The sequence below is a fragment of the Micromys minutus genome (assembly GCF_963924665.1).
Source record: "Micromys minutus genome assembly, chromosome: 7".
Classification (NCBI taxonomy): Eukaryota; Metazoa; Chordata; class Mammalia; order Rodentia; family Muridae; genus Micromys; species Micromys minutus.
The window spans coordinates 38,865,058-38,937,146 of record NC_137976.1 but is presented as its reverse complement, the minus strand read 5'-3'; the positions used below and the strand labels follow the sequence as shown (position 1 = coordinate 38,937,146).

Here is a 72,089-nt window from a genome sequence, read left to right as displayed (position 1 = left end):
AAGAATGGTTACATCTGCTGTGCATGTTGTAGCTTGGCATTGATATTTTATTCATTTTATAGCTAGCAGCGGTTTTTCGGGCAGCATCTGTCTGAAACAGTAGATGTGGTGCAAATTCCAATGTGGCTAGGATATGCATGCTCTGCTGCATCGAGTGGCAAACTTGAAAAGGCAAAACCTGAATAATCTGAATATCCTTGTAAACAAAATTCAATGCACCTGTAAGCAAAATCAAATGAATGAAATAACAGCAACTAAAGCCCCCCTGCATGCTTCTACTTGATCACATGCAAGATCAGACCTGTAATGATCTTTTTGAATGGCCACTTGAGGAAAACCAGGGACTCATTTTAGAGGCAGCGGGTATTAAAATGTTCTACTGGATATTTGCCTTGCTGCGATTCTGCCGTGATTTAGTATGTCTGTCAGGCAATCAGCCAAGAGCACATGCATTGATTTGCTCAACATAATTACTAACTTTAGGATGAATACATTCTATTCTTCCTATCTACTTTTATGATTAAAGCAGATTCAAATAAAGTGTGCTTGAGACTATACTTTTCTCCCAGTAAAGATGACTCGTTTCCATTGCTTGATGGAGTGAGACTCATTGCCATTAGTTATTAGCAAATTCCATTCATTTGTTTTAAAAACCAGATGATATTGGCTGAGTTTTTACATTTTTCAAATAGGAAACACTATCCCATCAATTATCTTATGAAAGAGTTGACATTCTGTCTAATAGTATTGGGTCTACAGACATCAATGGTATGATCCCTAAATGGGCCTCTGGATTACATATTTCACAGTAAACTGTTGTGTACAGAAAGCACAGATACAGAGTCCAGACACCTAAAGTAAACCACACCACACTGCCCAGTTGACAGATGTGGGAAACACTAGTGATCATGATCCCAGTGATGGTGAATGCCAGGCATTTTCTATCTCTATTCTCCAGTGTTCAGCATCTCCCCCATCAAAGCAATTTACAACTAAATAGAGCCATGGAATATTGAGGTAGAAACAGGATGTAAACATGAAGAAAACAGGCATGAAAAATTCCATCTTCATATTTCTCTGAATACCAAATTTTCCAAATCAAGTTAATACAGTGTCCTATCAATGGGAAGGAAAAAAAAATCAAAGCAACATGGGTATCTTTGTTACTGTGACTGAGGGACAACAAAGTTTGGTAAAGGTCTTATAAAACACTTCAGAAGAAAGATTTGAGTCTACCTTGACACAGAGAAACTTTGTTTCTTCCTCTGTTTTCACTTAAGATTTTTATATTAGTGAATTCTGGATAAATATCAAAGGAATATACCAGATAAGAGAAGTATATTTAAAAGACAGGGACAAGCAAACCTCTGCCCTCTTTAGATTTGGGAATTCTTTTTGAAAATCCACCTGCCCTTTATCTTTTGTTCTTTTATTTCCTTCAGACAACTCAGTTTTTGCAAATTCATTACAGAGAAAATGAGTATCTTTTTCCTGCATTATTACCTTCTTTGTGAATGATGCATCATATAGTGCTGTAGAGGACAGAGAAAAACTTTACAACACAGCCATCATGCTCTAAGCCTCTCAGAATATCTTGACAAAATATAAAGAGAAAACACATATTTTCTTCTTTTTTTTCTTTCATTTTTTGACCTACTCACTTTACATCTTGCTTACTGCCCCTTCCACTCAACCACTCCCACATTCTTTTCTCCTCTGAGTGAATAAAGGCCACTCTTGGTAGCCCCCAACCTTCATACCTCAAGTCTCTTCAGGGCTATGAGGTTCTGATACAGAGGAAGATTCTTTCAGCTAACCATCAGACTAAACACAAGGACCCCAATGAAGGAGTTAGAGAAAGGACTGAAGGAGCTGAAGGGGTTTGAAACCCCATGGGAAGAACAAAATTATCAACTAACCAAACCCACCACAGCTCCCAGGGACTAAAACCCCAACCAATGAGTTCACATGGAGAGACCCATGGCTCCAGTTGCATATGCAGCAGAGGATAGCATTTTCTGGCATCAATGGGAAGAGAGGCCTTTTGTCCAGGAAACCTTGTTTTCCCAGTGTAGGGAATGCCAAGGTGCTGAGGAAGGAAAGGGTGGTTGGGAGAAAAAGCACCTTCAAGGGGGCAATGGGAGGTGACAAAAGGGATACAGATAATATCCAATAGAAAAAAAAACAGAAAACAAGTGAAAAGGAATCTGAGTTTAGGATGTTGAGAAAAGGTGACTAGAGTGTCCTAACAAAACAAAATTTGAAGTTGAATTATCAAGGATAGAAATGGTGGAGATAATGAAGATAAAACGAATTCTCAGGTGACATTTACTTACCAAAGAAGTTAACTACTGTCACAAGGCAAGAAAAGTTAGAAAGCATTTAAGTGATAAACAGGAAAGCGAGAAGGTGGTGAGACAGGAAGATAATATTAGACAAAAGAGTTCTAAAAAAGACAGCATTGTTCATACTCTGGGTGTATATGAAGGTTGTTTTGTTTTGTTTGGTTTGATTTGGTTTGGTTTGGTTTTTCTAGAAGAGTACTATGAAGCAATAGCTCTAACAGGTAAGTCTATCAGTGCTATTTAAGATGAATAGGGATTTGCATTGCCTAAAGCTAGAGAAGTTGATTAATTACTCAAGTTCTCATACTTTTAAATCCAAGCTATTAATAACTAAAATGTTATCAAATATGAATCTGAAAAGGCATCTCAAACATTTTCTCATTTAACTAAGGCCTGACTTAAGAAATAGATGTGAGTCTTTAGAGCAGCATGTCTCAGTCTGCATATCATGATTCCTTTGGGTGTTAAATAATCTTTTCTCGGGGATTACATATCAGATATGTTGCATATCAGGTATTGCATCAGCAAATATTAGAAAATGTAAAAGGGCACCATGCCACACTACCGCCAGCTATTTTCGGGAGACTGTGATGATCTCTCCACCCATAGCTAGCCCCGGCAGTGACACCCCTTCTAGTTCTGATGGCCAATCTCTGCTATGACACCCCCATATAACAACCACATATCTCCCTCTTAGCTGTCACAAATCTCTGTAACCTGGCACAATTAAAACTCTATAAGCTTGGAATTTATCAATTAGATTTGTATCAGTAAATTTTCACACCGCAAAACTTCTACACACTAATATTACAGGATATTCATAGCTACCTGTGGCTATTTAAAGACACATGGATGTGGGTCGTCCTTCTCTTCCTCCATCTTCTTCCCTTCTCTTTTTCTCTTAACTCCCCTACCTCTCAAAACATCTGTGCGCACCTCACCTTTTTACTGTGCCATTCCAGGCCTTGTCTTATCCTGTACCTGCTCTCACCTACATTTAGACATCAACACACAATATATTTACATTACAATTGATCAAAACTTCAAAATGACAGATATAAAGTAGGAATAAAATAATTTGATACTTGGCAGGTCACCACAACATGAGGAACTATAGTAAAGGGTGACAGCATTAGGAAGATTGAGAACCACTGCACTAGAGAAACTTACTTAAATGATTGTTTATTATTAGGTACAAATAATGTGGAATTGGCTCAGGGGGATCACCAATGACATACCCAGGATACATTGATAGACTGGTGCTAAGAGTTCATGCCAAATGACCTCAGCAAATCTGCTCCACAACTTCCATGGCACGCCTTCTGCTGTAGATAAGGAAGTTGAATCTTGAAAGATATAAAGAACTTTATCCATAATCACATACCTGGTAACTGGCAAAATCAAGACCAGCCTGAATCTGGAGCTGACAAACAACTTCACTTGCCGTGTATAACCCTAGTAGGTGATTAACACTAAAGCAATCTTCATTAATGTCTTCACCCATTTATGTAAAGATAGGCGCATTTTTGTTTATATCTTTATGTTCTAGTAGGAGCTATGCACATCTTCCAAAATTTTAAATTTGAACATCTCTACATAATTCATTAATTAGTTCAAGAGAAGTGGTGTTCTGCTCTTAGCTATGATCAAGAAACTGTCAGAATTAATGATAAGGGCTCTCCACTGTATCCCAGAGAGACTGCCCGGAACCCTCAGGGCTGTGCTGCCCAGAAACGGACACTTCCTGCCCAAAGCCAGACCCATCCCAGTTTAATCAAGACCATTGCCCTGCCCACAGGTTGCTGGGTGCCTGAAAGAGCCACAGGAGTGCTCTCACTCCTGAGCTCAGGGGCAAATCCACTCTTCCACTCCACTCACTATCCTGGAGAGGCCGCCAAGAACTCCGCCAAGAACTCTTAGGGCCCAGGTAGTGGTGCTGCCTAGGAACAGACACTACAGGCCCTAGGACAGAGCAGGCCCGGTAACATCAGGAACCAGCACTGACATAAGAACTTACAGCTTACCCAGAGAGATGAAGACACGTGAGAAATCTTCCTCCAGAGACCACAGGCTCATAGATCCATAGGAGAGACAAGCTACAGTTAAAGACAACAAGATAACCTAGCATCACCAATAATAAGATGGCAAGAGGCAAGCATAAGAACTTAAGAAACAAAAAACAAGATGACCTGGCAACATCAGAACCCAGTTCTCCCACCACAGCAAATAGTGGGTATCTCAACTCACTAGAAAAGCAAGATTTAGACTTAAAATCATACTTCATGATGATGACAAAGATTCTCAAGAGGCACATAAATAACACATTTAAAGAAGTACAAGGAAGCCAGGAGAACACAAGCAAACAAGTTGAAGCCCTTAAAGAGGAAACAAATACAAAACACAAAAATTACCTAAAGAGCTATAAGAAACCACAACCAAACAGGTGAAAGAATTAAACACAGAAATAGAAACAATGAAGAAATCACTAAAGGAGACAACCTTGAATTTGGAAAACCTAGGAAAGACATCAGAAGTCGTAGGCACAAGCATCACAAACAGAAGAGATGGAAAAGAGAATTTCATGGGCAGAAGACATCATAGAAAACAATGACACAACAGTCAGAGAAAATGCAAAACTCAAAAAGGTTCTAATCTAAAACATTCAAGATATTCAGAACACAATCAGAAGATCAAAAACCAAACCACATGAAGACCCAAGAAAGAAAGAGATCTTCATACCAATTTCCCTCATGAACATTAATGCAAAAATACTCAATAAAATTCTTGCAAGCAGAATCAAAAAACACATAAAAACAATCATTCACAATGATCAAGTAGGCTTCATCCCAGAGATGCAGAGATGGCTCAACATACACAAATCTATCAATGTAATCCACCATATAAATAAACTCAAAGGAAAAAAAAATGCTCATCTCACTAGATGCTGAGAAAGCTTTGACAAAATTTAATACCCCTTCATGTTAAAAGTCTTGGAAAGACCAGGAATCTAAGGCTCATACCTAAACATAGTAAAAATCAATATATAATAATAGCCAACATCAAACTAAATGGTAAGAGATTTGAAGCAATCCCAGTAAAATCAGGGACTTAACAAGGGATACAAATTAGAAAGAAAGAAGTCAAAATATCACTATTTGCAGATGATATTATAGTATACTTAAATAACCTCCAAAATCTATAAGAGAAATATTATAGCTGATAAAAAGCTTCAGCAAAGTGGCTGAATAGAAAATTAATTCAAGTAAAGCAGTACCATTCTTTTATTCAAATGATAAACAGGCTGAGAAAGAAATTAGAGAATAGACATCCTTCACAATAGTCACAAAGACTATAAAGTATCTTGGGGTGAACCTAACCAAGCAAGTTAAAGATCTGTATGACAAAAATTTCAAGTCTGTGAAGAAAAAATTCAAGAAGACCTCAGAAGGTTGAAAGATCTTCCATCCTTATGGATTGGAACAATCAACATAGTACAAATGACCATCTTGCCTTAGGCAATTTATAGATACAATGGAATCCCCATCAAAATTCCAAATCAATTCTTCCATAGAGTTAGAAATAGCAAACTGAAAATTCATTTGGAATAATAAAAAAACCAGAATAGCAAAAACTATTTTTAACAATAAAAACACTTCCAGGAAAATCATCCTGACCTCAATCTGTATTACAGATCAATTGTGAAGAAAACTGCATGGCACTGATGCAGAGAACAGAAGGTAGATCAATGGAAAAAATATTGAAGACCCAAAAATGAACCCACACACCTATGTTCACTTGATCTTTGATAAAGGAGCTAAAACCATTCAATGGAAATTGTACAGGATCTTCAACAAATGGTGCTGGTACAACTGGCAGTCACAATGTAGAAGAATACAAATTGATCCTTTCTTATCTCCTTGTACAAAGCTCAAGTCCAAGTGGATCAAAGACATCCACATAAAGCCAGGTACACTGAAGCTAATAGAACAGAAAGTGAGGAAGAGCTTAGAACACATAGGCACAGCAGAAAATTTCCCGAACAGGACATCAATGGCTTATGCTCTAAGATCAAGAATCGACAAATGGAATCTCATGGAATTGTAAAGCTTCTGTAAGGCAAAGGACACTATCAAAAGGACCAAATGGCAAGCAACAGATTGTGAAAAGATCTTTACCAATCCTACATCTAATATAAAGTTAGTATCGAATATATACAAAGAACCCAAAAAATTGAACTCCAGAGAATCAAATAATCCTATTAACAATGGGGCACAGTGCTAAACAAAGAATTTTCTATTGAGAAATATCAAATGGCTGAGAAGCACCTAAGGAAATGCTCAACATCCCTAGTCATCAGGGAAATGCAAATTAAAACAACCCTGAGATTCCACCTCACACCAGTCAGAATGGCTAAGATCAAAAACTCAGATGAGGAGCAGGGATTGGAGAAAAGATCATCCAGAGAGTGCCTAACCGGGCTATCTACCCCATATGCAGCCATTAAACCCAACCACTATTGTTGATGCCAAGTAGTGATTACTAGCAGAAACATGATATGGATGCCTCCCCAGAGGCTATGCCAGAACTGATACAGAGGAGGAGGCTTGAAGATAACCATCAGACTGAACACGAGGACCCCAATGAAGGAGCTAGTGAAAGGACTGAAATAGCTGAAACGGTCTGCAACTCCATGGAAAGAAAAAAAATCAACTAACCAAACCCACCACAGCTCCCTGGGACTAAACCACCAAACAATGATTTTGCAATGAGAGACCCATGGCCCCAGGTGCGTATGTAACAGAAGATCACATTCTCTGGCATCAATGGAAAGAGAGGCCTTTGTTCCAATGACTCATTTTCCCAGTGTAGGGGAATGCCAATGTGCTGAGGTGGGAAAGAATGGTTGTGAACAGAAACACCTTTATGTAGTCAATGGGAGAGGGAGGGGGGATTGGATTGGGGGAAGGAGATAACATCTGAAATGGAAATGCAGAGAATATTCAATAAAAAGAGAAAAAGAAAGAAAGGAAGAATGGAAGGAAGAATGAATGAAAGAGAAAAGAAAGAAAACAAGAAAGAAAGAATTAATGATAAAGGCAGCAGACACCACCTACAGAAACATGAAAGTCTCTGGCCACCTTCTATTTTAGTTACTATGATGTACACATACTGAAAGTTCTTTTATCAATATGCTACTGCATTGAGATAGTTACTTTGACTTTCAGATACTGTTATATCAAACTTCCCAAGACCTAAGAGACAAAAGTCATTGTTCTTTTATGAATCATTCACATATGGCACCAAAATTATTTGATACAGGCCAATAAAAGTTTTCCAATGCACCTGACTTTTAACTTTGGTGCATAAACTGCTATGAGCTAATGCTCAGGCCACTGGGACCAATTAGAAGGTCACTGTGCACCAAGTGGGCCAGTAGCGGCATGAAGTAATTAATGAGATGTCCAAACGGCCTGGAAGCTGCCTGAGAATGTGGGCCTCCTTTGTCCCCATTTCCACACTGTGCTTTTGTGTGGATATAAATGTATATCTTAGCCACAGGATCTGTATAATGCGCATCTGTAATACAGCCAAGACCACAGCAAACCTCTTTTCATTATCTCATCATCATCATCACTGCATTTGGTTTTAGAATAACAGTTCAAGACAGGATGCACATAGAATGACTCCAAGAATATAAATTCTGAACAGTCTTTAGTCAAATATTTGAGAATGAAGGCTCCTAATTAAAATGGAAAGGTCACATAAACACAAACCTTAAATAAACTAAATTTTTGTCTAACCAAATGAGCACCACCATGTCTCTTTTCTCTTGTCTAACCTTTGTATGATGTCACTTTATTTGTCATTTATCTGTCTAAGACTTAACAAAGGGACTAAAGGACAGGCTGACATAACTTCCCTCGAAGGGAAGCACTAACAGAAGAAATATCTGTTGAAAGCATATTGTCTTTGGTTAAGCAAAAATGAACTTGCTACAAAGGGACATGGAAACCCAACTGATGGAGCTGAGAATGATTAAAATCTGATGGTAGAATTCAACCATTTCAATTACAATGTAAATTGGTCAACTATGATTGAAACCAGAGCACTTGACAACCTCAAAATGGGGTTATAAGAGTTTCACTGTGTGCCTGTGAAATGTTTTACTTCCTCTCAACTAAAATTAGCATTGCAGGATGAAATGAAACGATTTCTAAATTTACATGACTTTTCATTAGTAATAAAATGATACTTGTGAAGATGTACAACTCACAATGTATAATGATGAAGAAAAATGGCAGAAAATTAAAAGCTTTAAATAACAAGCAACAATGATTAGATCTTTTCTCCTTATGAGATTTTGTTATTTCAGATTTTGTTATTATATAGAGCCTGAAAAAAAAGTGTAGCTTGGTAATTTAAGATCTAGTAAGCGACTAGTAAATTACCAAGTTATGTTTTCGTTTTTTTAAGTTAAACTTAAGTTCATGTAGGTCAAAATGTAACTCTCAACCTAAGCATTGAATATTTAGTTACAATATACATACCCTAGGTGTAATTATACTATTTTATTAAAATTAATATTTTAATTATTCTAAAATTATTTAGCAAAATAAGTAGAATAATAATTCATAGTTGTACAAAAATTAATAAAGTTATTAACAAGGTCTCTAGTCAAATTTTTGAGAGATTAGTATTTATTTGCCAAAGTAAAAGCAGTTATTTTAACTTTCACTCAACAACCTTTCTAGTAAATTACTCATTCGAACTATTGAGTTCATTAGCAAAACTGCCCAGTGAACTGTTTTTCGTACAGACCACAAGGTGTCTGATGTCACTGAGGATATGACCCACTATACATTTCTGTCAGGTTCTATCATTTCCCAGTAGGCCACCAAGATAGTTTATAGCTCTCACTGTTCAAATAATGTCGAGATATCTGAACCTAGCAATGAATAAATGGCACTGATTGGTGAGCAGACAAAACAGCATTCTTAAAAAACAAATCCATGGGACTCAGTGGTTGAAAGTGGTGGCTTTGTTCAGAGAATTCAAGTTTAGTTCCTGGAACCACAACCCCATATAACTCCAGCTCCAGTAGAACAGACACCTCCATTTGGTCTTTGAAGGCACCTGTACATTTATGCATGTGAATACAGGCATGCACACGCGTGTACACACACTATGATAAATCTTTGTGCTTCTGTTTTTTAAAAATATATAAAGATAAATCAAATTTGTATTGTATGTCAACAACTTTCCTTCCAACAAATGATTTTTCTGCAATGTTTTAAGGGGTTATAATACATTTATATATTGAACACACATACACGTAAACATTTTGAACAACTGTAGTTTCCTGAGGAGTTTGATTCTCAGAGAAATATGTATTTCCCTCATATTAAGAGATTCTTAACAAGCCACACATCTTCAATCCCAGAACTCGAGAGGCAGAGGCATGTGGATATCTGAGTGTGAGCCCACCCGGGTTGACAGAATAAATTCCAGGACAGGCAGGGATACACAGAGAAACTCTGTTTTTGCAAAAACAAGATGGACAGGGATACATAATTACAAGAAAAAAATCATTATTCTGAAAAATAAGCACAAGGAGAAAAAGATTGTAGGAAGAGAACCAGTTCTTCCCTCCTTCAGCTTCCCTAAAACAATGCAGTTAAGCAGATGTTCATGAAAAGACAATGGATTTATGTATTTCTCCATAGAAGCCATGTAAAAATTGAGAGTCCTGTTCTTGACACAAGACTTGGCATAAAAGTAAGTCTAACTCAGGCCAATGGTGCTATAAAAACAACTATAAAATCCTTCCATATATTTAATAGTAAAATTATGCCTAGAGCCCAATAAAAGGAGCATAAATATCTTATACACATGGATTATACAAGAACGTACTCTGTACTATAAACTATACATGCTGCACATAAATAAAGCTGTACTATCCTATAAATTAAAGTACTTAAAATTAATATGCTAGCTATAATAAAGATTAAACATTTAATTAACAATATTTTTGCTTGCCCTCTTCTATGTTTTATGATTGGATGGCCATGGTATCTTAACTTGATATCTAGAGGATCTTGAAAAAAAAAGCTATTTTCAAAATATTCCCTGTCCCAGTTATTTAGGTCAAGTAGACAGAACTAGTTGTGAGCATGCTCGCTCATCAGACTGTGTCATAAAGGAAGTGAAGATTCAGGCTGTAGAGGAGCCCCACACAGGAATAATGACACATTTAAAATTTGAAGCCTAACCCTACACAAACCGAGGTTGGGTCTAGACTAGTATACATTCCACAGCGACTAAACGAAATGGATGACTCCAAAGAGTGTTATTCTAACATCAGTGACATGTTTCATCTGCAGTCCGTGGTTCTAGCTGGATACCATCTGATAGATACAGAGACTGATGAACAAGCTAGGCAGGTTGTCATAAAAGGGAATAAGTCAGGGATCAGGAATGACATTACGACAGGTGACAGTGAGAATGATTTCAGCTTGATGGACCTGCAGAGGCCCAGGTAATTTCAAGAGACCCAATGTCGATGGGTCCAAAGAGAGAGCAAGGTAAACAAACATAAGCCCCTCACATTCTCTTTGATGGAGAGAACCATGAAACATAATTAAATCTGTTTTCTCACAACTGGCTTTGCAATAACCTTCAGCTAGACAGTTCAGAGCAGAGGTGGATTGACATTTCCTCCAGAAAATTGGAGCTCAAATGTCTAAACTTGATGATCCAAACAAAATTCTTATTTTCAAAATTTAATCTTTATATTAGCTTATTCTCTCTACCAGAACAAAATAAGGCAGTAAGTTGTATGTTGTATAAACAAAAGAAATATATTTCTCTCATTTCTGGACACTGATCTCAAAGATCTAAGTCCTTGTAGATTAGTTGTCTTCAGAGAGCCAAGCTGCTTGTCTTTAGCTCTGTCTACCTTAGTTTTCTTTGTTCAGAGAGACAAACATACTCCCCATTCTGGCAACATGCTTGTAAAGATCAAGGAGGGGCTTCCAAAACCACCTGGTAAAGTCTCACTACTCATACTTAAATTGATTTTTTTTTTTTTTTGTTGCTCTGATAGAATATGCTGACAAAGCCAAACAAACCCTGTCTCCAGTATTGTACTGCTTCCAACAAGCCTCTACCTTTTAACCTTTCCAACGTTTTCCCAAACAGCATCAGCATCTGGAGACCAAATATTGGAACATAATGAGTCTGTAGGGGTCAGATGAGAGAGGCATTGCTCACTCAAACCATATTAATATTAATTTCAAAATTAAACTTCCACACATAAATTGTAAAGGGACACGAACCTTTAGGCCACAGCAGTCATAGAGATTCATAAATGTTCCTTCTAACAAATAACTTCGGTGATGATTGTCAGCACTTTGAGGTGATATCATAAATGTCAGTTTAGACACTTGAAAATGTTCACACCTTTGTGAGCCTGCTCTTTCTAATTCATTTCCTTGTTTGGGACGTTATTATTCTTTCATCTTACCTCTTTCCATTAAGAGTGCAAAGGCCGCCAGACAAATGCAAAAAGCAGAGTGAGGTGCGCATAGGAAGGAGGGTACATTAGGCTCCTCTACTTTGGGACTATATGATCTGCAGAGGTACCAACAGAGCAATTTTGGGTCTGGTTTGAAGCTTGTTACTTCAGCATTTGAAATCACATTCATTTCCTTATCATATTTACTAAACCCTAACATGTTTCCTGAAGGAACTATCATTCTATTTAACAGATTAAGAAACTGATTTTGAGCGTTTGTAAGCTATAATTGCAAATCTATACTTTTGATTAACGAAGCAAATGTTTTTTTCTGTGCCCAAGTCCTCTCATGCAGTATGTCTGCAAAAATACTTGTTGAATGAATAAATTATGGGGTGTTTTCTTGTCGGTGGTGGTGGTGGTGGGGTTTTTAGTTTGTTTGTTTTCTTTTTTAACTAATGGACAGTGTTGTGTTAGAATTGTGGCACGCGTCTGGACAGACCAATCCAGCTAGTACAGTTCCACGAGACAGGTTTATTGTGTGGGAGAAAAGGTAAAGAGGGCAAAGGAGACGAAGTGGGAGAGAGGAAGGTCAGGAAGGATCTTTAATTTGGGCTGTGACATAACCACTCCCAGGTAAGGGTAGCAGGTGGGCCAGGTGGATGGTGGAAATGAATGGCAATTGCCATAGCAACAGATGCTCGATCCATGTCGCCCATGGGTGACATCACCATTGTCATCGCTGGATTCAGAGGCGACCAGCCACCATATAGCTGGTTCCTGATGCCAACAGACAATATGCAAGAGCACAGATAAAAATAGAGGAGAGAATTGAAGTGACAGCAGAGTTGAGAAATGCAGCACTAATAGGAACTTCAGTATACCTTTGTAGTGTTCTGGTATCATGATAGTAAACATTGCTAATGTTCTAGAAGACCTTGCAAAGTTCAGTAGCAAAAATACTAGTGTATTTTTTTCACTTGGTATGTACAAGTAAACCATTTGATATGCCTCAGCCAGAATTAAACTATACTAAGCTGACATTCCACATATGGTCTTTAGACTCTTCACAACACCATGTGTGATTAATTAAAAAGTACAAAATGACACAGAGTGAGTGCCATAGTGAGAGGAGATCAGTAAGTGTAAGGTTGTTATCGACTGTGTGCTAGGTCTTAAACTGGCACACATCTGGATCATCTTTGGTTTTCATTCTAACCCTAAATGATGCTCTGAAACTTTTATTTCATGATAAGAGTATTGATGTTCAAAAAGGCTTTCTGTCTTTCTCAAGGTTTCACAGCTAACAAAAAATAAAAATGTGAATCTAAAGAGTTTCAGTTCTAAATCAATGCCACTTATCTTTCATATGTGATATTGTCAGCAGCCAAACTACAAATTATCATTGTCAGCAGAAAATTCTCTCTAAGCCATGTGGCAGATAACAGAAAGATCCAAGTTTTGTTTTGATTAGTAGACTTTCCAATCCAGAAAGTTGATTCCTTTAACCAAAGTGTGTATTGTAACCTCCAACAATAAACAAGAAGCTCTAAAAGAACTCTAATCCTTCCTAGTCAACTGAAACAGCCTTAGTGACCAAGAGGTCACAGGTTAGTGTTATCAGTTAAATAAAGTAGATGGATTTCATAATGAAGACATAGTTCCAGTTCTGAACAGTGGGTCCCATATAACTTTCTGGCTTGTTGGGTACACGCAGGTGGTCTCCTTTAAATCTCTGGAGTTCATGTCATCTTAGTTTAGAAAGTGCTCTACAAGTTCAGGTAGACAATAGAATTGTGAATGAAGGAAATTGGATCACATTTTGGTGAGAGCAAAAGCAAAATAAACACGGCCAAAAAAGAAGAGAACGATCCATTCCTTGTATCAGATAGGGAGTTATTTCCAAAGCAATATCCTTCCCTTACAAAGGAAGTAAAGCTAGGAAATTCCCAGTAGGAAGACTATATGCACTCAGGTAGGAAAGTACTCTAGAGACAGGCTCCTTTCTTAGGATGTCTGGGGAAGTGCATTCCCTGAGCATGCTGAGTTGAAGGTTATAATTGAAGAATGTAAGATAGAGAGGCATGTGTCTCTCAATGACAAGAATCAGACATGTGAAAGGCTAACATGGCAGGCAGGAACACTTGACGCATGTTCAGTTTACATGATAAAATGATAGCCAGGAACATACTAGGCATGTTCCAAACAGCTTGAGTTGAAAATAATAAAAAAGATACTTTGAAGGTACCTTAGTAGATGAATTTGGCAGAAAAAAAATGACTGCCTTTCCTAGAGGCTAAGAGGAATGATTGGAAAGTCTATTAATCAGAAACTATGAGATTTCTGAATTATATTTCTCACCAGTACCCTGGTAGTTGTAAAGGGTGCCAGTGATTAGCACAGACTTAAAAATTATTAAGGACTGTTGTTCAAGAGAGAATAAGTTTTACTTGAAACAGAGACTATCCATGTATACTTGGGAAGCCTGTCCCTTGCTCTTCCCAAGCTTGCAGCTGTCCTCATGTAAACCAAGTGCTGGGGTGATAACTGTGAGTCACCAGGCTCAGCCAGGCCCTGAAGTTACTCAGATTCTATTGACTTTTATTTTCTTCAGACAAATAGTTTTCTTCATATGGTACCATCTTTCAGGAGCCAACAACATGCTCCTTAAACAATTGTTCAATTTCTTGACTTCAAGTGTGTCAAGGAACTAGGAAGTTCCAAGCACAGTTTGCAGAGAATACACATTCCATAGTAAATTCCACATTTTCTCTGAGCTTAGGAAACACACACAGCAATATCAACTGAGATGGAAGTAAGAACAATATTGTCCATAGCTCTGTAATGTATGCACGCATCCTAATTTTAAATTCCTGGGGCACATCCTACATAACCAATATAATCTAAGAGGCTTCCCTTCTTCAGGTTTATAAATGTTGTTCATTTACCTGTCAATAATCAGGCAGAAATAAAATTTTGCTCATGTTTTGCAAATGGCTTGTTTAAAAAAATAATCTTCATAGCTTCACTGTGAGCTCGAGTCTTTTAAAGCTGTCAGAACGGAGATACGCAAAGCGATGACTGACTGTTTCCCCCTGACAGTTCCCTGGGAACAATTATTTAATGCGAACATTATTTAAATGTAAGAGTGGAATGAGTCTGTCCTAGTATGGTTTTTAAATTTTAGTCTCAACATCTTATCCCCCATCTACATTTAAAGCAGCACATCATTCTTGACTCCCTGACTTCCATTTAGAGTTAGCACAGAGCTTAGTTATTGGAAAAAGTAATTTTTACTAAAGAGCTATAGATAAACACATTGCTGTGCTATCCTTGGCTCTGTTATTCTCTTAGCCCATCACAAGGGGGAAAATGCTGATTTCAAACTGAGGCAAAATGTGATCAATTTTTGGTCCTGTACAGCTGACAGGTTAGAAAACTTTGCTCTCTTTCCAGTTTCACATCACCCCTGCAGGATATGAATAAAGCTACTTTCACTGAATGGCATTTTGAGGAAAGATCCCTATCTGAAGAGAACTTAATGAAGAAGTGAATATAATTACCACCTTTTCTTCAGCTTGGCAAGAATGATTTTTACGTCAGTCTGGAGTGATGCTGTAGCTGTGTTTTAGTGGAGTCCTGGACTGGGTGTTTTAGATAAGTGCCTTAGAGGTGGTGGAAGGACTATGGAATATGGCAATGCAATTATTATTACTGGTGTGAAGATTGAGTGAGGTGGAAGTGCCTAGGAAATAGTTATGTGCTTACTTCCAGAAATGGATCCTGCTTACGGGGGGTTACACTGAAGAATTCTGTAACCTTGTTCCTGTGCCATTCTCAAAACAAAGTAGAATGCTTTATTTATTCTGGAAATGCCCTCTCATGTAAGCAATATTCATTACATGCAGCTACTCTCAGCTCTAAAAAACAAGGGGAATAGATTACTTGAAAACAAACAAAAATTACAATCATCAGAAAGGAGGATGTTATTTCTGTTGTTTTTGTTTACAGCAATGACATTGTTGGGAGGGAAAATGCATGTGTGGTGATTCCAAACACTCCAGCCAATGACCCCTGAGAGTATGGGCAAACATCATATTCATTGCTCACATGACGGTGCTTTGCAACCATTTCCCAGAGTTTAACTCGTTTTTCTAAGTGTACATGGTTGTGTGACCATGATGCTGGTGATACTGGGATAACATGCACATCAATGAAGTACAGTGAGTTGGATAACTGCTTGCTGTCCAAAGGAGTCAAGAGTTCCCACATCTGTTTAGTATGCTGCCATGCTGTGTTCTGAAGCATACTGAAGACCATTTATGTGTTAAACATATTGTTAAATTGTACAGGAATGAAAACCAGCCATTGAATTTTAACTACCTCTCAAAGGAAACAAATGTTCAGAAATTCGATTTCTTTGTTGATATACTTTTAGGTACAAATATTTCCTTTTCTAGTGGATAAGCCTATATGAAGTTGAGAACAGGTAAGACAATGATAATAATACAGATAAAATACATCCCCCAAGCTTCTCAATCACATGGAAACTAAAAATGGCTTCCAATTTAAATGACCTAGATACATTGTCAAAGAAGCAAAAGATGGAGTATTAAAACAATTAATTTTTATTTCATTATAATTATTTATATCTGCTTCATTCTTGTCTTTTTCTATTTGAGCTCAGATTCTGTTTGTGTCTGTATCCTGTATTTTATTTTATTTTATTTTGATTTTATAACAGGCAAAAAAATTTTCTAGTTTGGTTTCACAAATCTTCCATAACTAATTTTGTATTTTTGTATTATTATTATATCAAGTAAATCTACATATCTAAGCTACAGCTAAAGATTCTATACTTGAGAACATGTATCAATTCATATTTTTGTTAATGATGCAATACATGCATCATTGTACATAAAGCAGCTTATCGAACATTTCCAAGACACAAGTAAAAGATATCACACCTAAGTGTCCTCTGGTAGACTGGTCCTCTATACATGTTCAGTAAGACGACATTTCCCAGATCCCCTTGCTGGTAGAATTGAATGCATGACTAAGTTTGTTCTGTGTGTGATGAAAGTGTCCTTCAAGAGCTGCCAAAACTCAAAACTTTTCCTTAAATTTTTTAGGTTATACAACTCTTTTTCTTTTAACTTATCCATTTTGCATCATAGAACAAGGGCTGCAGGCTCAGAGCAACAAAAAAAAAAAAAAAAGGCTCAACCTGAGAGCTATGAGGAATATATTGCTGTGCCAGTCCTGGCAGTAACATCAAAATTCTTTTCTCATTTAATCTACTGTGTTTTGTAACTAGTATGTGCAACAGAATGCAATTCTAGGCAGTCTAAGTATACTTGCTGTATAATAAAATAAAACCAGCATAGTAATCCAACACACAGTAGAAGTAGTAGTATCTATAACTAATTATAAGCATAGTGCATATTACATCCAATTTTGGGTAGTTCGATTTGTCATCTATTAATGGTACAATATCTACAAAACCACATTAATCAATAAAGGTCCATAAATCCCCATCTTTTACAAGTAATGGCATATATAAGAAAGAACATTTGTTCCAAGTAATGAATGAGAATTTGAAAGGGAAATACTTAATGCTTAACACAAAGGTGAATGAATCAAATAACTAATTAATCAAATTGGGAAGGCAGGGGATTCTTCAAATATATGTGAATAAAAAGAGTACTTTAAATTACTTATAAATAATATTTATAACGTGAACTCATCAATATGAGATATGCTATATAGAGGCTTCTGTGAATGATAGATATTATTCTGGTTCCTATTCTTCTTTATTACAGGTAAATTTAAAGATATCACCCATGAAATAGAGAAAGCTAAGTGATTGTTTTGTGGCTCACAATTTTTCTAAAATCAAGTGTATAAAATATGAGATCACACTCGCATTTTATGAGACCATTTCACTGTCATCACTATAGAGTACCAAATATATTATTTGGGTACTTAGATTTATTTTTAATTTTAGAAACTTTATTATTAAAAAAATGCAAATAAATAAAAACCTCATAAAATAAACTAACCTTACCTAAACTCTTCCAACTCAATAAATTCTATTCTCAATAAATTCAATTAGAAAGGCATTTGGATCAAAAGCCTATAATTTAATTTAAATATAAAGATTTTATTTTTAAAAAGCATTTTTAAATTGAAAGAGATTATCTTCTAGTTAGTTCTTGAATGTCAACAAAATTGAGGAGTGAGGGGGATCTTTTCATTGTTATTGTCACTATTGTCTTTGTTGTTTGATGTTTTGTTTTGTTTTATTCCAGGGTTTCTAAAGACAGGATTATTTCTAACCACCAAGATGATGCTCTCAAGAACTTAGTGGAACACATAGTTTTTTTGTCTCTTAAGGTCAGAAAGTCAGGAGATTTGAGGATTTCAAACAGATGTTTTTGGTAATCTATAAGAAAAACAAGCTACTTTAAACATCTTAAAATTTTATTTTTCAAGCTGAAAAACGTGGCTAATGTGTAAATCACTCCTTTAAGTGTTTCCCCCTGTGTTTAAAACCTTGAAGCCATTCTGAGTCACAAACTCACAGACTCACCCAAAAACTATACAACTCAGATCCTCTTCTGAGAAGGAAGACCATCTAGATCAAAATGAAGACATTTCAATCACTTGACATTGATATTAGAACTCAAGGCACCAAAGGAACAAAGAACACACTTTATGCAGATGTAGTAACCAGTTATTGATTGGGACCCATGCCAAATTTAAAGAAAGACTTCTTGTGAATCCCAGATGGAAGAATTAGACCAGAAAGGGAAACAAAGTGGAGTTGAATTTACATGAAAACACCATTTTCTACATATTTTATGTAGTGAAACCAAAACATGAATCTGTACTGTTCTGGGATGATAGAAATCCTGAAGTATGCATTTTTCTCTAATTTTACAACTCTTTAAGGAATGTACAAAAAAGTAGCATTCTGGGAATCTCTATGCTGTGCAGTTAATCTTTTTCCCGCTCTAACAACAGCTCCATTTTTCTAATTTAATTACATGCATATCAAAAACTACAGTGACTCTTTTAACTCATTGAATCTAATACAAAGAAAATGGAAACAAGGCTGGGGGGGCATCATCTAGATCGGCAACATTACCAACCTAGAGAGATGAGTGCACAGACTTAATAGCCGATGGCTGGAGGCAGGTTTCCTCACAGGTAAGATCGTGAGTGTAACATTAACTGTGTGCACACTGTTTTAACAAAAGAAAGAATCTCTGCAATGGCGTTTTAATTAAATAGCCATATCATACTATACTTAACCATTCTGTTTGTTATAATTTTAAGTGAGACTTTGTTAGAACTGTAGAGAAATGAATCATTTATCACAAAATGCAAGCAAGATTAATTTAGAAAATGGGAGGAAGTATCATTATATGTACATATAACACATATCAACAAATTGCAAATAATTAAAATTTTAAAAGCTGTTTATGAGAGAGAGTGAATCAGTTTGTTCCACATTGTGTTTAGAGGCTGAGGTGAGATATAGAAAAATACCGGCTTAATTACTATAAATTTTAAATGGGCTCAATTTCTTTGTATTTATTCTCTGTCTGTTACACCTCCACGGTAGCAAATGGCAGCTTTGAAATCTGTTGATTTTAATCCCAAAGAAGTTAATAATTGCCAAGTCATTATTTTTTCCTAAGGTAACTATTCATGTGAGTCAGTTGTTCATGCCTTTAAAAACACAGGTGCAAACTAGGAAGGGAGAAATGGCGCCATGACTTACACACTCTTGATTCAGAGCTGAAGCAGTTGTCAAGACATCACTGCCCAAGAATTTAAGTGTTAAGTTGAATAGCCTAGCAAGCAAGCTGACTAAGTAATGAATTCTGTTTTGTGCAATGCTAACACAGCTTTGCCCCTAATGGAATTGAACCCCACTGTTTTTTTACTATAGCTAAACACCACAGCAACACTGCTTTCTTCTTTATAGAAAATAAAAAGGGCAATTGAGGTAGTTATGCTGCTAATGTAGGTGAAGAAAGGAATATCCAGATTCTTGAAGCAAAGGGGAATTAGAGATAACAATCATAATTCTCAGTTTCACTTCACAGGGGTTTAAAAATGAAGACTGCTTAGCAGAGGTCTCTGTTATGTTGAATACAAATGAACAAAGCCCAACCCCCTAACTCAAAGCAAGTCTCTCTTCGCTGTTTCAGAAAAGTGAAGCTTTTAGTCAAGGCTGTTTTATTTCTCTTGTGTTGCTTGGAATTGCACACCAATATGGTTCACATAAAAGCTGTCAGGCAATGCATTCTCACAAACACAAAACATGTTTTACCTGGTTTCCATTTACCCTCAGCCTGTGCAGGCAGTGAGCTGGATCAGGTAGCATAAGAGTAGGTACCGGCTATCAACCACGCTAGTTCTGTCTCTTCCAGGAACTGGCTGTCTAACACATTGCCTCTCCCCATTGTGCCCAGCTCTATTTGTCCCCCATTATGCCTGCTACCATGCCTGATGTTCTTTATTGCCCTGACCTATGGCCACTTGTAATGTCATTTCTCTGTTCATACTAGGACCCTCAAAGCCATATACAACATAGGCCCTGAGTTAATGATAGGCCATACCCCCACTATTCTATTTATTTTCATACCATAGGGATAACGGCATTTTTTACAATTCACCAAAGTCCTCCTACTCCTGGGCCAGTCGTCCTTACATTTGATCCATATTATTCAGTAATTGTAAAATAAGATCCTTTGTTCATGATCCCTTATATGTCAATAATAAATATTTCAAACTACTTTAACAGCACTGTCAAATTTTCTGACATTTTTATGCATTCATTTCCTAATACCCCAGACTTAGTAGAAACTTCTGTTGCTAACCAATGTGAAACATCCAATCAGTTCAGAGCCTGATTAGAATAAAAAGCAAGAAGAAAACCTGCTTACTTGCTGCCTTTCAAGCTTTGACATTGTTTTTATTTTGCCTTTGACTCAAAGTGACATTAGTTCTACCTGGGCGTGGATTATGCTTTTTGATTGCAGCTATATATACCATCATTTTCCCGGGAACTCACCTTCCCTGTATCAGACCTTAGGCTTACTCAGACTCCACAGGATGGATGGATGGATGGATGGATGGATGGATGAATGGATGGATAGATGAATGGATAGGATATTACTTCATATTTTGTATATAAACACTCTTGGTGTGCATCATTAACTATTGCCTATATATGCTAGTGATATTATATAGAATTCTGATAAATATTTCATCTTATTCATGCATTTTTGTTTACTAACCAAGTTTTAAAGTTCTTTTCTGATTATAAAGTGGCACTGTTTGTGTTAAAGGCCTCCCAAGTTGCAGATAATTAAATGATTTTGTTGTCAAAAGCAAAAGATCTACAGCCAGCTTCTTCTTTTACTTATAAATATAGCATAAACGTATGGATTCAGGTTCTCCATTCTCCCATAATTCTCTTCTGCCACGTACTCTGAAATGCAACAAATTATGCCATACTTCATATATGTTGACAAGAGTTATTACCTATGAACTTCTGCTGTACTGTTGTTGCTTTTGAAGTTTCACTGCCTGGGGTCACACAAAGTTATATCACAGGATGCACGTCCTCCCCTCCAAAAACCTTGCAGCAATGATGCTTTATAAGCTAACTTCCTGTATGTAAACATTCCATGCCATGTCCAGTAACACTGCATTCTCACTTAGCCTTGAAAAGAAGTTCTCGTCAATGCTTGTTTCCTCCCACCCCACTTTCCCTAAACGGGGGAAAATGACATCAGATCCTGTCAGATCTGTAACTACACAGAAGCCAAGGTTCTTTTCGTTTACTACACACAACAAAGGAGGAAAGTCCATCTTAGTGAGAGCTCAAGTTCCAGTTGTTGAGGTAATTACATACCTAATTACTGTAACATAAACACTTGCTCCTGAAATAAAGGACCATAATTGAAGACCCCAGATCAACCCCACACTTAGGAACTTCACTGTTGCTAAGATAGGCTTCCTCTGTCTACAGACACCACCCACCTTTCTTACTAATATTTACTTTAGAGTCATTCATTCTCAGCATCCCAGAAAAAAAATAGGACACACAGAGCAGAAAAAAAATACAGTCTTAAACAAACTAATGTTCTCAAATTATTCATTTCAAATTATTTTTATTAATTTTGTACATGTCATCAGACCTTACCCCTGAAGCACAAAAAAAAAAAACAGTTTGAGGTATTAAAACTGAACAGACATTTGCACATATTTGTAAGGTCTTCCTACTACAATAACCAAAAACCTCATAGCAGCTAAAACAGAACCTATAGTTTGAGTAGTATGGTACAAAGCTGAATGAAGCAAACCTGCATTTAGCTTTGCTTCTCTTGCTCATAATAAAAGGGCAGCAAAAAAATATGAGATGAAGTGTTTTCAAAATGGTGTGTGTTGATGATTCAGTTCTGTAAAATAGAGTGTAAGGTTCAAAGGATAAATCAATAGTCACCTAAAGGCAAAGAATTCCCACAGACAAGCCAGTCTCAGTGACCTACTGTGCTAATCACAGATCTTAAGCTTGAACTCACCCAAGGCATTGGGGATATAGTCTCCACACTGTTACAGCACTGTCTATGTACACAGACTCATACAGCGTGATGAGCAGCTAATCATGTTACCACACAAGGAGGCAGAATGAAAGGGCACATTGACTTTTTAAGTGGCTTAATTTTTGTTTAATATTAAAGAAATTATCCAGGATTTCTTCCTTCATGTCCTATATCATTTCATGCCACCCACCTTGAAATAGAAGAGTTGAGGTAATTACATATCTAATTATTGTAATATAAACACTTGCTCCTAAAATATTCTAGCAAATTGGAGAAAGGGTGGTCTTTTAACTTGGCGATTGATTTAATTATTATATTAATTTGCAATGTACATACTCCACTTGAAGTAAAATTTAAAATTGCATATTGATTTACATATGGTATATTAAAATCTGTTCTGAATAATGGAACACAGCATCGTTACATCAAATTTCTACAGTTACTACAGCACTATCAGGGGCTGCACATACCACACATTGGCATGTGTCATTGAGTTCGTTTAGTTGTTTGGTTGTGAAAATAATTTTAGCATAAACATCATTTCAATGTTTATTTAACTCATTTAAAAATTGGATTAAACATTTTTACAGAGCTGTTAAAAGAATAAATGTTCTCACCGTTTAATACCAGGTGAAGCTATTGTTCCTGTGTAGTGAGTATAGCAGCTAGAAATGTGACGTCTTATAAAGAAAACCCCTTTGAACCATTCATCTCCCCACTTCTCATAAAGAGTTTTGGGAGAGGAACATCTTTTTCATGTTGGCTCCTAAAATGTTCTACAAACAAGACTTACTCGGCATTTCCTCTTTGTTTTAGGATAAAAAGAACACAGGCCTACTGGGAAACTCTAATGGGAGAAGCATGCTTACTAGGTTCTGACAATGTCTGCTTCTTATGCAATGAGTGGTGAGTGAAAAATAACCTTCCCACACAGTGGCCTTGATACTAGACACATGGAAGCTGAGTGTTTAATTGTCAGGTGAGTTAACCTATGCTGATGGTCCTACATGAACCAAGGTAAAGCCTCACAGCCATTCCTATTCAAAGGGGTAATTTGCTAACACACAATACATCCTTTGGAGATTAAATAAAAAAATTTTACTATTTGTTATGTGAATGGAATTTCCAAACGTATTTGTAGTTTTATTTGGTATTTTCGTTTTAAACAAATATCATCAGGATTAAAAATCAAACCATGACACAATAGGTCAGAAGAAATAGTAGTTAACTCACAAATGTTCCCTTACATTTAACCTGAAATTATCTAGAATTAAAACACACAAAAATGTAACTTTCATTTTTGGACCAGAGACATTAATTTAAAATCATTGCATTGGGCTTTACTGCTTAGAGGAAAATGGAAAATCTTTTTATTTTCCCCTTAGTAGTTCGATTGGCCTCTTATCCCAACAAACAACAGAAATTACAAATAAAATGACAAATGACTAACTGCTTAAGGTCTAAGTCCTGAATATTTTTATTTATTGTCAGTGTGCCCTTTGATAATAAGAAAATGGGGCTGGCCAAATACATAGGTGGCAGTAGCAGAACCATCAAAAGTTTTTCACTACCTTAATACTCATGAGCTACAACAACAAATCTACCTAACCTAAAAAAACATCATGTGTGGCTGTCATTGAACTCAGACAGACTGCTGACCACAGTCACACAGAGAGGTTGGTGACACCTTCCTCCGGGATCAGGACCAGTCACTGTCACTCAAAGACAGGATTTCTTACACCATTCAATACCAAGCTGGTGGATCCCTTTCTGTGTAGAAGGGCCAGTGAGCACAAGAGGAGAGAGAAACACATGACTCCCAGAATGACCATTCCTGATATCAGAGAGCTGGTAACTGCATTCAGCTGAAAGGGAGGCAGAGTCAGGGAACCTGTAAGAAACACATACACTGTTATACATTCTTCAAGAGGTGCCCTACTCACTGCCTTCCCACTTTGCTCCTAATGACTATCCCTCACCAGTATTCCACAACATTGGGGTATGTTAGAATGTATGAACTATAATTCAAACAAAGAACCAAAATATTGTATGGATCAGAAGTTTGATGATCCCAAAATGAAATAAACAAAAATAAAAGGTAAAGGTTTTATAACAATTAACCAACACATCACATATGGGATTCAAATTCTGTGAACTGTTATTTAAAACTTAGTGAATTGGAGAAACAAGAGCCCATTATACTGGTCAGCTACAGTTTCATAACAGATCACATTTTGAAACATAGCACTTTTATTTGCTAATTATCTTACCAAGCTGTGAATTGTTGGTTGGAGTCTCATCTGAGGAGAAATAACAGAAAAAACAGAAGTGAAAATGTCTATGCATACATTTGTTTTTGTGTATTCCAACTCTGTAAGTTTTAAATGCCATCCCTATTAATTTTCTTTACCAACCCTTTGCCCAAGCTCCATGGAGTATTTATAAGGGAAAGCTCATAAACCTTTCTGGTTTTCATTTTTCTACTTCTCCTGTATAGGATTTCATCCCCAAGTCCACAAATACAATTGCAACATGTATTAAATAATATTATTTTCTGCCACTATTGTTTCATCATTTTCTTTCTGCCAGGTTAGAGATGGCAGTAACTGTTAGCAGCCATTACAGTTTTATGGGCCTATAACCTGCCATTTGTTATTCTGCTACAGAGAAATATTCATTATTTAGTGTCACTCTATTTTAAGTGTTGCCCATTGTCTAACATAATCTCCAAAACATCATTCTGACATCCAAGAAGATAAATTCACACTTCATAACTTCACAAAAGGCCAAGTGGACCCCTGAGCCTGAACTGGAGTTCTCTTGGTATTTGCTAAGTGGAAGGTTGGGGCTATTGACTTTCGCTTTTTCTTGGTGAACTTCACAGCAACAATGATCACATATACAGAGTTTCCTCAATCTCACTGCCCAGTTTGCAAATATGTCAAAATTAACCTTTGAGCCTGCAATTAGAGTATTTCATATTTATGTTAACATGTACATGTATGCTTGTGATTGTTACTTAAATCATAAGATAGGAAGAGTTGAATATTTATGAGTCAAACATTTTTCACTTGTCATTGCCTCTATGGTAAAATGAACATACGTTGACATCATGATTCCAGCCCAGTCTTCTAAAGTAACATAAACTGACCAAGTATAGAAAATATTTCATAGTTGAAATATTCATCTTCATAAACAAAATTATTTATACACTTGCCCCAGGAAAATATTTTTAAAATATCTGATTCTGTTTTCTTTCAGACACTTGATTCATGGCAAACAAAATAGTTCTGTTATCATGTCTTAAAACACAGATTTTGAAGCTAATGTGTCATTCACTAAGAGACTCTACAATGTGCATGAGCAATCATTTGGGGATGCTTTATAATGTGCATTGGTACTCATTCAGAGGATGTTTTACAATGTGCACTGAATTGTATTAGGACAAAAAAGAAAGATGACACTCACAGGAACATCCTAACCTCCACCTAACATCTCTATATAAAGTTATTTCCTGTCTCATGGACATAAATGTGATGAATGGGCTGCAGCAATTCACCCAAAAGACTTCCTTGTCCTGTTTGTAAGATAAGCCGAAATTCCTTTTATATTTTCTTTCTGGAGTACATTTAATTCCTTAGATTGCATTGAGTAAATAACTCCTTCCTATGAGGTATCCAGAATGAAACAACAACTAAACATAGATTCCTTCAAAACACACACACACACACACACACACACACACATACACACACACATACACACCACTTACTGTTTTCTTTTTGTTGAAGCTAAAAGCATATCAAATCTTCTGCATTCCCATTACCACCCACTACTAAAAAAAAAAAAAAAATATTCGGGATATCCCCATAGACACTTTTCTATGGATAAAATGTTTCTATGTGTTAGAACCAAACCCATCATGTCAAATGGAAGCACTACTTCCAACTTCTAGAGCAGAGAAGATAAAAGCATCGTACCACTGACAGAGAGCTGCACTTAAACCATGTACTGTCAGGATGTAGTTTGAAACTTTCTTTGAGTAATAGCTTTTGATAGAGGATTGATTTTCTGTTTTGTGTTGTATATATCCTCTAATTTATTGTGTTGTTGTAATAAAAATCATGGTGTAGTCCCAAAGAGGAGGCAGATATTTTCTGGGAGTGTTAAGTCACCTCCTACTTCTGTGTTCCATCTAGTCCTATTGGTCTTGATATGAACATATAGATAGATAGATAGATAGATAGATAGATAGATAGATAGATAGATAGATATAGGTATAGGTATAGATATAGATGATATAGATATAGATATAGATATAGATATAGATATAGATAATATATATATATATATGTATATATATACCAGGAGAAAGGCATGAGGGTGATATGCACATATATACCAAAATAAAGGCATAAGGGATGAAGAAATTAGATGAGTGTGAATATCAAACTGTATAAGATGCACAAAGAGTATTCAGCTGTCGGAGGATTCACAGGGTAGAGGCAAAAGCTGCAATACCACAGCTGTGCAAGCCAGAAAAGGCACACGCTGCAAAGATATGTTCTTCCTCACACCCAGCTAAAAATCTGTACTAAGTGAAAATGTGTAAACAGGACTCACTTGAAAGATATATGCAGAGTAAATATTTCCCTTATTTCTGGCAAACTTAAAAAGTGTTTAATTACTTATGTTGACTAATGAACCCTATATTTTACATTTGAAAAAGCACTAATCTTTTACATTTTTCCATGGTATAGCATGTATTAATAGTCTAGCTCTGAACTCTACATCCCTTAAGAGGCATCTTCGAGGGTTAGTTGCTAGCACAGTGCCTGTCTTATGTAGAGACTGAATAAGTATGCTCTTATGAATTATTAACTACCCCCAAAACTTAATGATACTACTTGAACAAGAGTTCAAGCTTTGGGTTATTCAAAGCAATTTATGTTAGCAAAACAATTAAGGGTTATTGTTTTTCAGAATTTGTGCCAAAATTAATCACCACAGCCAATTGTCTATATTAGAAATGTTAACATAAAGAAAAAAATGTTAACACTTGGAAGCTTTTAGTAAGAACACTGCAGAAACTTTAAAAATTTTACATTTCAAAAATATGGACTTTTTAGTAAGTGAGCTAACAAGCGGGGTTATTCTCGTGGGCAAAAATAACCAAAACAGATTTTATTTGGTTAAAAGCAAACCAAAAGATGATTCTTAAGATTTTTCAACTAAGTAGAAGTGACTTCAGCTAGAAATGTCCCTGACAAGGGTTGGCTGACTCACTTAGTAAATTGAGCAAAACTTCCAAGGATCAGGACTTTGAAGCAGGCAAACCAAGCCTGAAATGGACTTCACTGTAGAAAACCCACCATTACACCTGGGGGGATAACGTTTAGAAGACTCAAGCAAAACTTTAGTGAGCTGAAGGAAAAAGGATAGGTCTGGTCATAAAGGCAATTTACTAAGTTTACATAGGATTTGTCTGATGATAGACATTGCTTGACTTATGTGTTCTTTTGAAATTATTTTTCCTTTCTTCTTCTTTTTTTATAGTGGATATTCTCTGCATTCACCTCTCAGATGCCATTTTCTTCCTCCTCTTTTGGAATTTTTAAGAGTGTATAGAGCTTGTAGTATTCCAATGTAGATATACTGAACTGTAAACAATGAGACCAATGTAAAGACTGACCTCATGCTATTAATCGAAAAATGGTCACAAAATGAAATGAGGTAGTATGAGAATGAAAGACTCCCAAAACTGTCTCAAGGATCTTAAGATGGTCCTTTCAGGCTTTGCCAGTGGAGAAAGCTAAGTTCTCAAGTCAGATTCTGTACATGCTTGATGTGGAAACAGTTCTCAAACAAGAAAGGAGGAGCTCTGAGCATGAAAACTGAAGCAGTGATGTTCTTCTCTTCTAGCCTCACACATATATGCTACACACAGAAAGATTCTCATGCACAACATAAAAGGATTTTTTAAAAGATGAGATATTTTAGGGAGCTAGACACGGGACAGGTGAAATTAAAAAACATGGATAACTGGCTTTAAAGATCTTTATTGTTTTTCTTTTGAAAATTATCTTACAGTAACAAAATACTTAAAATTCATAAAGTTTAAATTGGGGGTGTCTAGGTACGAAGGAAATAAGGTTACTAATTTGTTAAAGGATACATCCAGGACAGACACAGAAAACTCTTTCAAAGTTCTTATCTAATAGAAACCTTACTGTACACATATTTCATAATTATAAAAAATAGTTTTGTTTTGTCTACTCTAAGTCATTCCTAATTATTGGAAATAAGAGCTGAATTTTTCTCCAATAGAATTCCATCAGCAATGTTCTATAGATAGATAGAGATAAGACTTGGACCTTTAACAAACTCCAAAATAGTCATCTTCAAACCATTCAGACAAATCCTCAGAGAGTGGAGACTGAGTCTGAATTCTCACATTTAATGATCTTCGGCACTATTTAAAGGTCCTGGTTGTTTCTTTTTCAATAATAGTGAGCTTATACAAACACCAGGAAATTAATAATTAACTCAATTTTAAGCATTTTTAAGCTAAAAGTACTTTATTTAATAATTTATGTATTTCAGGAAACAGGGATTTTTTTTTCTTCTATTAAAGGGGTGACATTGGCAAAAAGGTAAAAATGATTTAATTGAAAGATAACAACATCCTTGAAGCTAATATAATAACTTAGAAAACATTATTACCATTTCAACCAAACCAAAAATTTTTTTGAGAACATTTGTAACCACATTGTAATGAATCTTTAAATCTACCTTTAAAAACGCTACATACTGAACACAAAGAATCACATATATATATATATATATATATATATATATATATATATATATATATATATATATATATAATGCAGTAATTAATATTCATGTAGCTCTTTAGAATAAAAGCTAGACCTAGAGTCAAATGTGTCCAGCCTCAGATTCAGTGACATTTACCTTATGTCTGTTTTATCCATTCTGTTCTGGAAGCTTCTAGATTCATACAGAATTAAATATATATCCTTTGTTGCACCTGTGTGTTTTTGTGTATAAATGTGTGAAAAAATGTTTGTGTCCATAAGAAGTCTGTGTATTTGCAATGTGTTCAGATGCTTGTATAAATGTGTGCTTTCGAATGTATATCACTAGGTAGAGAATGAAGCAATGGAGCAAGTGTTTTAAGCCTGGGCAGCTCAACAATGTTTAATAGGATGGTTTACAAAGAGGCAGAGAGTTCATAAAAGAAAGTTATGTTTCTTGGACAGTAGATAAAGGAAGCATTTCAAGAACACAGAAGAGTGTAACTTGAAAAACATGATGCATTTTTAAAAGATACTTTTTATTTAGGTGTGTGTGTGTGTGTGTGTGTGTGTGTATGCGCACGTGCACGCTCATGTGCAAATGTGAACCCTTGTGCCAGTGAAAGTTGGCGATTTCAGATCTCCTAGATCAGTTACAGGAGTTTGTGAACAACCACCTATATGGGAATTGGGAACCAAACTTGGATCCTCTGTGAGAGGAGCAAGTGCTCCCAACTGCTGAGCCAGGAAGGAAAACTTCAGCAGCAAGGAAACCATCTTACAGGAGCAATTTTTACTTCCGTGAGGCTGTCAGGTCAGATTCAATGCAAAACTAGGTAACAAGGGAACCAGTACACACAGTCCTTAAAGGTGAGCTACAGTTGGGCAAGAATAAGCAGCAAGTATAGACTGGAGCCACAGAGGCAGAGGTTATTGAACATTTGCTCCATGTGTGTGTGTGTGTGTGTGTGTGTGTGTGTATGTGTGTGTGTGTAAAATACGAGGAAATATACAAAAGAAAACACTCTCTTATATAAACACTGGGTAAATGGGAAACTGCTGTGATATTAAAATTGTTCATTGTTCTCAGCGCTAAGTAGTTTAGAGACATTGAGTTCTCTTTAGATTCCAAGTAGCCCACTGTTTTTGCCTCCCTCTCCAACTACATAAAAGGAAAAAAAAAAAAGAAATAAAGAAAAAAAGAGAAAAAAAGTAAAACAAACAAACAAACAAAAAAAACAGGGCCCTTCTTACCGCTTCGGGTGATGATCGGTCCTGCAGACAGGACGGCGTTTCCAGAAGTGCTCTGCGGGGCCCAAGTTGTCCAGCTCTGAGCATCTCTCTTTTTTCTGTTGCTACAAATCTGAGGTGTTAATGAAAACAAATGAAATTCCACCCCAGCACAAAATTGTTTCTTTATGGCTATTTGGAAAGCAGATTCTTTTGGAAGACATACCACATGTTTAATTTTATTCATTTCCTTCTGTGCATTTATTTAATTACTTTGCATATAAATTCGACAGTGTTTCTTCTCCTAGCTTGGACCACATTTCTCACTCCCGTCCCTCTGTAATTGTGCACTGCCTCATTAGTTTACATAGCTCTACAGCTCTCCTGAAAACGAGAGTGTTTATCAAACTCTGCCACTTTTATTTCTCTCAAGCCTTTTATAAATTCTTCCCTAAAATGTTGGTCAGCACAGACCCAAAATAATGTGGACTCTGTTTTTGCCTCCATCTGAGCCTGTGAGTTAAGACCAAAGAAATCAATGAGTTGAAGAAATAACTTCATATTTATACATATATTAGGAATAAATATAAACATTAAAGCTAAGTTAAATTTGAAAAACTACTAATATTTGTTCCCTGGTTAATATTAATTTAATTTTAGGAAGCCTGTCTAAATAAAAAAGTTCTGAATTTCTTAAAATACCTGCTCACTATATCTACAGTTTGATGGTGGATGCATCCCATTTGATCCAGATCTTTCGAAGACTTAACTTTTAATGGAAATTACTCCTGAAGCCATCTGGCACTAATCCATCTTGTAGAACCAGCCCAACCTTCTTCATGTTTCCCTCCACCTTCTGCCCCTCCTACCCTGTTACCTGTGTCTGTGACTTCTAAGCATCCTTGGTATGGACTGTCTCTCACACTTTGTCTTTGACCTGCTGAGGTTCATCTATCCTCAAAATCGCCAGTCAGGTCGTATCCTCTATTCCACCAATTTTCATTGAACAATCAACTCACAGTTCACCCTTACCTATGTCTTTCCTGGGCTCTAGTAGTCTTTCAATTTAAATTAATTCAGTGACTAACAGTAAAATTGCTTATAGACATACTGGCATGAGGAGTGGACAGTCGTCGGCTCTGCAGAGTTTCGTGAGGCAGTGCAGGAAGACCGTGGACATTTTTTGATTCTTGTGTTTCACAAAACGGAAGACTTCAAATGAAAACCGGCCCCGCTGGCTTCTGCCATTTTCGATGACAGTGGTCTGAGGATCTTTGTCACAGCTACATTTTATGGGATCAGGAAATAGGGCATCGTTGGAAAGTGGGTTAGTTTGCGCAGCAAGAAGGGCAGCCGCATTACATTATAAACTAGAAACAGGCGTTGTCACCAGTAAAGGGAAGGACACAAGCAAATCAAGTAGTTATGATGAGTGTACACAGATCGTAAAATGTGAACAGAGCAGGTCTGAACACATGGTAATGTCGAGTTTAGGAGCACCATACTGTTCCAGGATTCAATGACCAAATAATATAAAATAAACATCATGAAGCCACCCTCCCATCACCACACCACACTCACATGTAAACCTTAAAAGAAAAAAATTATTGTACATATTCTGTATTCTCCTGGGATATTTGAAAATAAGTATATATTGATATAAGAAAATGTTATCTTAGTGCATTTATATGTCATGTTTTTATTAAGTTAGTACTTCATTCCACAGACCTTGTCATATAAATTTTAAAAAGCCCCATTATTATTGTTAAATAACAATAAAATGTTCCAATGTACACAAAAGAATTTATTTACTCAATTTCTTATTTAAATGCAATTGATTTCTTTGATCATTCATTGTAATAAAAAACTAATGAATATTAAACCTGTACAAAATATTACACATATCTCTAAGATAATGTAATATATTTATCACATTACCTATTGCTTATATATATATATATATATATATATATATATATATATATATATGTTATATGTTGCTGCTCGATTGATAGTAATAAGAAAATAGTCTCATATAATTTTAAGGGATACTGTTCATAATATAAATAAATATAAATATAATATAGTGCCTTGCAACATTACAAAGAAATGATCTGTTTAACTTAATTTCTGTCTTAAGAATTGCCACTTAGCTCGAATTGTTATTTTCAGGAGCTCCTAAAGCAAAGTAGAATGGTAAACACCTCTGTGCTTTTCCAAGATCAGGGGTACCATGCTTGTTTTAAAGTGACAGAAGCATTCTCATGCATTGCAATACTATAGCTGTGTTTCCTCTACCCTGTTGAGTTTAAAGAAATTCAGAGAACTCATTGACTCTCCAAGACTCTAAGAGTAAGGAAGGACATTCCTAGGTGAGTCTTTTACCTTTCCTTCTGTTTAACAGGATCTACCACTGTGGAGTGTCCGGGAACTCTCTCCAACATCACTCCCAATTGCTCCCCAACCCTGTCAACTGTTGGACCTCAGCCCTGCTGCCAGCATATCCGAAACAGAAGAAAATCCTTCTAGCCACATTTCTTAGATTCACTTCTATAATTTGCCAGCAGCAGTAGCCTTCTTTTACCCTCTAAAACCTGAATAATAATAAGAAACCTGAAATAATTTGGAAGTTGTCACCATATTGAGCCCATAAGAATCATGATCACATTCCATATGATTAATTTGTGATGATTATAGAAATGTTGGGAAAAATGTCAATTCAAAATTACACATAATCTTTCCACTTATAAATACCCCAGTGAACCATTTGGCTTATAGTGACTTTTTATGTAAGTGAGCCTTACTCTATGCAAGATTATATATGCCAATTCTTAAGCTTTACTTCTTAATATACTTCCATTTTTAATTTTCAAGAATGAAAGTATCAAGAGGATGAAAGGGCAAAGTTATAAAATAATTTCCATTTAGTAACTCACCATATGATAGCTACACCAATGTGAAGTCTTGACTGACTGGTCCTCTGTCACTCACTGGGTCACTGTTCTTTATTGCTGTGCATTCAGCTTACTCCTGTGCTTTACAATTTTACTAAAACTGAGACACTAGGATATCATAAATACACTTCTAAATTTGGAGGAGTCAAATCAAACAACATGAACTCCTTTAAGCCTTTTCACATACACCAACATTTTTTTTCTCCAGAACCTTGCTGAGATGAGCACTTCCTGCAATCTAATATATTAAAAGTGGTAGCTTGACCATATCCTCTGAGCACCATCTCAACTTTGATTAGCCAATAAAGCACATTCTTTGGTTTCCCATTATGTTTCAGTCATCATGTGTCAATAGCTGCAGTGATCTGAACCAAGTGCACTGTACAAGTGTGATTAGAAGACATTGCTTATCTCTCAAGTCTGTTCTGCTAAAAGATAAAAATGCTGAGAGGGAGCTGAGATGATTGAACGGCTTTATGATCAATGTCTCCTTTCCTTAGACATAGATTGCATTCACTCTATCACTGTCTGTTGGGGAACTAAGTTGAAATTATTAGCTCTGGTTAAAAAAGGGGGGTGGGTAGCAGGCTATATTATACTTTAATATTAAATACTGATAAATGAACACAATTAATTTTGGATCTAAATTTTCCCATCATTACTTTAGTAGTTAGATTACTTTTGCTGTCCTTTTGACATATGATGTAACCCTCAATAAACAATACTTTCCTGTTGCTCTCTTTTATTAAAAATGGTAACCTTACTGTTTTCAGTACATAAGACTGTGAAATCTCCTGTATCACCCAAACATGAACAAAACATTGTTAGTAGATGTAACTTAGTTACAATTCTCCTTCTACAAACAGACTTATTTTGTGTTTCAAATTCTTCTTAACTTTTGTACTGTAGTATAAAGTTCAGATGGTAAAAGTTTAAAGTGGTATATGAATTGTTTATCTGATCTATTATCACATTTTAATTATCTATAATGAGGTCTTTAGTTTCAGACTTAGACACCTACCTAAGGAAGAGATCATACCGGGTATCATCATTTGGATTTCCAGATGGGGTTGTGTAACAATAATCCATTAATACATTCCATCTGCAGATAGAAACAAACATGATCTGGTGTCAGAGTCTTCCTAGAGTGTTGGTAATCAATCCAAGGAAAGTATGAGCCAAATTCTTAACATGTAAATTATATTTTCAATATTTGCTATTGTGAAACATTTCTTGTTTATTGAACCTTTCTCTAAAAACTATGTATTTAGAATTTTGCAACAAGCGTCAATTGCAATGGAGATGCCGGTCACAAATAACAGGAGATAAGGCAGGTGGGTGGTCAAAGCCTGAGAGAACAAAACTGTAAAGTGAATTACACTGCTACCCAGATATGGTTCAGTATGAATATACTGTTTAAAAAAGGCACCATAAAACTATAGTCATAATAACATAGAAAATGTGTTTGGCATATGAATTGACTCTATAGGGATAGGAGTGGGATTTCCTGAGAGCATTTTATTAGTAGAAGCCATGAGAGGATACATAACTTTCTTCCATAGGGTCATATTAAAGTAAGATTTATGACTTTCATCAACCCAGTGCTTTGCAATATATATGTATATCACCATAGTAAATAAATACCAATAATATGAAAATGAATTCCTACAGTTGTTAAAATAGTATTAAAGAGTTTCATACTGCACAATCCATGGTTAGAGGGACAAGAAGAATGTGAAATGATACCCCATTTCTACAGTATACAAATCTCTAAGGGAGTCCCAAATTTAAAGCATAGTGCACACCCCACAAATAAACCACCATCTGTTACATAGTTTTAAAGGACTGAATTGGATCTTCAGCATTTTACATCCTCATATAAGGGTTGGGTATTTGGCAGGTTTGCTTTGTTTTTGTTTTGTTCTTATTTTAAACAATGTCATATTATAATCCCTTTCAGTTCTGAGAACTTGGTGGAGGTAATTTATATTTCTAGAAAGTTTAAGTGAATTTTATAGACAGGATCAAAAATATTGTTGGTTTTTATTTATTTGCAGAGTTCTCTCTGAAAACTGTTTTATATAATTTTAGTACAAATTCTTACTATGACAGTTATTTTATGAATTTAAATTTTATAGTTTCTTTGATTAGACACTCTGTATTTACATTTGAGATGTTACCCCTTTCCCTGCCCTGCTTCCATCCCCTCTTCCCCTTTATTTGCCTTCAGAAAGGCACTTCCTCCTAATCACCCTCTCCAGCCCATTGCCTTAGCATTTCCCTAAACTGGGAAAACATGTCCTCCCTGGACCAAAGGCCTCTTCTCACACTGATACCAGCCACTGCTATCTTCAACTACATATGCAACTGGAGCTATAGGTCCCTCAATGTGTGCTCAGAAGTTGGTGTTTTAGTTCATGGGAGTTTTTGAGGGTTAGGTTGGTTGATGTTGTTCTTCCCATGAGGTGGCAAACCCTTTCAGCTCCTTCAGTCCTTTCTTTAGCACCTTGATTGTGGTCGCCGTGTTCATTCCGATGGTTAGCTGCAGGAATGCTCAGCTGTATCTATATAACTCTGACATAGTCCCTGAGGAGGAATCTCTATCTGGTTCCTGTCAATTTCAGCTACAGTGCTTGGATTTGGTGGCTGCATATGGGGTGGATCCCTGGGTGAGGCAGCTTCTGAATGATCTTTTTTTCAACCCTTATTCCTTTATTTGACCTTGTAATTCCTCCCATGAGAGTTTTGTTACACCGACAAAGCCAATAAAGAGATCACAGGTATATCAAATGACATTGGATTAGTTATCTTCCTGATGAAGAAATACAGAACATTCTGGTATCCCAGAAGATCTCCCCATGGCCTCTTTCAGTCACTACTCTTATTTGTTTATGGGAAGCCTTGTTATTTTCCAATTAATGACACAAAATGAATAGCACTCCCTTAGCCCTTATAATTTGTTGTTTATTTTTATCAGTATGACTTAATGATGTGGCAATGACCATATATTTTATATAAGACTTTAGAATGAACAAGCTTACATTATGAATAGAGAGAGCTTAAGTATTTTAGCTAATCAAGTTAAGAGTTCGCAATTACCTGCCATCCAGATTAGTAGCTTGCACAGCTGCAAACACTTTGGTTTTCAAGGGTAATCCTATACTCGGGATAATTAATTGCTCTCTGTATGTTGAATCCTAATGATTAAAAAAATAAATAATCCACATGTCATTATCTTTCTATGGATAGAAACTTTAATACTTAAAACTGTTAAAGAAACAAAGATCATTCAAATCAACATATATTTACATAATTAACTCCAAAGGGCTGTATTTCACCCTCATGTTTGCAAAAATTCCCCAAACGCAGATGAATATAAAAAGTTGACTTTGGTGCATATATTGTCTTGTTTATAGGATTTGATCACATATGATGTGTTAGTGTTCAGCATATGTAAATTTTATTCAATAGTTAATGGTTAGTATTAGTTTGTTTAGTATTCCACTACCAATATTGTGTTAATTTAAATTAGGACTCCATTTACTTTTATTAGTCTCCAATTTAAGTTTTCCTTAATTAAATGTGCTTTAGTTTAAGCCTTTTACAGTTGAAGTGTCAGGTACTCATTATGGGTAATCTTTCATTTATCTAGAATCTTTTCTCATCTGATAATCAAAGATTACCAAAATTTCAGTTAAAGCCAGAAGAGGGAGGAGAGACAGACAGAGACAGATACAGAGACAGACACAGAGAGAGAGAGAGACAAAGACAAAGAGAAATGAGCATAATCTCTGAGTTGTCAAAATTTCTGCGATAAGACTTGATCAAATTTTTTTTCCAAATTTCAAAGCAATTCTAAATAACTTATACCTATCAGCCCCTCATATCACTGTAAAGTAGCAAAGTAGATATTCAAAAGTTGTATAAGTTGATAATAAAAAGAAATAAAGAAAAATATAAAATGCCAAAGGAAAAATTTCTCAACATCTAAGTTTTTAAATCATTTAACTTTCAAAATTAGTTTTCCAACAATTAATAATTCAAAAGATTTACTGTTTTACAGAAAAATCATTTTTTTACCATTCACTGTGAAGTTTTAGCCACCAAGGGATATTAAGCATATCACATTTATTTGGGTGGACAAAACCAGCATATTTAGAATTTTTAACATTAAAAAATTAGGGTTTGGATATAGGTATTTGAAAGAGTTGCATCTATGAGGCAACATTCCAATTTTAAAACACACAGATCCCCGAAAGACTGCATGCCACACTGGGGGAAATGTTAGAACCTGTGTGTCTAATCATTGTCTACACTTGTGTGTGGTAAATAGGGCTGGCTTTTACGACCATGGCAGAGAGCTAGTATCTTTATTCATAATGTTCTGGATTTCTTTTCCAATGTCTTCAAAAAATTTTCAGTTTATTAACCCATCGTATTCTTGCATCTTATGCTTGCATTAATATTGTCCCCAAGAATTATGACTCTTTTCACAACAAATAAGCTCATAAAACATTTGCAAATGATGTGCATCCCCTTTGTGTTTTGATCATGAGTCATCAGATTTTTCTCATCACTGTTTGTCTGCCCCTATTTATTCAGCCGCTCATTAAACACTAATAGTCAGGTTCAATCTAAACATCAAAGGTGTCTTGCTTTCTATTTTACAAGAAAATAAGCAGTTACTTTTTTATTACCCAAAGAGAAGGCCACAATTCCAGTTAAAATAAATTTAATGCATAGAAACTTCATCTTCAATAAGTTATTTTATATAAATATAACTTTCTCAAGAACATAAACTATGTCCTATAATACATAAATGTGACAAAAGGAAAAAAGCTGTATCCAGACATATGCAGCTGTGTCTGTCCTAACATCAAAGCAGAGAAAAGAGTTCAGTATTAGGCGTGTAAATAAGTTCCAAGCATGCCTAGGGATATGGAGATGTACACACACATACACACACACACACACACACACACACACACATGCACACGCAAGCACACATACTACTTTAGAGGAAAGTATGACTCCTAATGGCTGTAAATGAGATTAAAATTTAAATACTACAATACAATTACATTTGACTGACTAAATAGTCATATTCCAAATAAATAATAAATGTGGTTTGAAATAAATTAATGAAAGTATTCCAACATTTACTTTGTATAAATTCTTAATTTTAATGTCTTGTTATATAGAAAAATTATATGATGTCAGACTAGTTTGAGATAATGATATTTACACATAAGCACAATTGATGATGCATGGCCTTCTATGATTTTCAAGACTCATAGAACATACAAGTGGACAGGTGAGTTAAATGTAAGAACCATCCTTAGTATATATCTATACTAGTTCATTTTTAATTAATAAAACATACTAGCAAAAATATGATAAGAGATGAAAATATATACAGAGGTATAGAAATACGATGGAATGTTATATTTTTGTTAAATTATCTATAAAACTAAATTTGCTCTAAAAATAGTAAATCTGATAGCGTTAGAGAAAATTTAAAACCTTGTCTATGGAGAGGGCTCAGTGGCTCAAAGTCTTACTGCTCAGCATGAGGAACAGGATTCACAGAAAGACATAAATGTAAGTTAAGCATGGCAGAAGAACTATAAGTTTAGCATTCAAGGAACACAGTCAAGGGATCCCTTGAGCAAGCTAGCTAACTAGAGTAGCCCCATTGATAAGCTCAACATCTTGACCTAAAAATTAAGTAGAAAAAAATGGGGCAAGACTATTGACAATCGGACAATATCTTAGGGTTTCCACATTAACTTCTACACACACACATGCATCACAAATAAAGAATAATACACATACACATGCATACATCATACACAGAGACACACAACAAAAAAAAACTATGTTTTGGAAATTATATAATTTTAAAATGCAGCTGGTAAGAAATTTTTTAGTTTAATTTTTATTTTAATTCTATTATTAATATTTTAGTGAAAATTGGTGATTAAAATTCAACTTTTGACACCTTTCCATTTACAGTATTAAAAAGGAATTACCTTTTACTACAGAACTGAAATATGAAGATTATTAAGTTATAAGATTTTATATGACCTCAACAAAAAATCTATAGGAATATGCCTCGGCCACAGGACTGTCACATTATTTCTAGTAATAAAGATACTTTAACATGAAGATTGTTCTCAAATGTTTGATTTTTCTGCCTTTCCAGTGGAAAAAATAGCTTACTATCACAGAACATAAAGATATCATTGCGTGGTATATGGATTTTGGTTGGTTAGGTGGTTGATTGGTTGATTTTCCAAGACAGAATTTCTTTCTGGCTGACTTGGACTCACTTTGTAGACCAGGCTGGCCTGAAACTTATAGAGATTTGCCTGCCTCTGCCTCTGCTTATGCCTCTTTGTGCTGACATTAAAGGTATGCACTACCATGCCTGGCTCATATGGTTGTATTTTTTCACTATGTTAATAATAAAAATCCTCATCTCTGTCTCAGTTGTTAAATATTGATGACTCTAACGTGGTCAGCCTCAATTCTTCCTCACAGAACTCACCAGAGATAATTCTGCAATTTAAGGCTACTTTTCTAAATATTGAACATAAAAATTATGAATATATGGCCACCTTCTGAGTAAAATGTCTGTACATTCTTGCTAAGTATATAGAATCAAGTCGATTTTCAGGAAAAAAATAAGTTTACAAATGACAGAAAGGCAATCTTCAGTACCACACATTTTAATGTGTTGTTTAGAACTCTGTGGTGTCAAACTACAAACTTATAAACATTATTTTTAAATGCCTTTGCAAAATGTCCTACTACAATATTTATAGCTCATTATATTCAACGGATAAAGCACTGACTTTTAAATCAGTTGCATGAATTATAACTCAGTGCCATGATGACATGAATAATAATGCAAAAATCAGATTCATAATTTACAAAAATGTTGGTTGATAGATTGAAAAATTGATATTTAAATCAGGCATTTAAAATGTATGAATAAAAATTTTAATCAACATGAAAACATCATTTGGGGGATTAATGTTACACTTATAAATAGAACCCATGTATTTTTCACGTGTTGCTGCTACTCTCGATATTTACATGACAAAAGTTTAGACAATGCTATGTTATCAGTACAAATTATTTTAGATGTGACAGAACTGTCATTAGCCAGAACCCATGTTTAAAATATTAACACATTCATCACAAATAATGTTTCCAAGAGATGTATCATTTGAACTATGTGTATCATTGTATCACAATCACACTACTGTCCCAAATCTTAACCCTTACTGTCTATGAATGAACACAAACACAAACACACACACACACACACACGGAGAGAGAGAGAGAGAGAGAGAGAGAGAGAGAGAGAGAGAGAGAGAGAGAGAGAGAGAGAGAGAGAGAGAGAGAGAGAGGTGGATGCAAAATGTATTCTTGGAGTAACTATTACAGAGTCACATTTATGGTATGAAATTTCAATCATTTATCAATGTTTAGAAAATTTAATGGAGCTTGCAGCACACCTTTAAAACTAAGATATATGAAAATGAAACTAAGATAAATAAATGTTACCAAACTTCAGCAGGGATAATGTGACTTTCAGTAGGTTTTTATAGAAATGCCATTCACATAAATGACTCCTCACAACAGTGAAAGGGAAAATAACGTCTTTCACCCAACAACTTACGTTATAAAGGAGCAAGTTCAAAGTACTGACAAATGTCCCATTGTTCTCTCTCACAGAAATAGCAGCTGAGGACCTAAAAGCAATTTAAAAGCAGAAAAACACAAATGAGATTTTAAATTAAAAGTTTTATTTATACCCAGATGTTAGATTATAGACAGTAAACTCTTGAGTTAACTTGACAAACTTTTACCTACGTCTGTAATCGGTCTAGTTTTAAATCACCAATATTGCAAGTTAACGAAAAGCAAAGGCAATCAATTAATGACAGACTATCAGATGCCTCTTATTGATAATGTCGTTTTTAATCTGGCATTCTATACGTAAAATAAATCAGGAAAACCAATGTTTTAAGAACTTAAATTTGAGACAAATAGAATTTCATCAGTTTAACAAGTTCTATGAAGTCAGAGACTTGCTTAACTTTGTTGATACTAGAACAATACAGTATATGGTAAATAATAGAGATTTAATAAGCATTGATTAAATATATCAACAGATTCATTTGATATTTCAGGCGAAGATAGTATGAAGAATGGTTCTGCCAACACCTCAAGGCCTTTCCACATGTAAGCTTTGCATTTGACAGAGGAAGCTATGATCAATGTGCCATAAAAAACAAAAACAAAAACAAAAAAACACCCCCAAAACACCAAAACACTTCTCTACTTTCAACCCTCAGACAAAAAGTAGTTTCTGTGTTCTCACTTACTAAGGTCACACAATAACTAGAACCTTAAAATACAGACCATCAAAAAAGAGAGTAAACCTTTCCATTCAGTTATTCCATTTTGTCAAAAACCAGTTGACATCTTTAGGTGATCATGTTTCATCTTCATGTGTGTATCTTTGGAAATGATAAATAAGATATGGATGGATTCTAAGATAGAGAGATGGGTTACAGACAGACAGACAGAAGGACAGAGTTAAATGATAGATAGTAGATAGACGATAAACAGGTGAGAGAGATGATAGATAGTTGAGTCCATGCTATACTCCATTGGTTTAGCCTGACTACAAGTCCATCAAAAATAAGAAGCAAGCAGAAAGACAACATAGGAATAAAAAAATAAATAAACATGAACTCACGAAGCAAGCTGGGTGTTATTAACCAGGTATTCCAAAGGATAACTACAACTAAATTTGTAAAGGAGACCAGGAAGATAGCTGATGACTGTTGGCGGGTCTGGAGTATCAATATATCCAGAAATATTTCCTATCTGTACTGAGGTTGCATTTCCAGAAGCACCAACACCAGGAATTGTGGACACCTAGTAGATCAGAAAATAAAGATCAATAATTAAATGATTGTATTTGCGAATATATGCACTTTACAAGCAAATAACATATTATGACAGCCTATTATTAATTTTGGCTTATTTGCAATTTGCTATAGATTTGAAATTATATGGCCACCAGGAACAGCAGAGATCCAGGGACACAGACCTGGAGAAACTGTGTTGTGAGTATCCAGGGCACAGAGAGGTCTATGCCTAGCATGCAATAGGCATGACCTTCCAGGTGGTTCAGGGGAGCAGGAATTCTGCCATAGGGACTCGGTGTCCACGCAGGAAGGCCCTTGCAAACAGACCAAACGCTAAAGTCATTTCACACAGGGAAGAGCAGAGATCCAGGGACACAGTTTCTGGTGAGACTGCACCATGAGTGGCCAGGACACAGAGAGGTCATGGACAAGCACACGGTAAGCACGCTCCCTGATTAGTTCAGGAAAGCAGGAACCCTGGAATAGGGACTTGGTATCTACCCTGAAAGCCATCATGTGCGGACCAAAGGCTCAGGCCATTTGCGACCTGGAACAGCGGAGAAAAAGGAACACAGACCTGGCGAGACTATACTGTGAATAGCTAGGGCGCAGAGAGGGAAAGGCCTAGCACATTATAGGCACAGCCCTCCTGTTGGTCCAGGAGAGCAGGAACTCTACTTTAGGGATTCGGTGTCTGCCTGGAAAACACTTGATTGTGGACCAAATGATCAAGCCATTGACACATAATACAGTGGAGATTCAGGGACACAGGCCAGGTACACGGGAGAGACAGGAACCAATCACTGACAACAAGACCATAGATAATCACAAACAAAAAGATGACAAGAGGAAAGCGAAAGAACTTACACAATAAAAACCAAGACAACCTGGCAACATCAGAACCCAGCTCTCCTATCACAACCAGTAGCAGAATTCCAAACACTCCAGAAAAAGAAGACTCAGACCTGAAATCATACCTCAAATGAAAATGGAGTTCTTTGAGAAGAGCATGAATAACTCACTTAAGCAAGAATGGGAAGAAAACCATAAAGAAACAGCAGCTTTTAAAGAGGAAACATTAAAAACAGTCAAAGAAATAAAAAAACTAGAGGTAAACAAAACCAAGGAGATGAAGGAATTAAAGAAGAAATTGAAAATGCAAATGGAAACAATAAAGAAAACACTAAAAAAGACAACTCTGGAGGGGAAAAACCAAGAAAAAAAATCAGGAGTCACAGATGCAAGCATCTCCAACAGACTACAAGAGATGAAAGAAGAAACTTAGGAACTGAAGACAATATTGAAAACATAGACAAAATCAGAGAAGGTGCGAAAGCCAAAAAGCTCCTAACTCAAAATGTCCAGGAGATCCAGGACACAATGAGAAGACCAAACCAAAGGATAATAGTAATAGAAGAGGGCAAAGAATATAAACTAAGAGGCACAGTAAATATTTTCAACAAAATCATAGATAAAAACTTCCCTACCCTTAAGAATGAGATGAACATGAGCATAAAAGAAGCCTACTGAACTCCAAATAGAGTGGACCAGAAAAGAAATTCTTCCAGCACATAATAGACAAAAGTCAGAGTATCCAAAGCGAAGAAAGAATACTAAAAGCAGTAAGGAAAAAAACTCATGTAACATATAAAGGCAGACCAATCAGAATTACACCCAACTTCTTAACACAGACTATGAAAGCTAGAAGATCCTGGACAGACATCATGAAGACCCTAAGAGAGCACAAGTGTCAGCCTAAGCTGCTTTACCCAGCAAAACTCTCAAAAACCATAGATGGAGAGACCAAAATATTAAAGGACAAAACTAAATTTACACAATATCTGAACACAAATCCAGCACTACAATGAATTACAGGTGGAAAACCCAATACAAGGAGGCAAACTACATCCTAGTAAGAACAAGAAAATAACTAAGAAAGAAAACCAAAAGAAGAAAGACACACAGGCACAATTCTACCTCTAAAAGCAAAAATAGCAAGAAACAGCAAGCACTATACCTTAATATCTGTTAACATAAATGGACTCAATTCCCTAATATAAAGCCATAGGTTATCAGACTGGATAGATAAACAGAATCCAGCATTTTGCTGCTTAAAGGAAACTCATCTCAGAGACAAAAACAGAAACTATATCAGAGTAAAAGCAAAACAAGCAAACAACCCCAAGAAACAAGCTGGAGTAGTCATTCTCATATCCAATAAAGCAGATTTCCAATGAAAAGGTATCAAAAAAAAAAAATAAGTAAGGACACTTTTTACTCATTACAGGAGAAATTTGTCATGAGGAACTCTCAATCCTTAACATATATGTTCCTAATACAAGAACACCCATATTCATAAAAGAAACCCTATTAATGCTCAAAAAATACATTGCACACCACACAATAATAGTGGGAAACCTCAACACCCCACTCTCATCAATAGACAGATCATGGAAACAGGAAGTGAACAAGGACACAGTAAAACTAGCAAAGGTTATGAACCAATTTGAATTAATAGACATCTACAGAACTAAACTTCATCCTAAAACAGCAACTTCTCCAAAACTGACCATATAATCAGTCACAAAACAAGTCTCAATGGATATAAAAAGAATGAAATACTCCCATGCATCCTATCAGATCACCATGGTCTAAGGCTGGTGTTTAATAAAAACAAAGACAACAAAAAGCCCATATACACATGGAAAGTAAACAATGCTCTATTAAATGATAGCATGGTCAAAGAAGAAATAAAGAAAGAAATTAAGGATTTTCTAGAATTTAATGAAAATGAAAACACGACATGTCCAAATCTAAGAGATGCAATGAAAGCAGTACTGAGAGGAAAACTCCTATCTCTGATTGCTTCCAAAAAGAAACTAGAGAGAGCATACACTAGTAACTAGACAACACAGTTGAAAGTTCTAGAACAAAAGGAAGCAGATACACCCAAGAGGGGTAGACGGCAAGAAATAATCAAACCCTGAGCAGAAATTGACCAAATTGAAACAAGAAGAACCCTTCAAAGAATCAACAAAAACAAAAGCTAGTTCTTTGAGAAAATTAACAAGATTGATAAACGCTTAGCTAGAGGGCAAAGAGAGAGTATCCAAATTAACAAAATCATAAAAGAAAGTGGAGACATAACAACTGAAACAGAGGAAATTAAAGAAATCATCAGATCCTACTACAAAAGTCTATACTCCACAAAGTTGGAAAATCTGTCAGAAATGGATGAATTCCTAGACAGATACAAGATACTAAAGTTAAACCAGGACCAGATAAACCATCTAAATAATCCCATAAAACCTAAAGAATAGAAGCAGTCATCAAAAGCCTCCCAACCAAAAGAAGCCAGGTACAGATGGGTTCAGTTTAGAATTCTATCAGACATTTATTGACAACCTAATACTGATACTCTCTGAACTATTCCACAAAATAGAGTAAGATGGAACAATGCCTAACTCATTTTTGGAGGCCACAATAAAACTCATTCATAAACCACACAAATACCCTACAAAGAAAGAACATTGATGTAAAAATACTCAAAAAAAAATCCTTGGAAACAGAATCCAAGAACACATCCAAACATTCACCATGATCAAGTAAGCTCCATCCCTGGGATGCAGGGATTGTTTAATATACAGAATTCCATCAACATAATCCACTATATAAACAAACTCAAAGGAAAAATAAAACAGATGATCATCTCACTAGATGCTGAGAAAGCATTTGACAAAATTCAACACACCTTCATGTTAAAAGTCTTTGAAAGAACAGGAATCCAAGGCCCATACATAATATAATAAAAGCAACACACAGAAAACAAATAGCCAACACAAACTTAAAGGTGAGAAACTTGAAGCAATCTTAGCAAAATCAGAGACTAGACAAGGTTGCCCACTCTCCCCCTACCTATTCAACATAGTACTGTAAGTTATGGCCAGAGAAATTAAAGAGCAAAAGGAAATCAAAGGGATACAAATTAGAAAGGAAAGAGTAAAAACATCACTTTTTGCAGATGACATAATTGTGTACTTAAGTGACCCCACAAATTCCACCAGAGAACTTTTACAGCTGATAAACAAGTTCAGCAAGGTGGCTGGATATAAAATTAACTCAAACAAATCAGTAGCCTTCCTCTACTCAAAAGACAAACATGAGGACAAAGAAATTACGGAAAAGGTACCCTTCACAATAGTCAGAAACAATATCAAATTTCTCGGTGTGACTCTAACTAAGCAACCTGTATGACATGAACTTCAAATCTCTGAAGATAGAAATTGAGGAAGGTCTCAGAAAATGAAAAAAATCTCCCATGCTCATGGATTGGAAGGATCAACAGTTAAAAAATGGCCATCTTACCAAAAGCAATCTACAGATTCAATGAAATCCCCATCAAAATTCCAACCTAATTCTTCATAGAGTTGGAAACAGCAATATGCAATTTCATCTGGAACAACAAAAAACCTAGAAAACAAATTCCATCCTTAACAACAAGATAACATCTGTGGGAATCACCATCCCTGACCTCAAACTATATTACAAGGCTATTGTGCTAAAAACTGCATGGTACTTGTACCGAGATAGGCACGTGGATCAATGAAATAGAATAGAAGATCCAGAAATGAGCCGTCACATATATGCTCACTGGATGTTTGACAAAGGAGGTGTAAACATTCAATGGAAAAAGGACAGCCTCTTCAAAAAATGTTGATGGTTTAACTGAAACTCAGGATGCAGAAGAATGAAAAGAGACTTTTGTTATCTCCTTGTACAAAGCTCAAGTGCAAGTGCATCAAAGATCTCCACATTAAACCAGATACACTTAAACTTTTAGAAGAGAAAGTAGGGAAAACCTTAGAACACATAGGCATAGGAGAAAATTTCCTGAACAGAACACCAATGGATCATGCTCTAAGGTCAAATATCTGCAAATGGGTCTTAGTGAGATTGCAAAGTTTCTGTAAGGTAAAGGACACTGTCAAGAAAACAAAACAGCAGCCAACAGATTGGGAAAAGATATTGAACAAGCCCACATCTGACAGAGGCCTAATATCCAAGGTATACAAAGAACTCAAGAAGTTAGATGCCAGAGAATCAAACAATCCTATTTAAAAATGGGATACAGTGCTAAACAAAAATATCTCAATTGCGGAATATCGAATGGCTGGGAAGCATCTAAGGAAGTGCTCGTCATCCTTAGATTTCAGGGAAATGTAAATCAAAACAACCCTGAGATTCCACCTCATAGCAGTCATAATGGCTAAGATCAAAAATTTAGATGACAGCAGATGCTGGCAAGGATATGGAGAAAGAGGAACACTTCTCTACTGTTGGTGGGGTTGTAAACTGATACAACCACTCTGGAAATCAGTCTGGCAATTCCTCAGAAAATTTGACATAGTACTACCTGAAGACCCAGTTCTGGGCATATTCACCAGAGACACTCCAACATACAACAAAGACACATGTACCACAATGTTCATAGCAGCCCTATTTGTAATAACTAGAATCTGGAAAGAACCCAGATGTCCTTCAGTAGATTAATGGATACAAAAATTATGGTATATTTACACAATAGGGTACGATTCAGCTATCACAAACAATGAATTTTATGAAATTCCTATGAAAATGGATGCATCTATAGAATATCATCCTGAGTGACATAACCCAGTCACAAAAGAACAGACATAAAATGCAATCACTGATAATTGGACACTAACTTCAGAAAGCTCTTAGCACCCCAGAAACAACTCACAGACTCTATGAAGCTCAAGAAAAACAAAGGCCAAAAAAAAAAAAAGAAAGAAAGAAAGAAAGAAAAGAAAGCCTCAGTCCTTCTTAGAGATAAAATAAATGTATAGCACCCTCTCAGTATGTGGTACACCTGGACCTCAAATCATTAATAATCCAAGGGCTAAAATAATAAATAGCCTTGTGGCAATTTTTGGTATACACAGATCATTATACTTAATCTATACCCAACAAGAAATCTTTTTCCATGTTATGTTCTGTCCTACATGTACTTCATGCTTATGGTAACTAGTGGGATCTTTATGCATGCTATCAAACCTCTAAAAGACTTAAGTACTGACAAAATTATTCATATAATGTTATGCCTAAATGCTTTTAAAAACTATAAATGTATCCCTCTTTTTGTAAATAAAGTGGTAAAGAAAACAAGATTTGAAATTATACATATTTTATAAAATTTATAAGTGAAAATGTGTCTTTTAAACCCAATGGAACTTTATGTTTACCAGACGCTTGACTTCCTATTCATTTCATAAGAGAGGAAAAATGGCATGTACAGAAGTTGATAATTAATCTTTAAAAATCTAACTAACTAACTCCAATTCTTTTGGAGACTTAAAATCTTTGATTTGGCTCTGTTTGATACATTAGTTTTGTCGCTAGGACTTTTTCACATGTTTACTATGGTTACTGTTGCTGTTGCTATGACTGCTGCTATGTCTGTTGCTATGGATGATGCTGTTGCTGTTGTGTTTGCTGCCATTGTTGTATGCATGAGGCATAAAGACCATGAAACACTTGTGTGATTCAGTTGACTTGGATCTTTCCTTCAACCTTTTGTGTTTTTTTCACTAGAATGCAAAATTCCACTCTCCACATGCTGAACCATTTCAGCATCCTATTTAGACTTCCACACTTGATACAATACTTCTCCACCAAAGCTCTCCATGCTCTTGACTTTGAGCATATTCCTTTTGCCCTTTCCCTCCTTTTCACCTCATCAGTGCCTGTTACTGGTTTATAATACTGCATCTTCCCAAGAACCCCCCCCCCCCCAACTTACTCACATGTGTTAATTCTCTCTGTACCACATGGATACCCTGCTTCCCTTGTATTCCCTCAGCCATCCTGAGAGCCTGGTACACAGGAGTCACATGGGTCTTATACTTCTGTCTTCAATGCAGACCATGTTGTGGGTCTTATAAACAACTTTGAATGAATAAATGCAAGTGCCGAATTTAATAAGGAATAGAGTTTCCAGTGTTTTCATTGGAGGATCATGGGATTCTCATTCTCAGACAAATTTCAAGGAGATCATGAACCCCCTAGATGTTCTAGGGAATACTCCTAACATTTGTCTTTTCTTAACATTGCATAGTTTTTCTTGTATTCCCAAATCCTACTAAAACTGAAAAAAAAAAATTATCTTAGGAACTATGTTTATGGTTTTCATGAAATTAAAGAAGGACATCCTTTTTCTCTCACCAGGCCAAGTATCACGTAGTACCCACTGAGTACTTTGAAGAGGTCTTTCTGAGTGCTGTACTATTAGATCTTCAATAATGGAATAAAGTCTATGCATGAGCCTAACAGTATACAGGTAGGGCTAAGGCAAATACCTAGCTCATACATGAGGCAAAGATTGGTAGAAAGAGAACATTTTTTTTTAAACTAACCCAGTGATGTAGTATAACATTTACTTTTTCTCCCTTAGGAATGTCCTCCAAGGAGGCTTTAAAGCTGGTGACATCCAAAGTAAAATACAAAAATAAAGAATGTCTTTTCTTCCTCTAACCATTTGCTTGACATACTATGTGAAGATGTCAGCTCAGTCACACACACGCGCGCGCACACACACACACAAATACTTTTTAAATGCACCAGTTTTCCCTCTAGAGCTTAGGACCTAACTCAGGACCTCATGCTTTCCAGGCAATTGCTGTACTACTGAGCTAAATCCCCAAGCCCAACCCACCAGCTTTTTAAATGTGAAAAGCACACACAGGCAGCATAGCATTTCCCCTGACTTTCCTTCTGAGTTATAGTCTATCCAGTGAGGTAACAGTGACTTCAATCTATGAACGTGAGGCTTTGAAACATGATGGGAGGAAGTGAGAGTCTGCTGGTACCTGCCTGTGCTCTTACTACTAGAAAATAAAACATACAATAATCAGCTAACCACCTTCTCCCTTAGGCCTGCTTCATAACCTCTGTGAACACAACTCAGAGAGATGAATAAATGTTTTTAATAAAAAGAGTAAACAATACACAGTCTGCAGGCTTAGAAATGGTTATGGGCACAATATTCTAACTGCCCTTTGGGATAAGATAAATGATATTCAAATAAATCTCTTTTCTCCAATCTAGCCTCCACCAAATCTTAGAAACCATGCCTAGAGAATAATGAAGCCTTGCTTTTTCATCTACAGAAATAATTTTTTAAGACTGAAAGCCAATTTTTCTTTTTTAATACATTAAGTAATTGTTTGTATTATACCACTTTGGTTAAGATTTATTGATAAGACCATATTTGAGCAAACTCAATAAAACATAATACTGGGTAAATTTTAATATAATTAATGCTCTCACCAGATATTTTAATTTCAATTAATTTTCATTCCAGTGAGTATCATTTTTTTTTGCTTTACTAACGTTTTTGGTGAGTGAATTTATAAAATGGTGAATGATATTAATTATGAATTCCCAGTCAGATGTTCAAAGCACTGCTCTGTTGTCAAAACAATTGGAAAGAAGTACATCTAGGATGCTAAGGGTATAATAATAAATAATAATAAAAGTTCAAAGGGCAGTACTACACCAAGAATAATCTCACTCAAGAAACAACTTTTCTTTGTACAATATCAATGGCAACCAGTCTGGGTTAACATAAAAAAAAGAGTTCATATTTCCCATTCTATCTTAAATATTTCTTGCTAAATGAGGCCATAAAATCTAGATCACAGCAAAGGAACAAAAGGCATATGATCTGATGCACCCACAGAGGCATAAAGAATATGGCTCGTTGTTAGAAATGTCCATCAGTGTCAATCTAACAGAATGCGGCTCAGAGACATGCATCTCCCCAGCCCAGCTTCTATCAACAAAACCATTATCAGAAGACAGAATGGTATATGTGGGAATTCAAACTTCCAACAGGCAAAAGAGAATTATATGTTTGGCTTTGTTGGAAGTTTTTTTTTCCTGAAGATAGATTGGGCTCCTGATTATTTCATGAAGCAGGAGCTTGTTTATTTATGACCTCAGGTATAGCACGGGATTTTATAGTAATCTTACCACTAAATTGTTTCCACAACCCTCCAAGGTGCTGAGATTAATGATGAAAATGACCACTGCTGGAAAGGTGTTGTTATTGATGAAACCCCTGCAGTGGGAATCTCCATGCCTTCCGTTCAGGGCCAGATCTGTTTCAGAATATCCCGAGAAAAGGACCGTGCAAAAATTAATCTTCATCGTAATGGCCTGCACGCCACAGTAGACACTGATGTCTCTTTCCGCTGAAACAAAAAGCACATAAAGGCAGAGAAGTAAGTCATAAGAGCACAGTAAAGAGTAGGTGAATGGCTTAAGGGTCCTCTTCTTTATTTACCATCTCCTTTCTGTAATTCATTTCTAGTCCTGATCCAATGTGCAAGTTATTAAGAGTAGTACTCATTGATTTAGTATGTAATGGGAGAGTTTTGACACATTCTATGTCACCTCTGCTTCCTTGAGCCTGCCGTTCAAAGAATATGCACGCAGTGTCAGTCTAGCACTGCTGAATGACAAAAGGATTGAGTGGGAAAATCAGGTTACTGAGAAAATTTAGAACTAGAGTAACTAAAATATTCAGATCTTCTGTCTAGAGTGAAGAGCTACCAACAATGTGTTTTCTCAAGAGAAATAAAGAAGCTAAGACCTACCCCTCTACCAAATTATTAAGTGCACTTGGTGTATCATAGTATCCAGAACATAAAAACAAAAGCTAACTTGATTAGCATCATTTTTCTTAGTGTATTGTAAATCATTTGAGAAAGAAAATGAAATAGAGTGAGCTGATGCCATGTACAAAATGCACAGCTTGCTTTTAGAAAAAAAATGTTCCAGTGATAATGCATGGATCAGTTGGACACAGAAAAGCAAAATATAACTTGTATGGTTTTCTATGACTCCGTGATTTATCAGAAAACATTCTAGACATATATAAACACACAGGTATGCACATGTGCATACACACACACACACACACACACACACACACAGAGAGAGAGAGAGAGAGAGAGAGAGAGAGAGAGAGAGAGAGAGAGAGAGAGAGTCTTCATATCTCTAGCTGTTTTCCTACAAATATTAATGTGCATAGAAAAAAGAAAGCTCAGCAGATAAGTAATTCCTAGCAGCAGATTTTACTTTTGCTGGGTTGTGTCCCATCCCAGGAAACAATATAACAAAGTTCCAACTCTTGTGCTCCAAACCATATTAGAAAATGGGATTGCTACAAATTTAATTAGTTGAGTGATGATGAGGTCACTGTGGTAAAGTGAATTCCAGCTGAGGATGACAGATGCAGTTAGAAGATGGAGGAAGAGCACGAGCTGATGGCTGAGACTGGACTGATGACAAGGGAAGTGATGTGTCTGGGAACCAAGGCATACCCAGACTGTCTGAACATCATCACCAGGCTAAGGAGGGTCCTGAAAGAGTGCTCTGCAGACTCCTTACAGGAACCCACCCTGAGGTTGAGTCTCTGGCCTTCAGAACTGTGAGTTCATCATCCATGGTTTTAATTCATCTTGTGAGACAGTACATGCCCATTGTTTTAAATCATGTCCTGGGCAGTACTATATAAGTATTAGTGAATGAGTACTGTATATTCACCACATTTAACGTAAGGTAAAAAATCAAATTAGCCACCAAATTTACAAAACATAGAAACAAAAAAAAGCTGATTGTACCACTTGGATAAATTATCTCGATTTTTTTTTTAAGGGAAAAGAAACTAAACAAAATAAAATAGTTTTGGCAGATGATATTGTTCATCTAAGAATTATAGAAATCTTGTTTAAGATATTTAGCAAAGAATTTACTTATGCAACTTGACCTTTTTAATAGTGTCAAAACGAGATATTTTTTGAAATATAATTCTCTACACTTTTTTACTAATAAAATGAACTATTTTTTGAGAAGGTGAATAAGTCAACATGGAAGTTTGCATGTTTGATAATAATTTTAAACTCATTTCAATTATGTGAAATATCCCAAAAAAATGTGAACAAAAGGAAACTAGTAGGTTATCTGTATGACAAAATCCTAATAATACATTCATGGATAGAAAAATGACGTTAATAAAGATATGCTTTGCCACCATAGAAGAATATAAATACACTTAAATTAGGGAATAGGCCTAAGCCACATTAGCCACTGAAAAGCAACCATGATTTTTAAGTGTTCCTCTTCCTTAGAATACAATAGTTCATTTTAAAGGAATTTATTGAGTATCTTTAAACTATTTTTGCTACTCATTGTTTGTTGCACTTTAATTCAATTATGTCAACTTCTTATTTATAGTCAAAAAACTGGTTTTTTAACTTTATTTATTCTTTAATATTTTTTTATAGTGCAGACTTTATCCCCCTCCAGGTCTGAACTCCGACAGTTTCTCATCTCATACCTTCTTCCCAACCCCATCCCCACCCACCCCTATCTCCAAGAGGATGTCCCCATTACTAAACCCCACCTCACCAGGCATACCTACTTTCCGGGGCCCCACGTCTCTGTAGGGTTAGGTGCATCTTCTCTCACTGAGGCCAGACCAGGGTCCTCTGCTGCGTAAGTGTTGAGGGTTTCATATCAGCTCGTGTTTGCTGCCTGGTTGGTGGCTCAGTGTCTGAGAGATCTAGGGCATTTAGGTAAGCTGAGACTGCTGGTATTCTTATAGGGTCACCTCCTCAACTTCTTCCAGTTTTTACCTAATTCAACCACAGGGGTCAGCAGAATGGGTGTAAATATCTGCATTTGACTTGTTCGGAGTTTTGGAGGGATATCATGATAGGCCTCTTTTTAGTGAGCACACCATAGCCTCAGTAATAGTGTCAGACCTTGGGTCCTCGCCTTGAGTTGGATCCTAAGTTTGGCCTGTTGCTGGACCTCCTTTTCCTCAGGACCTTCTCCACTCTTGCTTCTGTAGTTCTTTCAGACAGGCACAATTCTGGGCCAGAGTTTTTGACTGTAGGATGGCATCCCCAAATCTCCACTTGATGGCCTGTCACGCAGAGCCCACCTCCAGGTAAAAGCTGGTTCTTTCATTTAGGCCAAAGTTCATACATCAACTGGGTCTGCAAGTCATTTTTAACCCATCTCACTCTGCATTCTCTTCTTATACCATGCCTGTTCCCCACATTAATTAAACAAAATGGTGTCCATTTATTTAAAAAGATTATTCTGAATGGCAGATGCCAGAATGTGTTCACCTGCTGGGACAGAAGGTTTCTGTCACAGGAGCATAAAGAATGTCTAGAGGAGTTATAGTGAGTGATCTGAGAGTTGCATACATGTAGCCCATGTTAAAAAGTCAAGATCTCAAAGTACATCCTTGAGACTGGAACTTCCCACCACATAGGCTCTAATACTCAACAAGGTACAATTCCTTTCTATACACAAATGTTACCTAAGGGACCATGACTCACCCTTCGGATCTCAAATTTATTTCTTTTCTCAACGATTTCCCTGATCCCAAATACAAAGTTTGCCACTTTAGTTTCTGCTTTCATACAGCATTAAAATTATGCATGCGTTTTGATGTTTGTATAATAAACTGTGTGTCTCAGAAGGTACCAAACCTATTATATTCACTAAGGCACTCCTGAGAGTATTTAATTAATTGTGCAAAGCGTGGGAGCAGTAGAATGCATTGAGGGTTTTAAAAGCAGTAGTCCTGTTTCTATCAATTTATTCAGGAAAGCGGGCACAATAACATGACTCACCAAAATATTGGACAGGGTGGGTGAGGGATGACAGAGAAAGCCAAAGTAACCCAGATGAGCTCACTAAAAATAGCTTCCTGGAGAAGATGGCATTGAGCTTAGTTTGAAGGAGTTAGCAATATAAAATAAAAGAATGAAGCATATATAAAGCCAGAGGGAGTTCGTGAATAAAGAAATAAACTCTCTCTGAGTATTTGAAATGCAGGCAATTCCAATTTCATCATAATTTTAAAATACAAAGCAAACCAAATATCAGGAACTGAGGCCATGGGGCAAGCACAATTAAGAGCTGGGCAACCTCTACATATAAAATGGTCCATCTCTTTACCACAACAAAATGTCTACCTAAAAGTTAAGCAGAATATTCAACTATTCATGAGCTCATTCTGAGTTTGATTTATGCTCAATACATAGGTATGGTTACATTACCTTATATATTATAAATATGCTAAACATAAGTGCACATTGATATACATGTGCAAAGAGGCAGGTTTCCGTTCTTTGACTTAAGCCAGCCAGAGTCTTCAAATTCAGCACCTCTGTTTGCAGAAATTAATTGCTGCTTAGAATTCACCTTAGCAGATGGAACTGGTTTCTGTGTCCAGATGTAAGCTGTTTCCATTTTCTGCTGTACTGTAAAAGTCTTGTAGCCCTGCCGTGGAGCTGAATTCACTACAAGCTGATTCCACTTGAAGATATGGTAACAAATTAAAGGACTTTTGCAGAGGAAGAAAGGAGATATGTCCAAATCCCTTCTCTCAGGGTTTTATAAAGGCTTTCACGGTCCCTAAGAGAAACACTTTTTTTTCCTCTTTTTTTTTTTCATTCTCGTTGTAGATACTAAAGACATCCATTGAGCTCACTTTTACCATTTATAAAGCTTTGAGACAAGGGGAAAAAAAAGGATACTTCAAGTTGCCAAAGGACAGTTGCTATCAAAGGAAAGGTATTTTCCCAGCTACTGAATACTTGTTTTCAATAACTGAGCTTCTTGGAAGCTTTGGCTGCCAGTGACTGGCATGGATGACATTTATTTATATGATGCTTGAATATTAACCCAATTGTTCTGAGTTAGGACAAGAGTAAAACAGTGATTTTCCCTAGGGGATGACTTCCAGTGTTTTCTGTTTAAAGATGCCGAGTGCATTTGAGCCACAGACCTGTTTACATAGTCTCCATACAGTTATTGTCAACGAGCCACTGTTTTTCATTGAGATCTTAGACAAGCTAAGCTTCTCATTAAAAAAAAAATATATATATATATATATATATATGTGTGTGTGTGTGTGTGTGTGTGTGTATGTATCAATAAATCACACTGGCAAAAGCCAATGTTGAATATATTTTTACCTATGATTGTCACCATGCCTTAGCCTGAAACAGATTTATTGAAGTTCTGAAAAGTATAAAGATGCCATTACTCTGCCAACCATCTAATTTCTCCTGTATATATATATATATATATATATATATATATATATATATAATGCATCCTGATTGAGAGTTCACAAACTATCCTTACCATATGAATAAAGTTAAATACATGATGAACCTCAGTCTATATATATATATATATATATATATATATATATATATATATATATATATGAATAAGATATTACACAACCTCTTTTCCATGAGTACATTCTCATTCCTTAAAAATGTAATTGCACCTTCGTCTCTAGACACCCCCTACTAGCCACATGGTTTCAAGACATCATTTATATATTGAATAAGTAGAGCTGCCTTTGTTCCTTCCTTCAACAATCTCTTAGTCAATTTGTGTTAATCCAAGAGCACACAGTCGAAGCCACAAATTCTTAACCTGTGACAGCATGACTCCTTCTCAGCCCATCTTAATCATTTGAGCTTGGAGACCCACACCACTTTTTAATGCCATTCAAAAATCTTAATGTTGTCAAACTATATTATTCAATTATAAGAACGTGAATCATTGGGATTAATTGTATCACCTAGATACTTGTATCTTCTGTAAACTTCAATATCCTGAAGTTTGGCTGCAAGTTTGTACTGATCACTGCAGAGTAGTGGTTCAAATAAGCATATGAAGAACTTTTTAACTTGTAGGGTACCCTACAGTGCCTAAAATCAGTGCCTTTTTTTTTGTTGTTGTTGTAGGCCAGAAGCTACTGGACTGAATTGTGTCCAAACTGAATCACAGCTTGTGTTAATAAAAGATGCAAAAGTACATCTGTCTTGTACTTATTAGGTATCAGTCTTCATGTCAGGGTGATGGTGCTCCACTACTTGAAGAATCTTATGGATTTCAGTTGAATAAAGAAGAAATTAGAGGTGGATGAGAGGCCAATTAAAGTATGGCCTGTTGACATAGGAGCACTGTCTGAACATCATCTACCATTTGTTTGGGTCAGGCTGATGGGTTTGAAAAGAGACTGTCAGTAAAAGGTGACATAATCTTAACAGTCTGAGGTTTAGAAAAAATTGATTAGCTGTGGGCATAAAGAAAAGTGGGTGTTAATCGTAATCAGGCTAATCTTTTGATGGGGCAATGCATTGATTGTTGTGTGAATTATTCTATGAGGTAAAATATTAAGGAGGAGTGGAAGAGGATAACATTAGTTCTTAGGAGGCTGAGGTCTCTATGGGACACTCGACAAAATGGACAACAATTACTCAAAAAGAAGGGTGCAATGATTATCAGGTAGGAAAGCTACCTAGACTATAAACTGTTCTCTCTATTAACAGTGAGCTCTCAGGTTACTCAGGAGAACATTCAAGTCAAAACGAGAAATAAGCTAAAAACAGACAAAGTAGCATCAATGCTGTCCTTTGATGTGATTACCTACTTTCCCTGGTTCCCATGTGTCCTGTTCCATAATATTTTAAGAATGGGGTATAAAATCACATTTATATTATCTGTGAGTGGATATTTGCTCTCCCATTAGACTATAAACTTATCAAACAAAGGTTCTATTTTTTAGGGTGCCTAGAAATATTAGAGTCTGTTCATTTATATATTTGCTGTAATTCTTTCAAAACTGACACTCATAGTTACTATTTAATAGAGCTACTAAGTTTCACAGACAGAGGACATATATGACAACAGACAGATCCACCTTGACTGCCCATATCACATTTCTGTCTTTGACGAATGCCTGAGAATGGCTCTTTCTTCAGAGTTTCCAGTGAACATCACTTAGCTTATTAGTAGCTATTATTTAACTTCATATTGAACAGCTTAAATGATATGAAAATAATGGGGTTTTGATATTTATGTATGTATTGTTATTTATTTTTTAAATTAGCCTAGATAACTTGTCAACTTACTTTCCTTCTAATAATTTTAAAATAATTTCCCCTTCCCATTGACATATTTGCTGAAGCCTGTCATCACTAACAGCAGCAAGTGTCAGACAGCCAATTGTGGGATGAAATGGCAGTCTTATGGCAGCTTCTATACATGAAGCCAGGAAGACCATCGCGAGCTCTCCAAGTGTCACCTCTTACACTCTATGAGAAAAAAAAGTGAATGATCAAGGAAACTTATTAAAATACAGGTACTGCTTCATGTGGGTGTAAGTGGGGCCTGCATGCACTTTTCACATCTCTCCTAGGCGCTTAGTGATGCTCATATGGAGTCTCTCAGTCAATTCAGTTGCTAAGATACGGCTAATTATTTTGATTGGGCAGAAGCTCTTAGGACAATTTCATCTGGGAAAACTAAGCATGCCGATGAAACATGTATTGGTAGGATGCACAAGTGTACAAGAGAGAGGGTTCAAATAAAAGCAATAAGAGGAGAGTGTGTGCATGTGTGTGGGGGGAGATGCATAAATCCTTTATTAGTCTGATGAGATATCTCATTTTGAATCTGAATGAAATCAAACAGCAGTAGCAATCCACATGACAGAACTTATAAAATAACCAGTCTGTCTTTCTCAGCTTTATACCCCATTCCACAAAGCACAGCTAAACATCCCACTTCAGAACACGATTGTGCCTAGTGGTGTGGTGTTTTCAGAAGTGGTGCTTTTAGCAAAGACAGTGCATTGTGGTCAAGGTATTAAAGAGAAAAATATCTACTCCCTGGCCATGGGAAGCTCTAGGAGGGCTGTAGATGTGCAGCAGAGTGGATGGTGAGCTGTGAGCAGATCGGAGTGCTGTGTGCTTCAGTTATATGAACACTGTCATATGGATATTCGCAGGCTGGTGTACATGTGCCACAGAGAAGTATTACTGCGAAGTTAACAGCATAAACCAAAGCCAGTTGACTGGAGAAGAAGAAAGATTTTCAGCACAAGGAAGAGCTCACTAAAGCTTTATAGAAAATTTAACCTGGAAATTACTGACTCCCTGGGCTGCAATAAATATTATAATACTAACTTGTGCCATCATCATAGGCTTTAAGAAGAATTTGTATAATGCTTCCCTTTCTTCTATTCTAAAATAAAACTGGTAGATTTTCATATTATCCCAGTTTACAATTCCCAGCTCCTTGTCATTACCTAGAGAACAGATGTGTGTGTTTCTTTAACTCATTTTTAAAGTTACATTTCCTTTCACAAAGTTTTTATAAAAGAATGAGGCTTTGGTACTAAAACAGCAAGAAGTCCTTAAGGGGTATTGATATTTCATCTACGCAAAATACCGGCAGCTGATGAAGAATTTAAAGTGGATTAGGGATTCAGGTTTCCTCTCTGTATTGAACAGGTTTCTTACCACCTTATTTTTTCATGACAACATCTGTTTCTCGTTAGCAAATACAAGCTGCTGTTTCCTGGGCTTTCAGATTTTCATGTGGCATCTGAGACAAACTTGAAGACTTATAATCATATTGGCTGGTATACTTTGTAACCAGAGGAGTCTGATAAATGTTTCAAGGAAGAAAAAAGAAAAGTAGGGGGTGATATAGGTTTTACTTTTATAATGAAAGTACAATTTTCATGTAGTAAATAATCTTGGACAGTGAATTATTCAGTTGCTGCTCTTGCTGACTAATTGCTTTCTCTTCCATGGTGCCGTATCACTCACAATTAGTAACAATGTCACTGATATTCAATGCCTGACTCAGTTTCTTCAGCTTCATCTGTTCAATAATTACCGTCACATGCACAAAGCAGAAAGCAGGCATCCCCTTGATGAACAGAAGACCAAAGTCCTGCCCTAAGCAGGAAAACAGAAGAATTGACTTTCTTTATCTTCACAGAGGACCAGACATTGTCCCTGAAAATATGATTCTATTCCCTGATCCTCAAAAATGGAACACTGCAACAATTAAGCAAAGCCAAACAGAAATGAACTAGATAATTCTATCAACTGAATGAGTGATTCTCCATTTTATTTCCTGGGGGACACTCAGGTTCATTGAAATATTTGATAAACAGACAAATGTCCCATTATCAAGCAAATCTTGAAAAGACTATACAAATATACTCACCATGTGCCTTTTAGGTTCTGTAATGAAGCAACACTTTTATGTGTGATTATTTATCCTAACATCCTCTTTTAAACTTTCTATCCAAAGGTGACTGGAGGCCAGGGGCTCCAACATTTGATAGAAGGAGTACTAGCTTTTATATCACTGTTGACTGTTAACCTGATGTGATGAGCATTTCTGGTTGTCAACTTGACTACATTTAGAATGAACTACAATTCAGAAATGGAGAGCACACCAGTCATCTGGATCTTGAGGCTGGAAGACACAGGCTTCTTACCTGGAACTTGGCATAGAGATCTTAAGATATAGTGGCAATGCAAAGCTAATCCCAGGCAAGGTAGTACATGCCTTTAATCCTATGAAATTTAGGCAAGCAGATCTCTGGGACAAAGCAAGTTCCAGATCCAGGTGTGGTGGTACACACCTTTAATCTGGGCCACACCTTTTTCCAGAGACCTATATGGGGGGGGGGGGACTGATTCCACTTACTTAAATATGTTAGAACCTACTTCTTTAGAATTCCACCTTAAACAGAAGACCAGGTTAAAAAAACTAGCCTCATGGGACTGAGCAACTATTAAATTTTGGATTTCCAATTCACAGTTGTGCATTGTTGAGTTGGTTGCAGCACAGACTGTAAATCAGTATAATAAATTCCCTTTATATATAGACACATTCCATAAGTTCTATGACTCTAGAGAACCCTAACTAATGCATCTGACAAATATAGAAAAATTTAATTCTGTTGTTCTACTACAAAATAATATATAAAAATGACTTTACTTGTTGTGAAAAATAAAAAAGGCATGTACCTGACAATATAGGAAAACTGTTAGTACTATTAGTGCTACTTTAGATAGAATGTCAAGTTAAAAGTTATAAATTATCAACTTGCCCAGGGTTTAGTTCACCATATGGTAGTGTCAGAACATAAGTGCTCTAGTCCCCAGTGGTCTCTTTGATTGTACCTTTATCATTAAAAACTTCTTTACAAGGCTAACATTTTGTCTAACCTTTCCCCTCTACACCCTTTTCAATCAGAAGCTGGTTCTAAAATGCATCCTTCAATCTCAAAGGACTCTGGTTTTTTTTTGTCTGTGTGCTGAATCTGTACAAAAAGAACTTTTAGTATCTAAATCATCTATAATTCTAGTCTGAGAAGTGTGCAAGTATTATCTCCAGGGCTCATAAGTCTGCTCCGTGTCAACTAACTAGGGTAGCACAAAGATCACTACTTTTAAAATTAGGTGGTATTTCTTTAAATTTAAACAAATTAGGATCATGCTGGTTATCCCCGCACAAAAGCCATGGAAATTAGACAAAATAACTCCAATGTCCTGAAATACCAGAGGTCAGATAGGGCAAGATGATAATCCCCATGTTTATTAACATTGCTTTGCATTTAGATGGTCCTCTTGCTCATGCCAGACTCATTGACATTCCATCCAAGTCTTAGGATCAGAGCAGATCCTGGGACTCCCAATGACCCCAAAGAAAGACTGGTTCAGAAATGAAAGACAAAGGGCAATGAGCAATTAACTTGTAGGCTTTATTTGGCCTCTCTGCTCTTTCTGCAAACCTGCAGACCAAGAAGAGATATAAAACCTAAAGCCTCTCTTGAGACTTCTTCTTTCTTGGATTTTAGTAGGTTCCATTCCTTCAATACAAGCTTTAAAATTTACCCATGGGTGTGTGTGTAAGGGTGACTGCGTAGAAGTATGTACATTTGGAAAGTTCTGGTGTCTATCACCCATGACTGTGTTAGCATGACTGAAAGACTTTGAATCAGTTCTCTTTGTTGAAACTTAGAGAATTCCTCTTCCTCCCTCTTTTCAGAGGATTAATTTTAAATGACTTAGAATTGAATTTCTGTTCTCCTTGAAATGTATGCAAATTCTCTAGACAAAAGTAATAAGACCCTTATGACCTAGGGATATTTTTATATAATGAGGGAGGGGGGAGGGAGAGGGGGAGAGAAAGCAAGAGAGAGGCGGAGAGAGAGAGAGACACACACACACACACACACACACACAGAGAGAGAGAGAGAGAGAGAGAGAGAGAGAGAGAGAGAGAGTGCCATCTTTATCTTCTAGACACTGAGACACTGTGAGGCGGGAGAGGCTTACTATTAGTGCAAAGTTTGCTTCAAATGTCGATACTCCCGTTATAAAAATGGGAGAAGACAAATTTTTCTCTGAATAAACCTTATAAGTTAATGCAAGCAGCCAATTACCAGGCCAAGTTAGGATACATGAGGAGTGGTACTGTCACAGTCTTATGCAAACAACAGTTGTTTATCCTAAAAACATACGCCATGGTAGTTTTACTTGGCTAGGTTGAGAGCTGAGAGCGCAGAAATCCTTCAGTCTTTGTACTCTGCAAGCCTTTGACATGGTACACAGGATATGCTGAGATTAATGCTTATTCAATGCAAAAGTGTTTTCTCCTTTACTAGACGCTGGAGTTTCAGACCTGGAGAATCAATTTTTAATGGCAATTTCTTAAGACATGATGGGCCTTTTTAATGTAATAATGGACTCTAGAATAAAACAAAATCACATGGTCAGGTATCATTAATCATAAACCTACATTAGGTTCATTTATCTTGTGTAAATACAGATTTTGGTGCTTAGGGTGAGGTAATAGATCCCACAACTACTCAAACTATTTTCTTGTCAATTGTCAATATATACTATTAAGTATTATAAATGAGTGTTTTAACATAGTTCTTCATTTTATAGCATAGAATAAATAAAATCTTTTGCTCTCCTAATTACTTTACGGACAATGAACACATTTTATTCCACTTAGAAAGAAAGGGTGTGGAGTTAGGTGAGTGGGACTGTGGGAACAATCTGGAAGGAGTTGGGGGAGGAACAACTATAATCAGAATACAATGTATAAAGATTACTTCATAAAAAAGTGCTTGCTGACAGGAGCCTGATCTGAATGTCTCCTGAGCCATTCTGCCAGAGCCTTACTGATACAGATAAGGATGCTTACAACTAACTATCAGACTGAGCACAGGGACCCTAATGGAGAAGTTAGAGAAAGTTCTGAAGGAGCTGAAGGGGTTTGCAACCTCATAGGAAGAACAACAATATCAACCAACCAATTCCCCCCACCCAGAGCTCCCAGGGACTAAACCACCAACCAAAGAGTACACATGGAGGGATCCACGGCTCCAGCTACATGTGTAGCAGAGGATGGCATTGTCTGGCATCAATGGGAGGGGAGTCCTTTGGTCCTGTGGAGGCTTCATGACCCAGTGTAGGGGAATGCTAGGACACTGTGGTGGGAAGGGAAGGATTGAAGGGGAACTCCCTCATAGAAGCAGGGGAAAGAAGGCTGGGAGAGGGCAATCAGGAAAGGGGATAACATTTGAAATGTAAATACATAAAATATCCAATTATTATAAAAGAAAATTTTAAAAATTAAAAGAGAAAATGTATAAGCATGGAGAAAAAATAGGAAGAGTAGAGGAAGAGGAGGAGGAAGAGGAGGAGGAAGAGGAAAAAGAGAAGGAGGAAGAGGAGGAGGGAGAGGAGGAAGGAGAGGAGGAGGAGGAAAATGAGGAAGAAGAGGCAAAGGGGCAGGAGGAGGAAGGGGAATAGGAACATAGAATTACTCCAGCCAGATTGACTATGCTGAACAATCTGTTGAAGAAGTGAGCCTGCTCCCTTTCCAACCCAGGTAGGCCTGTTCAGACCATACAAGGCCCTCTGGTCTCTCAGGTCTCTCTTACAAAGGCTACCTCTCACTGCCTGATTTGGGGAACACAAACAGTGCCTCTGCCCTTCTCTGTTTGTGTCTTTATTTCTCCTTCTCAAATACATAAATACTTAAATAAATGTTAAATAAATAAAACAGTTTTTACACTCATCCTGAGTTGCATCTCTGCCTATAACATTCTACACTTTCTTTTCCCATTACATCTCATTTTCTCCTTAATATTTCCAGTCCTTGAGGATATTTTTATTGTGAGAGCTCAGGGTCCAGTATCCAAAACCACTTTCTTACATGTCTGCTTAGGCTACTATTCTTTTTCCTTCACTATAATGACAGTCTTAACAGTAGCCTTTATTTTTTTTTAAACAAACCTGCCATATTTAGGCTCACCCTTATTTCTTCTTCACACTTGAAGCAAAGATTCTGTTCTTCTATGGCTACTAGCCTTCACCTGTAACATCCCGTCTCAGACCTGGGTCTGAGCTTCCTGCTAAGGGGGAGACAATGCCACTCTCCAGTCTCCAGAAAGTCCCCTAACCCATTATTTCCAGATGGAAACTTTGTTTTCAAATCACACAGTGTTTTTATTTTTCACATTAGTTAACAGCATCAACACCAGTTGCCCTCGGGCAAAACACTATCTAGCCTTCCCTTTCTCTCCCAAATCAAATCAATCTCATGCTCCACTAAGTCCAACACAAACATTTCTCTTAACAAAGATGTCTCCTTCTATTACTCCCTCTTCCAGTAGCTTCATAATCTTCCTCTCTGCCTATGCTTTTTTCTAACATGACTCTTTTTCAAACATGTCTTCACGAAACAAAACAAACCATATAGCACCTATCAAAAAACATGTTTAAAAAGATTCAGTGTCTTTTCTTCTGCCTACAAAATAAAGTAAGAGCATTTCCCTTACACAATATAACACAAAACAACTGAACATAATTTACTCAAAACTGCAGCTTTAATTAGTTCTTAGGGTGAGCAAGAAGAGCTTGCTGACAGCACCTCTGACTTGCACTCAGCTGCATGCAGACTGTCAGATTCTATAGAATAGAAAAAATGACTAAATAAGAGTAACATGGCTGAGCATTAAAACATATCAAAGAATTAATAGGTGTGTTAGTTATGCATATAAAATTTAAAGATTTTTAAAGTTATTTCCATTAGATACGCATACCGAAGCACAAAAAAAAAAAAAAAAAAAAAAAAAAAAATACTTGTGCCTGACTTTTAAATAATTCAGAAATAGGAGTAGAAAAAGAGATGGAACAAAAATTATAAATGTGCATAGTAAATAAATATGTATGGCCAATTTAAGTGTGTGTCTTTTTTAAAACTAATCTTACTTATGTGTATGTTTGAAGTTACCCATTCTAAAGATGATTTTAAAAGAGAATTCATTTGTGTCACTCAGTGCTATTGAAGCTTCACCTTCACATACTTCATAGATTCACCTTTGAGCATATTTGCCACAATGATTCAGAGAAGAAGAGCCCAGCCCAGACAATAGATCTGAGTTTATGAAACCATTTGGCGACATTCCAGTCTTGATTCTGATGCAAAACTATCACTTCAACAAATGAAACCATCTACTGATTGCTCTATTCCAGTTTATTACTCTCATAGCTTTGAAAATTGGGAGTTTGGCAAGTACAAAAATGCAGAATCTTGCAGTTCACACAATGGTCTTGAAAGTCCATGTTCTGAATCTCTGATCTTCACTTTTTAAATATAGAGTGCAGATGATGCCACTCTAACAAATGGAGAGTGATACTTACATTAGGTGTAAACTTTTTCCTTACTAAGTATTGGTTTATGAACCTGTAGGATTTACCCACCAATATGGCCAAAGTTTCACAATGGTTATATTGACAGATTCTTGTAAAATTCTTTCAAAAGTTGACCTATGCAACTTTGATGGTGTCAGCGATTTTAATGAAAAAATATTTTAGAAGTATCACACAAATTTCATAATTATTTTATTAAATATGACTCTCACATAAGTGTATCCACATGTAAAGACAGTTTTAACAGTCTGCATTAATTAAACTAAAAAATAAGTCATTGATTAGGCAAATATTTTGAAGGAAATTAGACTTGAAATCTATTACCCACTAGCCAATAATTTTTCACATTTATGAGAAGGCACTATGATATTTTTCACTTTGATGACCATTCTGTATATATATATATATATATATATATATATATATATATATATATATATATATATATATATATATATATATTAAAATTCTATAAAAATGTGTTTTGGTCTTCCACTTGCTAATGTTTATTTAATATAAAAGTATAGGCCCCATTTTCTATATGTATATAGATGACTAATTATTCGCATATAACTGTTCTATTCGGAAGTAGACAGTAGATGAAGGTCAGACTCACCAGGAAATCTGCTGTGGAGGTTGGCATCACAGTTGTAACTGTTGAACTGAGCAGACCCTGGAAACACTCTAATTGCTAGAAGAAGCAGCAACCATATTCGGTCCATGGTAAAACCTAAGAAAGAGTAACAAGCATGTACAGATCATCAACGTCATTCTGTGTTGCTGAAGAGACTGATGCAGATCTCAGTCTTTTGTTGGATAAGCAACTTATGTCTAAATGGTCAAAGCCTGGTGTCCATAAAATACCATCACAAAAAGTGAGAACATATTTTTTGATACAAGATTATTTCCTTGACATTGATTTGATAATGGTAAAAATTTTACAACTTTGTACAAGGAGAAATGATTCTCAGTCACACAAAGCATGAAAAAGAAAAATAATGTTGTAAATAGGGTGAACTCAACCCAATATGTAACCAGTTCACACAATGCAGCTGAAAAAAAATAGCAAATATAGAGGCAATGGTATATGTACGATTCCAGTGCGCAAAAGTCTAGCATATTCAAGCATTCAGTGCACTCAGAGAGTATTATCAATGACCAAATAACATCAGAAGTTTTCCTTTTTTCAACACAACAATTCTACTACTATGGCATTGTCTCAAGAATCAATGGTTTGTGTAATACTTCCTCGGAAAACGCAGAAATCAACCAAATATCAGGAAAGCTGGAATTTGTCAGTAACACTGTAGTTGCTCCAATGAATACTTATTCCTTAATGGGAAATGAAGGCTAATACCTTTGCACAAAACACACTGAATTTCTAGGATAAAGTAAAGGAAGTGGTTCAGTAAGAAGCCAATGTGGGTTTGAAAAATAAATGGGCATTGACTGAAAGTTCAATAATGTTTTCTTGGATGAGCTTTTATTGGTTTGATGAAGTTAAAATGGCTTCCAGAAATGTTCAATTTATTCCCACAGTAGAGTTGGTATACTGAAAAAGGTGGGGATGCAGGGGGAGAAAAAAACATTATTTCAGTTAGTGGTTTGTGACTACATAAAAGGCACACAAAAAATAAAAGCACAAATGTTTACTCAATCAAGTGAATTTTAAAAGCTTGGGCTTTGGGGGTAAAAGCAATGTTTGAACTGCCTTCAAAGATCTGCCTTGTATGATTTACTAAGTCTTCAATAAAAGGAAGGAAATGTGCCTCTCTTTTGAAACATCAGTTTAGAACAAAAAGTTTATGGTGAACAGAGTCACTTTGGTGAGGATGTGGGAAAGGAAGGTATGATTTTATTCTCAAAAATAGACTGAACAAATAATTCAACAGAAGCATCCTTCCTTTGGTGTTACCACATCTCAGTCACAATGCCTCCTCATGACTTCCGTGAGAACAAGTCTAATTTCTTGCGATATGCTCACAGGAATAGCTGACCCACACCCTTGGTTTTGCTAGCCACATGTACATTACCACAGTCTAGGTCCTCAAGACACTTAAAATAGAACAGAAGAAGCCTGTCCTTTTCTAGGCTCTGGAAAATGGCTAGGAGGTCTGACTGGGGTGTTACACTGCCAAGCTCTTACTACTATAGATTCTATTAAGCCCCCAAATACTGGAATCTCTTAACCTTACACTGTTTTCTCCACCAATCCCCCCACACCCCACCTCCACGAACACAAAATAGTGTGGCTGATAGGTCCATAGCCAGGAATTTTATTTGGTTAGGTTATTTTTATTAGGCTGAAACAACATCAACATTCTGTTTCTCAGAAGCAAAAAAACCTCCCAAACATGGCATATTTTCACCTATACCTTCTCACTTATATTAATTTAACGAGTGGATGAAGTTGGGATTCTTTAATATAGAAGAGAAAAACTGAGTCTTGGTAAGTTTAACCGACAGGAAAAACTAGTGAAGAAAACCTAATTCCATTTCAACAGTTCAGTTTCCAGTGTTTTCTGATAGCAAGCCTGCAGCATGAGCTACCTAAGTATCAACAGTTACTAAATACGTCAGCTGTCATTCGCATTTCTACTCGGAATCTTTGCCTGTTTCCTTTGTGTTTTAAACATTTACAATATTTAACAGATCTTTCCTTCTGTAAATTAATAAATAAATTTTGTCCTAGTGACAAAGTTTGAAAACAGACATGGGCTTTTTGAGAGAGGCGTCCTCTCACTGTGGAAAAAACATATTAGACATTCTGAATTTTCAAAAGTAAATAAATATTTCAGCTAATTGATCCAGTCTACCAGGGTCAGTAGTAAAATATTTGTCATTTGAAGACCAAGATGCTGATCTTAAGATCTTATTATCCCTAAATTCTAAACACAGAGAAAGCCTTAAGATTACACTTCAGGGTCACCACACACTGCTTTATTTGTAATAGCCCGAAACTAGTACTGTACCTGTCTAATCCTAGAAATCAGGATACTGAAGAAGAGCTAATATTGTCATAAATTCAAGGCTGGCCTGGGCTACATCATTACACTTTGTGTCCAAAAGCCAAGGAAAAGAAAGAGAAGTTGTAAAAATCAATTTAACAAAAGCACCCTGACATTTCTGACACCGTACTAACATGTATTAACAGCACAAAGGAAGCCTTGTGCCAAATAAATTGTTTTTCCATTACAATTTTCTTCAAAAATAGGAAGTTCTTCAAAGGGTTGTTTTATAATTTGCTTACTTAAGATTAAATTTGAAACGAAAACCAATATAAAGTCTTGCTTCTCATTTAACTTTTATGTACATGGCTACAATTCTTTCATAAACACCATTTTCAGACTTCATTACAATATCATAGTTTAAAACTTATTTTCCTTTCAACTTGATACATTTTAAACACAGAGTTTTGCTTAATATTCAACTTCTAGTAGAGATTTGATTTTATCTACGCACGAGACTTTGAGTTACACAGGGTCACAGACTTAAGAAATGGCAGTTGAGAATTCAGAATGTAGCTTGACCTTTGCTATGTTTGCGCTAAAGTTTGATTATGTTTGGGTTTGTTCAATAGATATAATTAATATCCTGCTACTTTATGAAGAGTGAATTATATTAATAGTATATGCTTATATATACCATGAGCAAAATGAATCTGATGATTGCAGCCAAATATTTCTTAATATCTACATAATTTTGATAACTATTTCATTTCATCAGTGAGAGCATGTAGAATATTATTCTTTTTGCAAATTGACTTAATGAAAGCACAAACGGGTTGTCATGGCTGACTATGAACCAGAAGAATTTAAGCACTTCATACCTACATTTGGTTTAACCAAATGTGCAATTTATTCTTTTTATTCAGGGGGAAAGAAAATAAAGAATTTGAATTGTTGTGAATCCTGCTCAGGGCTAAACATTCAGCATGTAGGATTTATTCTCAAAGACTCTAGAAACTACTGCAGTCATTATGTGACATTCTAGTCCAAAAAGCGATGCACATGGCACAGAATCAAATAAAATTGTAGTATTCACAAAGTACACTTAATCAGTGTGGTGTTTTTCTTTTATTCATTTATCAAATAATTATTGATTGTTTTCACATAGCTGGTGCTATAAGAGGAACGTGTGGCACCCGTAGGAAAAGGCCTGCATAGAACTTATATTTTAAAAAAAGAAATAAAAACCAATTTATGAGTACAATATAAAATACGTGTGTGATAAAGGCTATGGGGTTAAAAATAGATGAAGAGCGAGGAATGAGGAAGTGGGGAAGGAATGCTGAAAGTGAATGTGATGTCTTCAGACATACCATCAACCCATATGAGAAGCTCTAAGTTACAAACAACTAGTTCTACTAATTAATGCTTCTTTTTTCTATATAAGTAGTACCAAATTTTTTTTAAAAAAAAAAACTATTTTTAATCCTAAATTATTCTCCAGAAATAACAGACACCTTGAAAAGCTGTATCATTCTACTTTTGGTTTGAATATGTGACTACTAAATAGAGAAATATTAAGTAGTATCATGACCCCTGTGACATGGGGGAGTGGGTGTCACCACCACCACCCCAGATACCTCAGGGGGGAAAACCATCACCACCACCCTATGACCTGGTAACTGGGGTAAGGGTCAGATAAAGAAATTGAATATTCCTGGACATACCTTTGTCTACACCTAAGAAATAACTTTGCAAAGACAAATGGGTACAACAGCTTATCAAAGTCCATGCTTTCTAAGTTATATGGGCTTCATAAGCGCTAGATCATACAACTGGAAAGAAAAGTAAAAATGTAGCTAAATATAATTTCCTCAAATAAATAATCAGTCAAAGTTTGGTGCTTTTTCACTAAGCTGAATCTTTGAGTTTGAAATGTATACTCTCTCTCTCTCTCTCTCTCTCTCTCTCTCTCTCTCTCTCTCTCTCTCTCTCTCTCTCTCTCTCTCTCTCTCTCTCTCACACACACACACACACACACACACACACACACACTTCATGAAATTATTCAGCATCCCTGATGCCCCAGACATCGCTCCTGTCCTACTTTTTAGCTCTACCTTCCCTACGCAGATGTGCAGTCTCCAGCTGGAAGAGGCACATCCCAAAGCTTCTGCAACATCCACCATGGCATCCTCCGAAACAGTTGAAGCAGCTTTGAGATGGCTGGAAACCAATGTTCCCAGGGAAAGATAGGAGATAATTGTGTGTATTTCAATAGATGTCAAAGTTTGAGAGGAGGAAATGAAGGCCCTCTCCGTTCTCAGCAGAAAGCATCAGGACCTAGGTAAAGAGGCACTGAGGCTTTCCAGGGCAGCTACTGCCCGTTGAGTTATGAATCCTGCTGCTGCAGTCTTCCCACTAGGGAAAAACCAGTGCCTTGGCCCACCCTCCAAAATCACTGGTTGGAAAGTGCTGGAGTTCTGGAGACCATGATTATTTTAACAAAGAATGATGGTTTTTGACAGAATTTCTAGTCAAAAGCTCTGTATTGTTCATTTCTGTTATGCTTAGACACTAGAGGCAACATATATGTGAAAATGAAAATATAGAACCTTCAACTAAAACATCTGTTATTATGTACGTATATATTCTTTAACATAAAGGGTCCTTGTCTTGCTAAACAAAGATAAAACTCACCATGTAGTTTCAGAATCATGCCTCAAAGGAAAAGGGAAATCTGTGTTGCCATCAAGAGCACATTGCAAAATATTATGGTTCTGAATCTGCTGATGTATTATGCCACAAGAAAACACAAAAGCTAAAGGCTGCTCCTATGAGAAAATCCTATGCCAATATTCTCTGGCACAGGGGGGAGTATTAATTTATTTCCTCTGGCCATCTCTTTCATTTGTCTATCTGCTGAGGGTTTCCTTAAATTATCTAGTGATTAACTGATGCATAGAATTTGGTTTAGAACATTTTTTTATACCTTAGTTTGAGGGGAGTAAGCAAACTGACAGATTGAATTA

The 72,089-nt window shown here is 36.2% G+C and overlaps 1 protein-coding gene and 1 pseudogene across 2 annotated transcripts in view; both read right to left on the bottom strand.

The window, feature by feature from the left end:
• LOC308422821 (zinc finger CCHC domain-containing protein 9-like) overlaps positions 1–12,079 on the bottom strand; it is a 160,655-nt pseudogene extending 148,576 nt beyond the window's left edge. The window contains exon 1 of the transcript in view: positions 11,869–12,079. The product of the transcript in view is annotated as a zinc finger CCHC domain-containing protein 9-like (transcript). The remainder of the gene's footprint in view (positions 1–11,868) is intronic.
• Positions 12,080–24,199: 12,120 nt separating this feature from the next.
• Positions 24,200–66,843, bottom strand: ZPLD1 (zona pellucida like domain containing 1; the record flags this gene model as incomplete). The annotated part of the gene is made up of 10 exons (XM_080918946.1): positions 66,726–66,843; positions 51,489–51,709; positions 42,263–42,444; positions 41,177–41,249; positions 36,586–36,683; positions 34,508–34,588; positions 31,644–31,815; positions 30,557–30,665; positions 24,755–24,784; positions 24,200–24,375 (listed from the first exon to the last, which is right to left on the bottom strand). The coding sequence occupies exons 1-10, from the start codon at positions 66,829–66,831 to the stop codon at positions 24,200–24,202; spliced, it is 1,248 nt and encodes a 415-aa protein (XP_080775072.1). The 5' UTR covers positions 66,832–66,843.
• Between the last annotated feature and the right edge of the window lie 5,246 nt (positions 66,844–72,089).